The 66,030-nt window shown below is 36.9% G+C and overlaps 3 protein-coding genes and 1 long non-coding RNA gene across 4 annotated transcripts in view; 2 read left to right on the forward strand and 2 right to left on the reverse strand.

Annotated features, from left to right (window-relative positions):
- Window positions 1-13,922, reverse strand: part of mtr (5-methyltetrahydrofolate-homocysteine methyltransferase) — a 23,995-nt gene extending 10,073 nt beyond the window's left edge. The window contains exons 1-19 of the mRNA XM_027132795.2: window positions 13,697-13,922; window positions 12,954-13,168; window positions 12,472-12,561; window positions 11,379-11,448; window positions 10,999-11,091; window positions 10,326-10,432; window positions 10,154-10,213; window positions 8,967-9,061; window positions 5,801-5,901; window positions 5,661-5,722; window positions 4,793-4,860; window positions 4,233-4,312; window positions 3,529-3,641; window positions 3,038-3,178; window positions 2,466-2,651; window positions 1,975-2,154; window positions 1,662-1,778; window positions 537-677; window positions 284-373 (exon numbers count right to left, since the gene is read on the reverse strand). Coding sequence (XP_026988596.2) covers window positions 284-373; window positions 537-677; window positions 1,662-1,778; window positions 1,975-2,154; window positions 2,466-2,651; window positions 3,038-3,178; window positions 3,529-3,641; window positions 4,233-4,312; window positions 4,793-4,860; window positions 5,661-5,722; window positions 5,801-5,901; window positions 8,967-9,061; window positions 10,154-10,213; window positions 10,326-10,432; window positions 10,999-11,091; window positions 11,379-11,448; window positions 12,472-12,561; window positions 12,954-13,168; window positions 13,697-13,730 — 2,043 coding nt within the window. The 5' untranslated portion in view covers window positions 13,731-13,922. The remainder of the gene's footprint in view (window positions 1-283; window positions 374-536; window positions 678-1,661; window positions 1,779-1,974; window positions 2,155-2,465; window positions 2,652-3,037; window positions 3,179-3,528; window positions 3,642-4,232; window positions 4,313-4,792; window positions 4,861-5,660; window positions 5,723-5,800; window positions 5,902-8,966; window positions 9,062-10,153; window positions 10,214-10,325; window positions 10,433-10,998; window positions 11,092-11,378; window positions 11,449-12,471; window positions 12,562-12,953; window positions 13,169-13,696) is intronic.
- Window positions 13,923-15,351: 1,429 nt separating this feature from the next.
- Window positions 15,352-42,609, reverse strand: LOC113634055 (alpha-actinin-2). The gene is made up of 21 exons (XM_027132763.2): window positions 42,339-42,609; window positions 38,923-39,037; window positions 37,840-37,959; window positions 37,365-37,451; window positions 36,522-36,609; window positions 33,772-33,850; window positions 32,806-32,887; window positions 30,612-30,697; window positions 30,346-30,438; window positions 27,725-27,955; window positions 26,533-26,680; window positions 26,233-26,383; window positions 22,687-22,795; window positions 21,360-21,500; window positions 20,629-20,811; window positions 19,032-19,166; window positions 18,764-18,943; window positions 18,135-18,281; window positions 16,865-16,930; window positions 15,977-16,135; window positions 15,352-15,848 (listed from the first exon to the last, which is right to left on the reverse strand). Exons 1-21 carry the CDS (start codon window positions 42,471-42,473, stop codon window positions 15,690-15,692), a joined length of 2,694 nt encoding a protein of 897 aa, XP_026988564.2. The 5' UTR covers window positions 42,474-42,609; the 3' UTR covers window positions 15,352-15,689.
- Window positions 42,610-46,404: 3,795 nt separating this feature from the next.
- LOC125145342 (olfactory receptor 14I1) lies at window positions 46,405-47,415 on the forward strand (the record flags this gene model as incomplete). The annotated part of the gene is made up of 1 exon (XM_047817470.1): window positions 46,405-47,415. A coding segment is annotated over one exon (1,011 nt), but the record flags the coding sequence as incomplete, so codon positions are not given.
- A 4,892-nt stretch (window positions 47,416-52,307) lies between these two features.
- On the forward strand, window positions 52,308-59,501 carry LOC113634058. The gene is made up of 3 exons (XR_003438430.2): window positions 52,308-52,362; window positions 55,885-56,023; window positions 58,114-59,501. It is a non-coding gene; the product is annotated as an uncharacterized LOC113634058 (long non-coding RNA).
- The last annotated feature ends 6,529 nt before the right edge of the window (window positions 59,502-66,030 follow it).

The raw sequence follows: 66,030 nt of genomic DNA on the forward strand, positions 1-66,030 counted from the left end.
TATGGTTAAGAAAACCCTTGTATTGGGCAAAAGCCAAGTTTGCTACTTTTGCTAATTACTGCTTGCTAGATGTGTTAAAGGTTATGTAATATAGACAACTTTGACATTAGATGATGAATTAAGTGAAACTTTTAACCTCACCCTAGATGATCCAGAGCTGCAGGTCACTCAGCAATATCAAGACACTGCATTACATGTTCATTTCGTCTGCAATGGATCACTGACCAGCCATGCAACCTGCTCATTAACATTTGATGCATGAGAAATATGCACACAATAATACCTTGACAAGTGCATACTCCAATCTCTCCTCCACACTTCCTTTTCTCCACTCATCTGTCTGAATCACCTTCTTCCCTCCTTTAACATGGTTCTAAATACAAAAAGGTACATTTCTAAAGCTTAATCTTTTAATACAATGTTAACATAGTGAAGTAAGTACATTAAAAAAATATATAAACAAACAAACAAACAAATAAATAAATAGCTGTGTTTACAGTCTTGTGCTTTGAATGGTCTCCTCTGGGAGAGAATACCTGAGCGTACAGAAGAAGCTTTTCTGTGGCTTCTGGGTCTCGGTTCCAGATGAGATTTTCACACAGCGTGAGCAGCTCTTTATCAACGTCATCATACACAGGCAGAGAACCTGCATTCACAATCCCCATGTCCATCCCTTCCTGCAGGGGGCGTAACAGACAAGCACATTTTAGCAATGAAAATCCAGGATGCAGTAAAGTCTGCAGACATGTCTAAAGGAAACTTAGTTGCTGAAGAAGAATTTTAAAGTGGAATAGCCCTGATTAGATGTACCACAAACTGTATACATGACGTACTGTCGTAAGTGTGAGCAGAGTGCACTATTAATACCCAAGTGATGCACTAAAACTATACTATCCAGTATATACCCAGTATCAATACCTAGTACCAGTGTCAGGCTAATACTACAAAAAAACGGTATGTCACATAAGAGAAAACATATCGGCAAAGGCTGGGATTATATTAAAAAAATTAAAAAATGATTTACAAAAATAAAAAATAATTACATTTAAATAAATATTAGCTGGCTCAAAGCTTACACAAGACTTTTGTGTCAGGAAAAAATTTGTAGTATTGTGCCATGTTTAAGTAAAACTGTAAAAAAAAGAGATTCTTAGTCCCATTTTGCACTAAGCAGTCATGGCCACTAGAGCACACTGTACTCGTCATTTACTGAAAAGAGGTCCTACAGAGTGAGAATGTTGCTACAATTGCAGATTCAACCGAGGAGCAAAATTTTTAATTTGGAAATGTTACGTTTCTTGAAGGTTGTTCTGATGGTTCATTGGCACAAGATACGGTTTAATGTACCGCAAAACAGGTTCTACATACTGTATATTTATATAGTGTACAGTATACATGTATGTTTATTACACTATTTGAGACAACTTGGGTCTGTGTTCAACTGAATCAGGATGCCGTGTTTGCCCAAACCACCAGTCTGTTCTATTAGAGTTTTTAATTTTTTTTTTTTAAAAGTAGATGTTCTTGAATAAAAAAGGTATGTGAAATAGACAGGGGACAACATGAAGCGTTGTTTGGCTCATAAGCAAGACAAAATCCAGCTCAGTGCCAAGTGATGAACTCTGGTAAGATCACATGGTTTACGAGAAGAGGATTTGTACCTTTATAGCATGGTAAAGGAAAACTCCATGCATGGCCTCCCTGATGGCCTCCATGCCTCGAAAAGAGAAGGACAAGTTAGACAGACCACCACTGATTCTGGCTCCAGGCAAAGTTTCCTAGACAGACAGACAGAGATTAAATTATTTTTATATTTTTTTTTTATTTACAGCACCTTTAGAAAAACTATTTTGCACCAAGTGACAAACAATGACTGGCAACTAATTTTAGGTATAACGCTCCTCCCTGATCAGCTACATCAGGTAAAGAAGAACGCCGTGTAAACTAGAGTGATATATATCTTTACTGTTCTACCTTTATAGCCCGTGTGGCTTTGATATAGTTGATAGCGTACAAGTTGTGCTCCTCCATGCCGGTGCCGATGGTCAGGATGTTGGGGTCAAAGATAATATCGTTGGGGTTAAACCCCACCTTTTTAGTAAGGAGGTGATAGGCTCTTGTGCAGATCTGAACCTTCCGATCAATTTCAGTAGCCTAAAAAAAGAACACAAGCATGATTTATCAAGTCTGCCAGAATTTCCTAGAAAGAACTGAGCTATTTTTACAAGTATTTTGGTCAGAAAATACTATAAAAGAAGGCTTTTATATTTTGAGTAAACTATCTGTATTAGTCTCTGTGAAGGATAGCGTTTTTGCTGACTGGTCATTACTGCTCACAAGTCATTTGAAAGAATTTTCAATTTTCATTTTCAAAAGAGGGAATAATAATAATAATAATAATAATAATAATAATAAACACTGTTTTATAAATTGTTCAGTGTCACATACTGATGGCATGCACTGACCTGCCCTTCTTCATCGAAGGCCATAACGACGACGGCGGCTCCGTAGCGATGCACTTGTTTGGCTTGTCTGAGGAAGGCTTCTTCTCCCTCCTTCAGGCTGATACTGTTGACAATGCATTTGCCCTGGCAGCACTTCAGACCTGCCTCGATCACTGCGAAATTGGACGAGTCGATGCACAGAGGTACCTAAATACCAGCAGAAAAACGAGTACACACACTGGGTTAAACTGAGATTTGGACAGGTTTATATAAAAGAAAAATCTCCTAAATTGCTGTTATAACATCAAATGCTTGAAAAAGTCATAAATTATTCTTTCACTATTTTCTATTTACTGTTCTATTTTCTATTATACTATTTCTATTACTCTTAAAAAAGTTATTTCTCAGACTATTCCTGTTTATCACTGTCCTTATAACGAAAGTATTTTCACTGTGAATAATGGTGCATCCATCTAACTCAATTCAGATAAATACAGCCATATAATCCTATAAGAAAAACCTATTAAAATCCTATAACTGTTGCACTTTACTCTATAAGTTACTCTAAAATATTTTTAAAGAGCAAGCGTTACTTTGGCAATGTCAGGCTCAGAGGCAATGAGTTTGCAGAAGCGTGCCATGGCAACAGGTCCCTCCAGCATCCCCTCATCCATGTTGATATCCAGGACCTGAGCACCCATTTCTACTTGTGCTTTAGCTATACTCAATGCCTCCTGCCAATTCACACACACACACACACACACACACACACACACACACACAGTTAAAATACAGACAAATACAACAATAACATACATGACAAAAGATACGAGTCAGAGAGTTATGTTGTGTAACATTTACAGAAAAAAGCATGTAGCCTAGCGTCCTTTAATATATGCCGATAAGTACATATATTACAAGACAACATCATGCAGAGATTTGATAATGTGGTAAAGGCCCTGCTGCAGCTACAAGGACAAATTCTGAACTAGTGCTACACTGTTACTGAGATAAGAAGCTGAAACGTAAACACGTGTATTAAATGCACTGCGATGACGATGACAATATCTTCATTAAACATTACCTCATAATTCCCAGCCATGATGAGTTTGGCGAACTTGCGTGAACCAGCCACGTTGCAGCGCTCACCGATGTTGACAAAGTTGGTATACGGTCCGATTCGAAATGGCTCCAGACCTGACAACACAATGACCTAATCATGTTAACATGTTTGTAATAACACAAAAATAAAATATCCTGTCTTAAACGTCACAAGGCATAAAATGCGATTCCCTGTTCAACTCCTTTTCCTAGTTTTCCTCTGCTCTTCCTCCAGCCATGTCTCCATCACACCCGTGAGTTATTAGTACCCGTTTCTTGTTTGGGAATAAAGATAGGACATGCACTAAACAGTAACAGAATTATAGTAGGCTCTGCTACATTAAAGAGACAGAACTTGCTCTTCAAATATCTACTGCAGCCTCCAAACTCCAGTTCTCATCTCATGTTTTACAAGGAACAAGGCATCTGTTCTGCGATGACAATAGTTTTTTGCTTTGTTACAAAAGTGTGTGCGCAATAGTTTGTGCAGACTAAACTCCAGTCAATATCATTCGAGTTCAAATCCTAAGGAGTACCAGACAACCATTGTTGGACTTTTACACTCGTTTATAAATGACTTAAGATAAGTGTATCTTTTCTATAAATAAATATAAATGTATAAATAAGAGTTTATTGAATTTATAAATGACTGAAAGCCTTCATAAACACACACATAAGCAAGTTTACCAGAAAGCAGCATGTAATCGCTGAACACGTCTGTCGGAGGAACTCTGGGCTGGCAGGTTTTCACTCTCTCAGCAATCGCCCTGCATCAGAAATACAAATACACACGTTATCAAAGGTTCAGTATGAAACCTCAGTATGAAATCTGACACCTCTACAAAGCTAGACAGAGACACCTCTACAAAGCTAGACAGAGACACCTCTACAAAGCTAGACAGAGACACCTCTACAAAGACAGAGACACCCTAAAGATGCCTCGGACAAAGACGGAGCCGCCTCGGACAAAGACGGAGCCGCCTCGGACAAAGACGGAGCCGCCTCGGACAAAGACGGAGCCGCCTCGGACAAAGACGGAGCCGCCTCGGACAAAGACGGAGCCGCCTCGGACAAAGACGGAGCCGCCTCGGACAAAGACGGAGCCGCCTCGGACAAAGACGGAGCCGCCTCGGACAAAGACGGAGCCGCCTCGTGTTCCCATTTTGTTCCCAATACTAAAAATATAACATGGCACAGACGCATAACAAATGCATGTAAAACACTAAACACATACTGGTTTTTATTACCGTATGTGGTCTGGTGTCGTTCCACAGCAGCCACCAACAATATTCACCAAACCGTCTGTCGCGAACTCCTGAGTGAAGCCATGAAATGCAAAGCAAGCAATTTTTACATTAGAGCCTTGTCTTTATTTTTTGACCTTCTTTTCTCTAATGCTCAGCCAGCATCCAGGACCCAAGTTACTGAAGGCTAACCTTCTTCCCTGACATATGAACCCATTCTGCCACATCTTTTTGAACTAAAGCTCATGCCATGTTGCACCTCAGGGCAATGTACCACTTTGAGGAAAGGGTGTTCTGCCCTCTTCCACATACATGAGTGTTGCCGTGACTGATAGGGGAGATTGTAAACATCCCTCCTACCATGATAGCACAACCTATTTTGCTCCAGTGTCTCTCAGCCGTTAGCATGACTTATGAGCCCCAGGTTTACGTTGTATTTCTTTTTATGCAAGATAATGCTGGATAAACTTGAGATTACCCGATAACCCTAAGATTTATCAAATTAAAATAAACCCCTGGAAACTGTTTTAAGATCTAAACACTTAAATAAGCCTATGCTTTTGAAAAATGTTAATATATTACTACAATAATCCAAAAATATTTTCTGTATTTAATAAACCATTTCTTAATGAAGCCGTTCTCACAGGAATGTCATTATGCATTAGGAAAAAGCAAGTTTAAACTCCCCAACGGTGTATACCCGCTCACAGCACTATTCAATGCTCGATTCTGAATAGTCTGAATGTATGAGCTAGCAGAAGGCAAGAAAAACAAACAAAGCACTGTTTCATGAGCTTTGATTTTAAACGAAATACACAGAATATTCTAAAAGGCATTAAGGTTTAGGATTATTTTAAATGTCATAGCTCACCTTCAAATATTTAGCAGTGCACTCTGGGGTTTCATCATAGTCTCCAAATGTGTTGGGGAGACCTGGAGGAAAGCAGACACAGGTAAATCAAATCGTGAGACAGAGCCCAAGTGTAGCCTCACAAATTAGAGAGGTATTACCTGCATTGGGGTAACATATGATGAAAGCCCCGGTGCTCTTTCCGATCGTTTCGATAAACGGCCTCATTTCAGTGGCTCCCAGAGCACAGTTCAAACCAATACTGTAGGGTGGGAGTGGGTTAGAGATGGTAACACTTAGTACACAGGAGGGAAAAAAACATTGCATGCAAATGCTGGAGCTCAACTGAAGTGCAGGTTGAGGACAGTGATTCTGCAATGTTTACTGACTTCCCATTGAGGGTTTCACATCATCATCTTATTTTTAAGGGATGTTTCAAGTAGAGGGCTGCATTGGGATTGGGCTCTCGTTGGACCCGCGGGACCCAACGCAAATCTCGCGGGAGCGGGCGGTTTCACCTTTGCCCCGGGCAGGAGTGGGCGGTCAGAAAATTTAGCGGGAGATCCGCGGGACCCGGTGGGATTTGGCGTGTAGCCTAATAATAAGAATGGAGTCAACACATGACGTTAAGAAGAAGATTAAAGCGGCTGTTTACTTGACAAAAGCAAAGCAAGGCAAGTCAGACATCTGGACACAATTCTCAATTGTCATTAAAAAAATGGGAAAGAGTTAAACTTTGTAAGTTGCAATAAGTTGTTAAGTAGGCTTAGGCTACATATATTTTAGTATTTTCTTTTTCTTTTGTAGTATTATTTATTTTCTTTTGCAATACAGCCTGTTAAGCTAACTGTGAATGTGAAATGTCAGATTTTCTTGAGGCATTTTATTTATTATATTTATTTCGTTTTCTATTTAATTAGTTTAAATTATATAGCATACTTTCTAAGCTCTAAGTTAAAGTTATTTCATATTGGGCTTCCTTTAACTGTTTGTTAACAGTTAATCATTTGGTGCATGTCTGTGTATCATGCAGTACGTTTAAAAAAATGAGGTGCCGCTAGTTTTTTGTTTTAATGTTTTATAATAAAAAACAAATGTTTTTGTCAGGTGTGTTGCTTTGGTTTAGTATTAATTTATCTTATATAAATGCAATCATGTTTAATTCTGTTATTCTGGACATTAGCCTGAACTCATAATTAGTCTGATCATTTGTATACAATCAAAATTGTTTTGATTGTAATACAATCAAAAAAAGCTCTCAAGAAAAAATCCGCGAGAGTGGGCGGGAGTGGACACAAACATTGTGGGTGCGGGCGGGAGTGGAACACGCGGCTTGCGGGCGGTCCTGGTCAGATATTCAGCGGGAGCGGGCGGGTGTGGGTTTATAAAAACAGTCCCACGCAGGGCTCTAGTTTCAAGCCTTTACTTTGAGTGAAATTCATGACCCCTGCGGGGTTAAATAAACATTCCTGCAGACAACGTTGTAGTGAGACGACATAAGAGTTATCAACATCAACATCAATGACATACTAGCTTCACGTTAGCACACCAGCAGGTCAGAAAAGTAATTATTTAGCCTACTTAATTAAATAGGCAAGAAAAGTGCAATTCTGAGTGGTTAAGGTAAGTCAATGAGGGCATGAATTGTATCTAATAGGATAGACATGGTGGTAATAAGCGATGCCATCTCAGTCACAGACCTGCCAACCTTGGAAAAAATTTTTGAGCAGCAACTTACTGCAGCGACGTGGCGCGAGGTCAGGAACATTTGCTGGTCAGTGTTAAGTTCATATGCTCACTCATCACAACTTATTACTTAGCGCATAGTTCTCACTCACCACCATATCTAGTTATTCAACATACAAGTAGACCATGAACAACTCTTTTATTGAAAAGGCAACATAAAAACAAAAACATGTCTCTTAAACATTACTTAAATACATGGGACATTATAAATAACAAAAATCAACAAATAGCATACTGTATAAAAACAGAAAAAAACTGCTGTCCCTTGAACACATATCAGACAACAAAATGAATAAAATCTCAAAACTTGTGATATTTTCACACTAACAATAACAATACTTAGCTGCTACTAAAATAAAGAGTATAACGTTGTGTGCATGATCGTTTGTGTATAATATCTGCATACTATTTTAACAACTCTTTATGTATTGCCATAAATTATATCTAATGAACTAAAGTAACTTCATATATGACAACACATACATGTGTTAATTTCTCAGCAATAATGCAAGACTCTAGAATTCTCTATGGTTTTGACTGGCTGATCATATAATAATACCTCCCTCATACTTTCTGCTTCTATTTCCCTGCTTTTCACAAACAAATCTGATGTCCATCAGATGTGATCTACAGGAGCCAGTAACAATCGAGTCAGAATACGATTGATATTTAAAAAATTACATTAGTTTCGTCATGTTATAGCATGACTGCGTGCTATAAAAGGGATACACAGACGCTCGCGGATTGATTTCTGCGGGCTCGCGCCAGTTTGTCTTTTCCGTTAAAGTACGACGGCAATGCGTTTACAGGCATGACTTACGCTTCCTACAGTATATAAATACTGGCAAATAAAGTAAAACTTGATCTGTGCATAAAACTTAAACTTGAGGCACATGCCCCAGTAAAGGAGTCTCACTTGTTAAAAAAAAAGAAAAAGAAAAAGAAAAAAAAAAAAAAAAAACACCGCCATTGTAAGAAGAATTGAAGACGGACAGAGACAGATGAAAACCACTCGTTTTGACGGCTCTCCGCTTGTAGCGTTGAAGAGTTTTAAACTGGCGCTGATTGGTCGAATTATTATTTTCCCAGGTTGCTGCCCAATAGGCGCATTGCCTGGTGCACAAAGGCACAGACAGTTGTACTCAAAGGCATCGATTTTTTACAATGCGTATTTGGAAGTGACAAATCGTAGCAGCGTACTTTGATTTCTAAATGCGTATCTGCTACACAAAATGCGTAAAGGTTGGCAGGTCTGCAGTCAGTACTTTTATCACAAACATTCAGTTTCATAAAAGTGCTGACGGAGATGACAAGTATATGGCTACTAACGTTCGAGCATGATTGCTGATGTTTCACAAATTTAAAAAAATTCTTGGTGAAAAAAATGATTGGTTAGATTTGTCATCTGGTTGATTAGCCGTTTCCTAACTGTTGCACACTGCAATATCTGCTGTTCATCACATTTTGAATGCTAATAACAAGACCACACAAATACGGTCATGTATAAACTATTTACCACAAATAGCTAATCACTGATGTCCACAGTTATGACTGTAGCTCTGGGTTAGAGAAAATCCTTACCAGAGTGGCTTTACATGAGACACGCTGATGACAAAAGCCTCTCCCGTCTGCCCTGATAGTGTACGGCCACTCTTGTCCACAATTGTTCCAGAGATCTAGAACACAGACATAAAACAAAGCTCTCTCTTAGAATAGATTGAATCCCCTGCATACTTATGGTCTACTACAGTGTGAATAATGTGAGCGTAGCCTTCCCAATTTGCTCGCTCATCTTTAAATGGTCACAAAATGGTCACATATACATGTTTATAAATGAGAGAATGCCAATACTATATGCATTAAAATTACAATACAATATTATACCTACTGTACCATTCAGATTATTTGCTGAACTATAAAATTTTGTTATCTTAAAGACTAAAATCCTACATAAATATATAAAACTCTGATATATAGTATAGAACTGCTGTAACATTTAAACATTTTATTAAAAAAAAAAAATACAAAAAGACCATGTTACTTGTATTGACCTACCACTTTAAAGGGAACTGTTGAGTTATTATTGAAAAAATAAGTTGGTAGGATTGAAGGCTGTATTAAAGGCCTTTAAATGCTAAATTTACATAATTCTGGATTGTGTTGAATAATACATAATTATGCAGTTTAGGAACATTTGTTTAGCGGAGGTAGATGGATATGGCAATTTTGTGTAAAAACACTTCAACTAGCATTTCTTTTGCATTTGTATATTTAAAAAAAAAAAAAAAAACTGACACTTTTTCATTGTAACTTTGAACAAATGTTTTAAACTCATGGTATCTTAAGTATGTAACCTAGTGAACCAGCATTAATGTGTTCAATGTTAGAGATTTAAGCACTTCTGTACGTCGCTCTGGATAAGGGCGTCTGCCAAATGCTGTAAATGTAAATGTAAGTGTGTGTGTGTAAAACTACTCTTTATGCTGCAGGTAACAATAATAATAAAAAAAATATTAAATTACTGACCCTGTTAATTTAAAATTGGCTTGTATAAATATGACTTCTAGAAAACTTTAAAAATATTATGGACTGGAACTAAAATTTAGTTAAAAAAAAAATTGCAACTTAAATGTCTCTAACAACCTGCTCTAGCTCAAATCCCAATATGGTAGTGTTAAATATTTTTACCTTTTCAGTGATTAGGTAGATGAGTGCAGCAAAAATGTATATTATTTAAAGAAATGTATAAATATAGTCTTTTTACTTACAAATATGGGTCTCGGTTCATACGACTCCTCAAACAGTTTATCAATAGCGAACAGAGCAGCCTGTAAAAGAAAGAGATTCTGTTTAAAAGTTGTAAAAAATTATAACTGAATACTTGTATATACATCACTGACTAGAGAGAAAGAGAGAAAGAGAGAGAGAAGAAAGAACTACCTTTGCATTAGCAGTATCGAAGATGGTTTCCACCAGCAGGATGTCAGAGCCTCCATCCAGCAGTCCTCGAACCTGCTCAGTGTACGCCTCCACCAGTTCATCAAATGCTACACCATACAAATGTAGTGCTTTTAAATACTTACACAAAGTAATGACACTTTATACACACCAATTACTGTGATGTAGTGATGACTAAACATGAAGTTCATGAGCGCAATGAGCAGAGATCTAAACATAAACGTAATAATGTCAGTAATCATGTCAATAATAATAATAATAATAATAATAATAATAATAAAACAGTGGATATCAATGCTGCCTTGTAGCTCCAGGGTTTACTCTATGTTCTCTGGCATGTAGGCTCATAGGCTCCAGCTTAGATTTTGACTTTTTTACCTGAACATTTTTGCATTATGCATGTAAAGTTCAGTTAAATTTCACTACACTGTCCAACACGATGAAGGACTACAGTAGTTTTGCCGGAGCGGTTTGATTAACAAGTTCTAAAAACAGTTTTCCAGGATGAACAGCCATAGCTTTGGGAAAGGTACATGTGAAAGGTTAATCTGACATTATGACAGGGCACAGAATGTCCTGACAAACTTTCTTTATCTCAAGGTCCAGATAAATCCCAGTACTGATTAAGCAAGCTGTGCAAAACAGTATATCTTACTGATGTTTCTGAAGTCTGGTCTTTCCACTGACGGCGAGACAGAGAGAGTTCTGTTGGTCGGACCTACGGCTCCAGCCACGTACCGTTTAACACCTGAAAATAAAGGCATGTTTTAAACCGGTTTAAAATAACTTTCCTCTTAGCCACATTGACTAAACAGATCTTTCACGTGTACGATGAAAAATTAGGATTAATATTAACCAGTGAAATATAGACGATTTAGCTAAATTCAATTAATTGAGTTTTCCTTATAACATGTTATAATGAATTTAATAATAATAATAATAATAATAATAATAATAACATGATTAATAATAATATGAATGAATAAGAACTATAATTTTCAAAAATATAACCTATGGTAGTGGTTAGAACTCTACCTGTCTTAGCAGAAACTTCATCGACGGCCTTCCGTGCTAATTCCGCCGACACCTTGTTAAGCCGATAGGCCTGGGTAAATCAAACAAAAACCAGAAAATCTTGATGTGATATTTATACTGCAGTCTCTAAATCTCTGATGTTAGAATAACTTCCCCCACTAGACGCTATTTTTTACTGCAAGTCCAATACGTTTCTATAACTATAAGCTTCATATGCACCATCTTACCACCATATACATAAGTGCTTTTATACCATGTTATTCTAGGTTTTTTCCCCTTTGCTGTTATAACAATCTCCGCTCTATACAGAAGGCTTTTTCTTTCCTAAAGTTTTGGAGTGTGGCTGTGGGGATTTGTGTACCTGAAATTACCTTCACAACCCTGATCAAAAGTTTCAAAAATCCTCGCACGTTTGGCCACATTATAAACACACAGTCTGATACACAGAGGTTTAAATGGCTATTAAAGGGAAAGTTTCCACACCTGCCACTCATTGTAACTGTGATTTGTGTCTGTGCCTAAATTATCCGCGAGTTTCTCAGCTCATGAGGAATTTTGCCGAGAAGAATGGGCAGCTATATCACCTGAGAGAATTAAGGACCTCATGCACAATATTTAATAAAGACTGCATGCCATCATTGATGCTAAAAGAGGGTAATACAAGATATTAAAATATAAAAGATATGCAAATATTGGAACAGGGATTATTTCCTTATTTTCTTTTTTGTTATGTTTTGCCTTGCATATTAAATAAGGTCCTAATTTGTTTCGTCTTCTCACTCATGTTTTCTTTAAAAATAAAATGGTACATGTCTTGCAAATTATCCCAAGGTATGCAAACGTGTGGGATGGCAAGGTGTCCACAAACCTTTGGCCATATATTGTTCCTCTGGTAAGTACCCAATGCATGCAAATATAGATGAACAAAGAGATCTACAATTAAATATATAATGCTGAATAATCACTAATCAGTGTCTTGTAGTCCTTATTAGCCATATTCATATGAAATCTTAAATCATGTTGCATGTCAGTGTTCATGGGAGAAGGCTGTACATAAGCATAGCTCAGTAAAAGCTCTTAGTGTGTATCATACCAGCTCCTCAAGCCCGTAGTCTGCCTGAGCAACCCGTGTGCTGCTGAATGTGTTTGTCTCGACGATATCTGCTCCGGCAAGCAAGTACTCCTACATTCAAATCAAGAAAGAAAATATTAGCAGAATTGCAATAAATTAATTGTTATAATATCATATATCTGGTGGGGTTTTTTTGGCCAAGTCTCCATTAATAAAGAGACAGAAGCATAAGTAAAGCAAGAAAGGAAAAAAACAAGAAAGATTCCAATGGATAATGTTGTGTGTCAGCTGAGTAGAAAACCTTCACACGCTCCTTCATGGGTTAACAGCTCAACTTCACACTTTTCTATAAGGATCATGAATTTGACATGATCCTTTTTTCATGAATAAAGTTATAGTTTCATGATAAAACGACAGAAAATGATCATATTGAACAAGAACACAGAAAAACAAACAAACTAAATAACCAGGTTATAAACTAAAAACCACAAGCACACAATCACCTTGTGGATATCGTAGATGACCTCAGGCTTGGTGATGCTCAGAAGATCGTTGTTGCCTTTTAAACTTCGTGGATGATCTTGAAACTCCTGACCTCGAAAGTCGTCTTCCTGTAGGTTCCTATTCTGAATCATGGTCCCCATTCCTCCATCCAGGACCATGATCCTCTTCTGCAGGGTCTCTCTGAGCTCTGCCTCTAGAGAAACTGCTCTGGCTCCTACCGTACACCACAAACCAGACTTTACAACATATATTGTATTATGTTACTGCCTAAAAACAACACTAGATCAATTCCTCTGATGAACATGGAAAGGACAAATGTACTTTTTGACAGTAACTGACTTTTACATTAATAAAATAGATAAATGAATTCATTCGGTTATGAGACACATCCAACCATCATTCACACACACAAGCACAGTCCACACACACACACACACACACACACACACACACACACACACACACACACACACACACACAGTTTCACTAGATTAATGTTTACATATCTGACAGCTGTAGTTAACACACGTTACACACACACACACACACACACACACACACAGAGAGAGACACACACACACACACACACACACACACACACACACACACACACACTCCACACACTCCACACACACACACACACACACACACACACACACGCTGTTTCTGTTTCCCTAGATTAATGTTTACATATCTGACAGCTGTAGTTAACTAACACACACACACACACACACACACTTACCTGTTTCTGTCTCACACTGAACTGTAGGACCCATTTTAAACCGTACAATTTTAACCGTGTCCTACAACAAGCTGTACCACTTGGGTTATAAAGCGTTGGGCTATGAACCCTGTCCTTATCCTGTGTCCTGTCCTTAAATCCCCGTTAAAACTTCTATAGAGCGGATAAACCTGTCTCTCTTGTACGCATGCTCGACACAAAGCGTGCGCCTTAACTGCTTTGTGCGCATGCGCAGGTCTGTGCACCGCGCATGCGCCGAAGGCTTTCTGAGCTATTGCACCATCCAAGATCAACCTAGGAAGTGAATCATATTTATATCTATGGAAGTGAATTATATAATAGAATTGTATATGATCTCATTATTAATGAAACACACTTAAAGGTGCAGTAACACACACATGCAGTGTGTCGAACTTATAACCTTCCGATTGGTCCAACACTTTAACCACTAGGCTACCACACACCCCAGATGGGTTGGTTGGAGTGTTTCTAACCGCTGACATCTTGGGATTTCAACACAGAACATTCTCTAAAGTTTACTCATAATAAACATTTAGTCAGATCTGCAGGCTGAGGAAACCTTGATGAAAAAAGTTAATGGAGAATGGTAGATATGGCCAGATTGGTTTGAGCTGACAGAAAGGCTGCAACAACTCAGATAACCACTTTGTAGTGCTGAACAGAAAAATGTGTGTGTGTGTGTGTGTGTGTGTGTGTGTGTGTGTGTGTGTGTGTGTTCACTTTAATATATAGTACATTTTAAATACCCAGATCAAAGAATGAAACACACAACATTTTGCTATTAATTAAGCTTTATTAGATTATTACATATCTTTATGTGTTAATGTTTTTGTGTGAGCCATGGTCTTGATCAACAATAACTGCTTAGGAGGAAAGAAGCTCAAAATGAATCATCAGAGGCTTATGGTGACTGATGCTGTATTATAATTTCACTTTCAAAAATCACAAAACTGATTTAGAAGTCTATCATCAAGGTGACTCGACAATAGAAAACCCGTTTAAAAGTTCAGTAATATATCGTGTTTAAACCATATTCCATTTTCTACTATTTCAGAAATGAGAGCATAACATTTCTCGTTTTAATTACCTGTTTAATTATAAACCAGTTTTTATCAGATCACTTTTAACTATAAGGGATTTTCATGTTATTTAATTCATTCATTCATTCATTTTCTACCGCTTATCCGAACTTCTCGGGTCACGGGGAGCCTGTGCCTATCTCAGGCGTCATCGGGCATCGAGGCAGGATATACCCTGGACGGAGTGCCAACCCATCACAGGGCACACACACACTCTCATTCACTCACACACTCACACACTACGGACAATTTTCCAGAGATGCCAATCAACCTACCATGCATGTCTTCGGACCGGGGGAGGAAACTGGAGTACCCGGAGGAAACCCCAGAGGCATGGGGAGAACATGCAAACTCCATACACACAACACTGGAGGTGTGATACGAACGAGCTAACCACTAAGCCACCGTGCCCCCATTTTTTTGCACTCCCACTCTGTCTGCTTCAAGAATTGAAGCAGACAGAGTAGGAGTCAGTCTGGAGTTGAAATTAATTACCCAGAATGCACTGAAATCAATCTGATGCTGTTTAATGTTCAAAACAACAAACACAGTGGATAAGCTATTATTATTTATTGTTTCAAAAAAATGTTTTTCTAAATGTAGGCAAATATTTTAGATACAAATTTTTACTGATGATACATCACTACTTTATTCTTGGTAGCTACATAGCAACTAGGTAAATAGTGAACCAGCTAGTTAGCACACTAGTCTACACATTTATTAATGGAACCAGCTAGTTAGAATCCAGCTAGTCTACACATGGATTGAAGGATACACACTGTGTTGTAGTTGATAACCCTAGGAAAAGTTGCCAAAGGACGGAGTGCTAGAAACAGTAGTGTAACACATGGCAATCAAAAAGAAAAAAAAGGTGTGTGTGTTTGTGTGTGTGTTTAAAGGTCACTCTCTCCATAGAGGGCAGAAGAGAAAGCTTGGTAATCTAGGGCTCCTGGCACTCCATCAGGCCCGGTGTATAGAGGCATCCTGGAAATGCAGTAGTCAGCCTGTTCAGGAGGCAGCTCACGCCTTAGCTCCTCAATCATTATATATGGCTGCGACACAACAAATAGAAGCAAGGATAGAGATTTTAGACAAAAACTAGGGTACACGTTTTGTAGGAATGAAGTGAAGTTTCATCATATTCAATCTTTGTAAATGTGTAACAGAATGATACACACACCTTATCACCAGCGAGGATCCTGAAGGAAGCAGCGACTTGTTCATTAGAGTCAGTCTCAGTGGTCTCTCGGGTCATGAAGTCCACAAACGACTGGAACGTCACCGTCCCTTTACCATTCGGATCGACCACTGACATGATCCGAGCAAATTCCGCCTCACCCTGCATGAACACGCATGTAATCATGACAAAGGTTGTACATATGTCATAGTTCAGGTACATTGCAATGCTGAGAAAATGTGAGAAACTGTTTGTCTGATCAAGAGCACATGTCAGGAGAGGTTTGTGTAGATGAACAGGTCTATAGCACAAGGGAGTGAGATATAATCTGTAAAAGACCTCCATGAGGATTAACCCAGAGATTATCCTGGAGAACCCAGGGGCATATTAATTAACCTCAAATCATCTTTAGGATCTAAAAACCCATCATTTAAAAGTGGAAGTGCCTAAAACAAAACCACAAGCCTTGGGCACTACTGTTTTGTGCTCTTGTCTCATTGCACACATTATGCATAAGCGTTTCTCCTTTCAGTGAACAAAATACTACAAATCATCTAATTGTCATTTTGCTAATTACTGTAAATTCTTTGGTCGTTGTAAACTTGAACAAGTAATCTTGTACAAAAATGACAAAAGTACAAGAAGAACACTATTGCTAGTGATATACGAGTTATATGTGAAGATATTTTTGTAACTTTCTTCTTAATTCTTTCCAAGTTATAAGTTCAAATTATAATGATTCTAATTAAAATAACAGTAGATGTGTGAAACCTGAAGACACAAAACAATGTTCTCTAAATTTCAGCCATTTTGTGAAGTAAAATATTCATAGGGCATTAGATCGTGCTATATTGAGATATTGATGTATTTTGTGAAAAAATTTTTTTTTACCAGATCATAACCCATGGAGATGAGACATGCTCGGAATTCATCAGTGTCCATTCCTCCTTTCTTCTTCTGCAGGATTGGGTGAGAGACAGAATACACAATGAGAAATAATGAAAATTTGGAAAGATAAGAGGACTATTAATTAACACCCACAGGGGCATCCATATTTGAACAGTAAGAGGAATGTATGTTATTGAAAAAAGGAGTGTGATCATATTCAGAATGTAAAAAAGAACATGTTTTTCAGCAATGACATTTTATCTCAAAATGCTGAATTAAAAATGTCAGTCAGATTATTGTGATGAAAGAAGACAGAAATGGGTAACAAATTAAAGGAAAAACAGCCACTTTCTTATGCCCTATGTGGGGTTGATGCCGCACATCTGGGTCTCTTCCCACATGTCTGTGCCCCCATCTGTACTCCATAAGGACTCACTGACTGATTGGATGTGGATGTAAAAGGATGTAAATTACATGCTGTAGCTTTCGCAGTCATCAGATAGCAACCCAAGAGAACATTTATAGGAGTTTTTGTAGTGATTTGTTAGACAGGGCTCTCCATTACATTTATCAAAATACCAATATCAAAGTATAAATAATAAAATATCATTGGAAATATTTTGGAAGAATTGTGTCATTATAGTTCCAGAGATTGTGTAATCCTCACTAAGGCACAATGAAGCTGTTCTGCTTGTGCTGGCACAATGACTTACTAACACACTTGATGTTCCTTTAATTGGTCATCTGTCTGTAAAATATGTGCATGAAGTAAGTAGTGTTAGGTGAATATCCTCTAGTGTTTCCTTTTTGGTTCAGACAAGCTGTTAAATCAGTGGAACAAACTAACTCATGAATACTCTGTGACCACACACACACACACACACACACACACACACACACACACACACACACACACACACACACACACACACACACACACACAAACACACACAGTTCAAACACATGGAATAGTAAAATATAAAATATGAAAACAATAAGAACAATCTATATAAACTCTAAAGAAAATACGTTTCAATCAAATATCATGTAGATACAAACAGTAAAAACAAATATGCTGGGCATTGAACATGTTTTGAATTATTAAGCTCATTTACACTTTCCTTTATTTATCTGTGAGTTAATTTGTCACTTGTCAATCAGGTTAGTATAGTGAGTTTAAATGACTCTTATAACTAGACATTCAGATTCTGTAAGATCCTGGCAGCGTGTGTGTGTGATGTGTGTGTGTGTTTGTGTCTAAAGGAGATGTTACCCTGTCAAAGTGGCTGAAGGATGAGCGAAACTCGGTGAGCTGCTGCTGACTGATGCCCTTGGCATCACGGATCATGATCTGAGTCTCGATCTCATTGATGGTGCGAGCCACAGTGGTCAGGAGGTGCTCCCATCCAACACGGATATGCTGAGCAAAACAGCAACATAGTAAATCTTGACATAGTGTAGAGAAGTGACAAATTCATCCTGTGACAGAGGCTGTGACAAATTCATCCTTATAAGCTGCAATTACATGTGACATAAATTTGATCACTCTTTTTTTATACAAATTTAGGGTTAAGGTCCTTGCTCAAGGGCCCAGCAGTGGAAGCTAGGGGGAACTGGGGGTTTATTAGACACGCCAATGTATGTGTTATACATTCTACAATATATATTATTTAAAAAATCAATCAATCAATCAATCAATCAATCAATCAATCATTCTTTCTTTCTTTCTTTCTTTCTTTCTTTCTTTCTTTCTTTCTTTCTTTCTTTCTTTCTTTCTTTCTTTCTTCTTCACCAGCCAACTCAAAGGACAAAGGTAAATTGTATGTTTTAAAATGATCTTAATTATAACAGTATAATACGCTTCTAATATGCATGTGTGAACTATAGTATAAAGTGAGGCACCTCCATGGTGTATTTGGTGTGTTTGTTGTCGAATATGAGTGACTCCTGGATAAACTGGTGATCTCCCTCCAGCTTGTCGATGTTGGGCTTGTAGCTGATGATCATACCCTCATACTGCTTCAGCTGATTCATCTGATCCTCTAAAGTGGCGCCTGTATCCACAGAGCAGCGTGCAACCTCCTGAAAACACACACACATTCTTTATATCCACTGCATAACTGAACAAAACAAGCACACTGCATAGGCAAGAAAGCCATTTCATTTGTACCTCCATGCGCGCTTGAATCCAGGGTCCGATTGCGTTGGCCTGGGCAGCAAACTGCCTTCTGAGGCGCTCGTTCGCCTGCTGCCTGGATATCTCGTCCCGTAATGCAGCATCCCTTTGAGGGACCAGTCTCTTCACCTACACAAAGACACTGGCATGTATTAATGACATGTAGGTGATTTCTGTTGATTTGGACTCACTGAAGTGAAATAATAATTGCCCTACCCCTAACCTTACCTTACAAAAAGGTGATCTTTTTATTTTAGAGATCTCTCAGTTACATTTTTTCCAAGAGCTTTTAGATTATTTGTGTCTTGATTCATTGTCTATAACAGCAGGTCTGGTAGAGAAGACGTTATGTTACATTGTTAGTTGAGTGCCAGCTGGCTGCTATTCAAATCACAGTACTGTATGTATTAACAGCTGCTATAATAAAAGTCATAGCAGGACATTATGTTGTACATCATTAAATATAACTAAACAAGTTAAGTTAAGACATTGGACCATCCAAATACAAAACCTGATCATTTTCTGGTTACACTGAGAACTTTATTTAAATTCTACAATCATTTAAGTTCTCATTATTGAGATATTGCATTGATGAAAATCTTAGACGGACAGACACGCAGTTGGACAGACAGACAGAGTCGAATAGACAGTCAGTCACAGAGAGACAGACAAACAGACAGTCAGACAGACAGACAAACAGTCAGAGAGACAGAAAGACAAACAGTAAGACAGATAGACAGCCAGACAGTCAGACAGAAAGACTGACAGACAGACAAACTCAATGGCAAAACCATTTTCTAAAAAGGTTTTCTAGAATATATTATGCTATTCTTGAACAAGTAAAAATTCACAATTGGTAGTGAAAAATGACAGCACGGGAAAGTAATTACTCATTTTTGGGTGACTCATAAAGCGAAATGATTTCTCTTCCACTCACCTATTCTCTTTACAGCTGAACACTCATAATCTACACATAATCTACACAGAACAGGTTCAACCTGACTCTATGTCCTGTGGCTTTGTTAAAAAAAAAAAAAAAATTATTATTAGAAGCTGCTCATTGAGACATGTGACAAAGTCATGTATCATGTAGAGGCTGACTGGTAATGTAGTCAAGGCCTGATTTGGTCATAACCATGAATGAATATAAATCAGTAATCCGTAGATGCACTATTGTCAGAAGGGCTGTTACAGAAAATTAATCAACACCATCTGAACAATCAGGATTCAATGGGAATACAACAAGCTGTGGTATAAATAAATATACTACCTATTATCTGTTTTCAGAGTTGCTCTAATGTCCTTGCAGTAGAAGTGCTGATGCTTGTTAGATGAGTAATATGGAAAAACTTGGGTGGACATTATAATTACAGCACGATTAGATCTTTTAACAAGCTGGATGAGTTGGAGAAGCAAAACAACCTCATTTTCACTTCAAAAACATTTTGCTGGCAAAAAGTCATTTCCGATCATTATACCATTATATCATTATGAATTTCTAGGAAGTCTTGGAACAATGACGTAAGAACAACTGTGAAAATGCATATGATCAGGATACCAAGGATTTAACAAACAGTACACAGACACACACCGTGTCCCATTTGAAGCTGATCTCAGCTGGGGTGAGTTGGCAGTAGATGTTGGTGAGGTTGGGAGAGATGTTGTAAGCCTGCGTGATTTTCTGCACCTCACTGTAGATGTTCAGGATGGCCTGTCTTTCCACATCTGCCTCAGGCAGCGTCGTTTTGAACTGGTCATGGGCAGAAATCAAGGTCTGCACACACACACACACACACACACACACACACACACACACACACACACACACACACACACACACACACACACACACACACACACACACAATGCAGCATTCAGCTGTAATATTCTACATACTTTACCCACAATAAATGTATGAATCGTGCCCTAAAAGACTATGCATTCTTCTTCTTCTTCTTCTTCTTCTTCTTCTTCTTCTTCTTCTTCTTTTTTTGCTTTCTTGTTTCATGAACTCATCCACACTATGCAGAATTGTGTGTAGAATCACAAACATGAATTAAATAAATTAAAATGTCACAATGTATCAGGAAGGCTACTTGTTCACTTTACACCATGTTGCTTATAGATCAGCAGAAGTCAGTGAGAATGTAAATTCTGTGTAATTCACTTGTGAAATAGAGCATGTGCACTGCAGGCAACTAAAACACATTAAACACATTAAATAATAATACAAAAAGAGGTATTCCAACCCCTATTGTTCAACAGTCTGGTTTTACCAGCATTTTATTTACCGTTATATTCTTTCACATTCCTGATCATTACCTCAGTCTCCTCTGTGCTGTGCACTATGAACATATCTTGTAGGTCCTCCATGGCTCCCTCCATCCAGTTATTAAACGGAACAGCTCTTTTACCAAACTCCAGGAAGAGCTGATCGATTGTCTCCAGCAATTTCTCTGTCCTCTTACAAACACACACACACACACACACACACAAACACACACACACACACACACACACACACACACACACACACACACACACACACACACACACACACACACACACACACACACACACACAAACACACACACACGCACACAAACACACACACACACACACACACACACACACACACACACACACACACACACACACACACACACACACACACACACACAGTTACAGTGTTAAAGCAGATTGATGAGACTGTATCCATCTCAACCTTGAATGTCCGTCTTACGCACGGTTGCAAATTTCACAATAAATTATACTGTTAGCTTTATATCAGCATCATTTCCCTGAATGCCATTTCATAATGTCTTGTGTGTATTTACATGACTTTTAAACTATCCATTCCAAGGAATATAACATATATATAGCAACACATCTTGAGCTTTCTGTATGTCTGTGTGCGTTTTACATGTTTGTTCAAATCCACTTTAACATATTTGTCACAAAATTGTAAAAAATGTAAAAAAAAAAAAAAAAAAGTTCAAAGTTAAAAGATTTTATGATATTGCATTACATATTCCTCATACAAACTTAAGATATCACCATAATAATAATATATTTATATTTAATAATAATAATAATAATAATAATAATAATAATAATAATAATAATAATAATAATAATAATTATAAATTTAATACTATATAATAATAGCAATAATAAAATAAAATATATTATATAGAACAGAATATATATTGTAACAGAACTTGACAATGGAGTGGACTACATGAAACATGCTGTAAACTCCTTCAGAGTGGTCAAGCAATATATTGTGCATTGAGCAATGGTTTTGATGTTTTTCTTTTGAAAATGTATAATTGGGAATATTGTGTAAGTAATGGGTAATAATAATAATAATAATAATAATAATAATAATAATTATTATTATTATTATTATTATTATTGTTGTTGTTATTATTTTAATTGTGTTAATAATAATACAATTATATTATTGTTATTATTATTATTATTATTATTATTATTATTATTATTATTATTATTATTATTATTAATAATAATAATAATAATAATAATAATAATAATAATAATACTAATAATAATAATAATAATAATAATAATTAATCAATCAATCAATCAATCAATCAATTAATTAGTTTGTATTTATTTTTTATACCTCCAGGGTTTCTCTCCTTTTCTGAGTCAAAGTTCCTAGCTGGTCCCACTGATCACAGATCTGCTGACAACGCTCGTTAATGGCTGTTGCCGCATGGTAATCCAGTTCACTGCACATGTACAGATAGAGGGGGAGAAAGAGAGAGAGAGAGAAAAAATATACAGTGGTTCAGCCTGTTTTTAAATACCATTACCTGCGACAAGCTTTAGATTATTTTATTTTAAGGGCAGATAATTTTGCTTCTTTCAACAAATTAATAAAAATTAAGTAAAAAAGGACAGATAAAGATATATAGAAATATAAAGCAATGTAATCATGTAATCACAGATGTACAGTCCACAAATACACAAATCCAAATTCAGCAACTTCACTCTCTTATGTGTGAGAATTCTGTTAAATTGAATGTACTTTGCCATAATGTGTATTTGTCAGTGTTTAAGAACTGACTCTTGATTTTCAGGGTTATTGATATGTGTATAATTATCTGCGTGTGTGTGTGTTTGTGTGTGTGTGTGTTTGTGTGTGTGTGTGTGCGCGCGTGTGTGTTCGTGTGTGTGTTTTACAATGTAGAACACAGTGACAGAGTTAATGTTACACGGATCACCCCATGGCCAAAGTCCAGAAACACGTTTTTCATAAATGTTTGTGTTAGTGAGATCATAAGGTGATAATACAGAGAGAAAGAGAGAGAAAGAAGAACAAGTACATCAGTGACTGCTATTGGGTCACACGTGATTATATTTATTGTCATTATCTACATTTTAACAATATTGGAAGATTCAAGTAATATAACTAAATAAATAAAACCAAAGAAATGTCTTTTTTAAATGATCTATAAAATGTAATGAAACAAATCTAATTTCATGTGAGGAAAAAGTAAGGACACTACCACATTTAATTGTACCTGTATAAAATGTATAATAATGTGTGTGTGTGTATATATATATATATATATATATATATATATATATATATATATATATATATATATATATATATATATACATATATATATATATATATATATATATATATATATATATATATATATATATACACAGTACCAGCTATTAGAACATATTGTGTCCTAACTTTTTCCTTAGTTGAAATACTCATTTTGTTGATTTCTTTTGTTTAATGCCTTCTTTTGTTGTTTACAAGCAATACATCACTCCCCCCCTCTTACACTTTCTTCTCAGATAGTCAGCTGCTGTGCGCTCAATTCACAGTTTAACACAGAGCCTACGTTGTTTGTGGTTTTCTGTACATTTCCTGTATCTGTGAACACGTGTCAGTCATAGTGAACACGTTCTTTTACTTCTCTTTTGCTTTTGTGTTTCACTTACTCATCTTAACATTTATATTTTACATGAATTAACATATGCACAGCATTAGTTTTGAGTAATACAGTATCTCGCACAGTTAAGTACTAATCCTATTTCATCACCTTGTGAATAATTTATATATATATATATATATATATATATATATATATATATATATATATATATATATATATATATATATATATATAAAATAATAATAAATAATTTTTTAATAATACATTTTGTATATAATGATAAATATAAAGTAAAAACCCTGCTGCTACAGCTGTTATTGCACATACACACACACGCACACACACATACACACACTCTCACCTTTTAAACTGACCCCTGAAGCGCTCTGTGATTTAATGCAGGTGTGTAAGAACAAACTGACCCTGACCCAGAACACACACACACACACTCATGTCCCAGGACCCAGACAGAAACCAATAATAACGATTAATTCAAGCATTAGAATACAGTAAGCACAAAAGAAAGAGAGTGAGACGGAGAGAGAGAGAGAGAGAGAGAGAGAGAGAGAGAGAGAGAGAGAGAGAGAGAGAGAGAGAGAGAGAGAGAGAGAGAGAGAGAGAGAGAGAGAGAGAGAGAGAGGCTAAAAGCATTTATACAGAAGGACGCCAGCAGGTGTTTTGTCCACACTATAGGTCACATTTAGAACAGAGACAAAAGGAAGCTCACACACTCTGCCAAAGCAAGAGCTTTAAATACACCACATGCTGCATACAGCACTAAGCATCAAAACACTGGCACGTGATATTAAACATTTTCTCGTTTCATATTTCTGAATCATGATCAGATTGTTTGGAGCATACAAAGATATAAATCAGCACTGTGTCTTAGTGGATGTTTTAATTTGGCTCTTCTGTCTTAAAACTAAGTTTAAACAACTGGTAACCTGAAACATTAGTGTTTTCCTTTGTTATTAGTTTTGTTGCTTTAAAAATAAAACCACTGTCTGTCTTCTATCCCTGCATTTTGGTCTGGATTTTTGTTTCCATCCTTGACAGAAGGACTAACACCTAAGGATCTCTTGAAGCAGACTATTCTGTACTATTTAAGTCTGGTCTTTTAGGACTTTTTATCTGTTTCTGCTGACATCGCTCCAAATCCGTTACTGTTGGGGGACATCACTTTGCTTCTATGTCTGCAGAGGTTATAACCAGCCTGAACTGCTTCTCCTGTTTTGTCGGCATTGACATTGACATTGACATTGCCCTGCTTCTGTTCATCATTCTGCTTCAGCACTCAGGAGAGGATGCTCTCACACACCCTCTGCCCTTCAGGACGTTGCTCTGCCTCGGCTTGGCTGGGGACATCGGGGTCAACTCTTGGGCCTCGATGTAACCCTTGCTCCCCCCTTGGACCTCGCTGCACTCCTAACTCCTCCCTGTTTCTCGCCAGGATCATCGCCCTCTCTGACTTTCGGGCATGGTACCATGTTGGCGAGAAGAAAGCTGTGAACTGGTGGGTGGGGTGTAGGGGTTTCCTGTCATAGTGGCTTGAACAATTCCCTGCTTGGAGGTATAACAGGAGAGTGTTTGTCTTGTGCTATTACTTTTTTTTCATGTGGTTGCCCATTCCTGCCTAAGCATACCAGATCCTTATGTAACACTAATTACCTCCCCTATTTACACCTGTTGTCTTGCGTGTGTTTTTTGCCCAGTCTTTGGTGTTGTACATCATTTGTTACCTGGTGTTCTCTGTTTTATGTTTTTTGGGTTGTGAGTTTTTCTAACTTGTTCTGTATTTTAGTTGCTAAGTTTTTCCCCGAGTGTATTCCTGTGTTTGTTGGTTTTGTTTTTTTGTTAATAAAACCCCTGTCTGTCTTCTATCCCTGCATTTAGATTTGGATTTTGTTCCCACAGAGGAACCTGTTTCTGGCAGCATGTTTCACCTGGAAATAAAATTCTTGTGATCTCGTAATCTATAAGTTGCTGGCATAGAATAGTGATAACGGTAAGACTATTACAGATTTCCTAAGCATGTGGTTGTGGGATTTGATCTCAGGACCTTCTGTCAACAACATACCTTACGATAATAGACTCAGTTTGGACTCCATATTTACCTCTAAAGCAAAATAGCCCTTTATTTTGTATATACACACCTGAAGTTTAATGATCACCTGCTCCAAAATGGCACAGTGGATTACTGATCTTTATTGCTACAAAGAGGAGAAAGAAATAGGAAGTGATCATACTTGAGTTCCTGTGCAATGGCGGCAATCTGCTCCACCCGGTCTTGATGTGCGGCAAGGTCGCTCTCGAATGCCTCATGCCTCCTGAGAAGCGCCCGCACCTCTGTCAGAGACGCCTTCTCATAGTCCTTCTGAATCAGGATCTCATCCTTACCTGCATTAAACAGACACACATGCACACACTTTGTATGCATTTTAGTATTTGTCATGTCTTTAGAAACAAACAGTATTGTTTTTAATCATATATAAATCAGGTTTTCTCTTGTCTCTCTTGTTTATGTGTGCAATGATGCGCCCTCAGACCTTTAGCCCAGCTCTCGTGGGTGAGCGCCTTCTGCTGGAATTTCTCAGCCATGTGGTCAAGACGCTCCAGACGTCTAAGTTCACTCAGTAACCAGTCTTCATAGCCTTTTTCTGCCTGCTCCAGACCCTGCCATGCACTTGTAATGTCCTACAGAGAACCAGAAGACTTGTTAACTTGACAATCACCTTCACATGAGACTTGTTAGCTTGATAAACACCTTCACATGAGACTTGTTAGCTTGATAATCCCCTTCACATACGACTTGTTAGCTTGATAATCCCCTTCACATACGACTTGTTAGCTTGATAATCCCCTTCACATACGACTTGTTAGCTTGATAATCCCCTTCACATACGACTTGTTAGCTTGATAATCCCCTTCACATACGACTTGTTAGCTTGATAATCCCCTCCACAGATGACTTGTCTTATATACAGTGCATTCAGAAAGTATTCAGGCTTTTTTAAATTTGTTTATTTTGTAATGTTGCAGCCTTATGCTAAAGTTATAGACACTCATAGATTGTGCTGAGGTCTTGGCATTTCTGGAATACATCTCATCATGGATGGCAGATCATCAGCTGAAAATGAATCCCAGCAATTGCTGTCCATCCAAGGTGATTTATCCCCATGTCAGGATCTTGTGAGCTCCCTGGACACAACTCGATGATCTCACCTTCTGTCACTGCATGCAACCTTGAGGTAACCGTGGACAATGAACTGTCCTTTTCCTCTCACGCTGTTAATCTGACAGGCTCATGCTGATTTCTCTTTAAGATCATCAAAAGGATTCATCCATTTATATCCACACATGTCACTTAGGTGCTTGTTCAGTCTGTGTGTGTATACACATGTATATCTATTAACATTTTATATCTTAATATTTCATGCCTCATTTACACATTTCTTGACACTACATAGTGTTTATATATATAAAAAAAAGGGCTAAAGGCTAAAACTGTATGATCTGACAGCAAACATCGTACATATAATAAATAAAGACATAAGATATAATAAATTATAAATATAATAAAATCAATCCTATCATAAGAAAAACTTTAGCTATTTTCCCAATATCTAATCCACCTTTTTTGCGGGTATAAAAAAAATAAACAATATTATTCTATCAGTGCCATTTCTAATAATTACATAAATCTAAATAATTAAATAAATCTTAATTAAATAATCTCACCGACACCATTTTCCCTTCAGAGGGCATGTAGGCAGGCCTGTTGCTGATGCGCAGTTTGGTCTGCAGCGTGTTAAAGTTGATCTCCAGCTGGCATTTCTCTTGCACTTTTGGTGGCTTGTGGATGCGACGGTAGCCACGGAAATCTTCAAGTTTCTTCTTCATGGCTGCCATTGAGCTCTCGGGAGACCGGTTTTCCAGCCACGGGATGGTGCGATGGATCCATCCTAACAGCTAAGAAGGAGATTAATTAACAAATTAAAATTAATTAAAACAATAATTATTATTAATTATTATAACAAATAAATTAATTAAAAGTAGCCTAGTCAATCTAGATACAAGTACAATGACATTTAAATTCTAATTTATTTGTATAGCGCTTTTAACAATTGACATTTGGCCCTGTAAAGGTAACTATCTTTGTTGGATTATCACCTGTTTGGGCTATTATGTCAGTTTAGCCCTGTGACTGTACTTTTTGTTGGAATGCTCTCTCTTCTCTGCCTATATTAAAACCGATTTCATTTGGAGTTGTATGTGTTCTGCATCTTTGGGTCCATCCCCCTGCACCCTGACAATAACAGATGAAGCCTGGAAAAAACTTTGGGTTTCCGCTTTAAATTGAAAAACTTTTGTGTTTCCCCTTAAAGTGAAATATTAGATCTTAGTAAAGATAAATGTTATTTACAAAACATCTTAACCATTAAAAGAGCTCATATGGTCAAAAAGGGTTAGGAGTAAAGAGGAGGAATTTTAAGAGGCTTAAGAGGACGAAAAGTGAAGAGGGAGAAGAAATGTGTTGCATTATTAAATATTTAATAATGATATTGAGTTAATAAGATGCTACAGATTAGATTGTGTATGGATTATTTTTTTGACCAATCATATTACAGATAACATCTCAGTCACGGCACAGAAATGCCACATAAATAAAGAGATTTTTTTTTCTCTAATCTTCAACTGTTCGGCTGTGAATCTCATTACAGTCTCAGATTCCTGTTTTTAGCTGATAGGCGAGGAACCCTGCAACTACTGCATTGTTTGCTTTTTTCTTTTGTATTTATACACTGTACTGTATATATTTGTACCATTTTCTAATTTATATTTGCACATTTTGTCTTTGCTGCTGTATCTATTTTATCTTATCTTATCTTATCTTATCTTAATGTGTACTGTTGTAGTTCCTCCTTCACAAGGTTCAATGTTCTGTGTATACTGAGATGCTTTTCTGTTCACTACATTTGTAAAGAGTGATTACTTGAGTTTCTTTATCCTTCCTGATATCTCAAACAGTCTGGTCATTTCCTCTGCTTACTCTCATCAACAAGGCATTTCCACCCACAGAACTGTGACACTCTAGACACTGTTGTATGTGAAAATCTCAAAAGATCAGCAGTTTCTGAACCATGCAATCTGGCACTAAAATCCATGCCACAGAGATCACAATTTTGATGTTTGTTGTAAAATTATTCTGAAGCTCTTGACCTGTATCTGTATGACATTCTGCCTTGTTCTGCTGCTACATGATTGTCTGATTTCATCGTATGGTCTGAACCATAATTTTTTCACTGTGCACTTGACAATAAACCTCTTAAATCTTGAATGAGATAACTACATGAATGAGCAGGTGTACAGGTGTTAGTATTAAAGTGTACAGCAAGGGTAAATTTTCTACATATGTATGACTTTGATGTTTACATGTATTATACGATATATAAAAAATTAATATAATCCAATATGGTCTAAAAATCAATCGAAAAATTCAAGGTCTAGAGCAGGGGTCGGCAACCCGCGGCTCCGGAGCAGTAAGTGGCCCTTTCATCCCTCTGCTGCGGCTCCCTGTAGATTTGGAAAATAAATATTTAATTTAAATTTATTTTATTTTAGTTAATATGTGTCATAACTGCCGACTTGTGAAATCCGACACACACAAGCAGACGCATTTTTAGTTCGCTGCAGCCGGCAAGTTAACATTTTGACGTCATGAATACAAAGAGGACTCGATTAGACATTGAACATTTTATTTGAAAGTAACCTTCAACCCAGCGTGTTTTTTGTTAAGGTTAGTTCAAACTGTTCAAAATATTTTTGTTTGCCTGCAGAAATAAAATTTCTTTTTACTCGGTAGCAGTTCATTGGTTTCATAAATGCAACACACTACAGTTTTTTCTATACTTTCCATAAAGGTAAAAAACAATATATGCAGTGTTATCTTCATTTTAGATGTCAAATGGGTTTTGTGGCTCCCTGTTTTTTTTTTTCGGTGAGAAACGGGTCCAAATGGCTCTTTGAGTTATTAAGGCTGCCGACGTTCTAGAGCAAGGATTTTATAAAACAGATAGTTTAAGTTGGAAAACAAAACAAATCCTTTAGATGTCGGACGTACAATTTAATTGAATGGTTATTCTTATGGATATTCCTACTCTTCTCATGCTAAATGTGAATCTGCTTGTATGAGTGGATATTATGAAAAGAACAGATTTAGAACTGTGACTAAATTTTGGAATGAATCTACTATATGATGGCTGAAAGACAGCTAATCAAAAATAGCTTTTGAATGGTTACAGGAAATCAGACAACTGCTGGAGAATCAGTCTCAGATAACAATCGAATGTGTGTCTCACCTCACTGGCCAGTTTTTCATAGTCTTCCATGAACTTCTCGTTCTCCTGGTTGACCCCAAGAACTTTACAAATCCTGTTAGCAGCGGTCTCCGCCTTTCAAAAGACAACACACACATAGACACATGGTATATTTAAACATTTAGCTTAGGCAAACTGTTTACAAGGCAACATGACATAGCCTGTAATTTAGAAGTGATGGAAAAGGTCAATGTGGTATTAAGCCTGTGTGAATGAAGTGCGTATGACATCTAGTCGAAAAGCCATACCTGCTCGGCTCCAGCAAAAGCATGGTAGAAGCAGGACACGTAGGTCATGATGGCTCTCTCATCAGGTTTGGGGGTGTTTATGATGTCTGATGTGGTGAAAGGAAATAAAAAATAAAAGAGGCGAATGCAAAAGGGAATAATTAAAACCAAATTACATGCAATAGTATTAAAAAATATGACACAGGCTTAGGATGAGATAAGAATGTGTGATCTAGCATTACATTTGTCCTTTAATCTGTCAACTATCTGTACCTACTGTATAAAGATGAGTTCACAATCAGTGAAGTTGGAAAATGCTTCAGTTTTCTACATATTTATCTCCATATCTCACCTTTATATTCTTAATAAGCTTCAACACTTTGAAATGTTATACATCTATATGATTATATTAACTGACATAAAAACAAGAAGACAAACCTACACAATTCTTATTTTCTGGGGTGAAACTATATTACCAGCTATTTCTGTCTTTTTTTTTTTCATTTACATTTAACATCCATCATTATTGAGGCTGGTAAAAAACCTTTTGCAGCAACCTTGTCTATTTGCATAAGCACCTCTGTCTACTGAAAGCTTAACCATTATTGACTCACTAACAACACCACTTACGTATGTCTCTTTACTACAAGAGCCAATTACTACCTACATTGTAATTTGACATTTAAAAGACAAGCAGGATTTTCAAAAAAATGTGGAAAATGCTCTTAGGACACTCATGATCAATTATGGTGATAATGATGCAGAATTAAGTGGGATAAGAAGGAGTCAGTTAAAGTGAGATAAAGTGAGAAAACTGTTCAGACAAAATGATTCTGATATTCTACTGCAGACCCACGGGAGCAAAGCAGTAATCAGTTCCATTTTTCTATACAAGTGATGAAAAAGGAATTATAAATCTTCTTGCAAATCTATAAACAATTAAAAAATTGTAAAATGCCACTACTCTATCTGCTCTTATAATAAACTTAATTTCCCAGAATTTACACTGATTACATTCCTATAAACATTCCTGATGTTTATTGGATTATTTTTCTGGGTTGGCTTCTATTTGTTGATTGCTTTGAATCTCACCTTCTTATTTTGTTTTGTTATTTTGAAGAGTGCTAATCAGTCAAAAAAAATCAGGTGTATGTAAAGCAGGTCCTAAAGGATGGTGATGACACATATCTCTAGTTTACCTCGTCAGTAAGTCCATTAGTTTCCCAATAGATCGATATAAATGTCATTTGACCTGATTCTGTCCCTTACATACAGTACACTATGACCTAACCGACTCTATTCGTCTCCACTTTTATGGACACTTTTTCCACATTTTTTCATGTGTTTCCATACAAGAAAACATAGTATATAAAAATATATAATTCATAGAGTCACAGTTCCAAACGGGTGGCATTAGAAGACTAACACAAGAACTGAGAACAGTAATAGACCATTAGCCATCTACCAGAATGGTTTAAAAGGTTCTCTGGACAACCTTTAACACTCGCTTCAAGGTGACAGCTACCATTATCTTTCATTGTCTTCATGCTTTCATTATCTCAGATCATAAACTCAGGAAGCCTTCTAGGAGAGTGAATACCAGGAAAGTGGCAGGCCTGGAAAACATCTCAGGACAGGACTCTAAAGCTTGTGCTGTCCAGCTAGCACCAGTGTTCATGGACATATTTAACCTAACCTCAGCATAGTCAGTAATTCCCAACTGCTGGACCAAGGCCAGGAAGATAATAAAATACCTTAGACATCTAAATAATAGACTCTTCAATCTGGAAAGTGCTTTTTATTCCTGAAGGCCAGCACGGAGAGAAAAAGGAGGAACCTGTGCCCACAAACCATCCGGGCTATCTCAACCACGAGAATACATATGACTACTAATACATAAACATACAAATAAAGACCTTGGATTTCTTTCTCCTTGTTGGACACCTACACCCAACATTCTTGTCCATATACATGGCATATCCTGTATTTATAATTACTTATTACTGTCACTGCAACTTTCGCTGCTATCTCTTCTTGATTTTCTGCACAACCTGTTGAATATATGTGGTATTATGGTACATATTTTATACCACATACAACTAGCTTAATATTTTTTATATTTTACTTGATATTTTTCTTTTTTCTTTTACTTCATTTTTAGTGCAGTAAATTTTTTGTTTGTTTTTGTCTGAAATCATACGCTCATGCAACATACCTTCTGGATCCAGCATTTTGGGGATGTCAAGGTGTTTCTCTGCAACTTCCAGTGCCAGGTTCAGGTTGCCTAGATGATCATCCTGCATGTACATGAATAGCTGATACACTTAAATGTGTAAAGAACGATTACAGCTGCCACACTGACTACTGATATTTCTAGGCCAGCGTTAGAAGGACCATTTAGTGCACAATGCTCATTACTGTGTTGAGAATAAAATGGGCAAAAAAATGCAATTGAATATCATGCAATTGATATCAAATAAGAGTGGTACGCAAAGTGGAGTCCAATAATGTAATACATAGCCAGGGTTATTTTTGTTAATCTTACAGAAATCAATCCATATAGTTACTTTGTCAAGCTCTTCCAGTAAAATGAGACAATGAGTGTTCACTTAAATTCATTACATTTAATCCATAACTGCTACTGTACAAATGAGCTTTTTAGCAAACAGAGCATATCAGAGGAACAGATTAGGTTGGCTATTTTGTGGACAAGGTCAGAGAGACTAGATTGAGATGGTTTGGACATGTACAGAGGAAGTATATGGTTATATTGGTAGAAGGACGTTGGAGATGGAGCTGCCAGGTAGGAGGTCAAGAGGAGGGGTAAAGAGAAGACATATGGATGTGTTAAATGAGGACATGAAGGTAATTGGTGCGGAGTGTGCTGAGGATAGAGTTAGGTTGAAACACATGATTCGCTGTGGCGCCCCCTAAAGGGAAAAGCCGAAAGTAGAAGAAAGGAGAATCACAGAATAAGAGATTACAAGCTGTATTTTTACTAAATCTAGCACAATAAAACAGCACAATCCTAATGTGATATGATGCATAAGTTCAAAACTTTTTTTAGCAGATTATGCAAAAAGCATTTGAAATGTTTCTTGGATATCGACCTGTAAAAAATTTATGGATTGTATCAGACTTGTTAGAGCTGGTAAATCTCTCAGAGCATGCAGCGCCAGACCTTGTTGAGCTTGGAGTAGTCAATCAGGTCTGGTCTGTGTCTGTGTATAAGGGCACAGAAGGCCAGGCCATCCTTCCAGCTTGACACAACAGTGATAGAAAGAGCAGAAAAACAATCACATGACATCTATTTATGTAGAATAGATGCAAAAAGTTTATACATCATAAACCCAGAGATTTTTGTAATGTAATACATATAAAATATAGATAACATCAGAAGGTTTTCCACCCTCATTGTGAAATTAAAAAATAGAAAGGTGAAAAGAAAATGAGGTGAAAATGAAAAAAAAAAAAAACCTACAATAACCTATTTGCATGTGTGCATAACAGGCTTAAGGATAAAGTAATACTTTATTAAAGCAACTTTTCGATTTTTACCACCGTTTACTTTTATTTGGTAATAGTCTATATGCATTATGAATTGACTTCACAATTTTTGCCACATATTCTTGCAAAAATTTACATCAGATTGAGTATGATTGTGTTTTTTCTGGATGTTGCCACAACCCCAGTAATTAAAGGGTATACTTATGCAAGCTGCCACTTTTGCAAAATTGCAGAAATGCAGTACCAATTAGTTTATTCCCCATAGTTTCTCTCCCCATTAAAAGTAATTGTTCAGTAAAGCATAATCCTAAAAACATTCAATCTTTTCTTTATGAATAAAGAAGTACGACTTAATCACTCACGATGATTTGAATGCAGTGAGAGAACAGCTCATCTCTGAATTAGTCTAACTGCAGGAAGTGGACCCGACATCCTGAGAATGCTGGGCTTTTTTCTATCTAAAGTAATTATTGTGAATTTATTAGTTATTAATCATTGCTAGGCCTGCAGTGTCAGTTTTCAGCAGCATTTTCTTGCTCCTCTTGCTCTTGCTCCAAGAAACCAGCAGCCAATCAGAGCGGCAATATGGATATCAGAAAGCGATACGGGGCGCAGCACCTCCGAGAAGAGCTGCATGTGACCTAATTTGAATTTCTACCTCTCTCTCATTACAGAGCGGCCACTGGACACAGAAGACAGGGCTGCCTAAACCCACTGAACCCCACCAGCCTCCTTGGACTCCCCACGTCACTGCTCCTCACCCGATAAGCACCGCACCACACTAAGCAAATGGCACCCAACTAAATATCACTCTCGTTATGCCTGCACCTGTGAGTATGTATTAGTTCTCAGTTATTATATTAGCTTTGGTTTATGTTAATTGATTTCTGTTATTTGTGTGATGTTTGCTTGCAGGAACATATTTATTTACTCCCAAATGTCACTGGATGCACAATTAATGATAATAGGCCTCTCAGGAGTCTCCTCTATACACTATTTTGTTATAATAATAAAAATGAGTCCACTATTATCAAAATGATTGTATTTATTATTGAGCTCTTAAAGTACAATGATCCAAATGGACTGTTCATGAGTTCACTGGGTTCAATTTAAAGCTAATAAACAAAAACAAACAACCCTTAAAAACAAGTAGAACTACTGTACTTTTAATGTAATAGTCATGTTATAAGATTACAGTGATCCAATATATTAAGTTCTTATACTTAATTCAAAACATATTATTTTAACTCTTATATTTGTATATTACATTGGCAAATAATTTTGCTTTTTTAAAGAAATACATTTTACAAATTATCTGCCATTAGAACAAGGCAGGGCAATTTGTTTTATCAAGTTTTGCTTTTCAAATTAGTAAAGAAATGTCTAGAAATAGTTTTTCATATACCCATATTTGGTTCTGTCACTTAATTATGTTGGCTTTGTAGAAGCCAACATTCTGTTTTCCTATTTCAGCGTAGACAAAAATTTATAAAATTTAATGCGGCCTAGAGCTTTCGAGCCACATGCACCAAATTCGGATATATTGTAGACGCTGGTCTGAAGTTTGTTGCTCTTACTTTTCTAAGCGATCAGAGTACCAGTACTTCCGGTACTGGGTCTCAAATTGGCCTTTTTCGCCATAGACTCCCATTATAAACTTTGGAGGTTTATAACTCGGCAAGCTTTTGAACTATCTACACCAAACTTGGCCAGCTCCTTTAGGGTGATACTCTGAACAAAGGTTAAAATTGGTGTACCAACTGGCCTTCCGGTTGTGCCGCAGCCCCGCCCGCAAATATGCAAAATCAAAAAACTCTTTACAACATGGACATGTGACATATCAAAACACTCAGAACACTGAGGGAACTTCCTCAGGAGTATTCGGATGACGTCACATGCTCGTGTCCACTTGCCTCCAAAAGTAACACTGACCCTTATGTCCACTCGCCTCCAAAAAGCACCGGACTTTGCGAATACTTGCATCCTCAAAGCCAACATCAAAGTTTGTCACGACGAACTTTACAAATCTAGTTTAACATGATTTGCAAAAGATTCATTAGCCTTTAAGTATCATTGGAGGTAAGGTTTAAAAGCTGTCTTTAAGTGGGAACAAAATCAAGCTTTTTAGCTCTTCAGAGCACGAGTATGTCTAGTCCCTGATCCTGGTGTAGTATATATAGGCGAATCAGCAATGATTTGCAGCTGACGGCACCATGAAGTTCACCAAATACCAGAATATTTTCAGCAGCCTAGATATTGGTTATTCTCTCAAAGAGCAGTGGCATAAATTATTACTTGTCAGGGTGCTGGCAAGTCCCATGTTTTTAGATTCACACTGTTAACAAATGGTTACTGATTTTATATATGTTTTTTGCCTGAATGTAAATCAGAAATAATACGCAATCTAGTGGCATTATTTCTCACCTGCAGTGGAAGTTTTGCACGTTGACGTTCCTGTATGGAGCCGTCTTCCTCTGGCACCACAGCAGTAGCCCCTCTTTAGCAGAGGTTTCTGGTAATAATAATTACTGATAACCAACACACCCAATAATACATGCAAAAGAAAGAATCATGCGTCTTAACTATAAATAACAAACTACAAAAAACAACACAAGTAGCACTTTTGTGAATGAACTAAAGTAAATCTGATTTTTAGCGCTCATATAAGACAAATTAGACCATAGGAAGTATATTAGACCTTGTATTGGTCTTTGTATTTTCGGGTTCACTCTAAGCCAGGAGCTCCTAAATTTAGGCCAAACTATATCAAATAAATATTAAGAATTGTTTTGAACACCCATATTATAGATTAATAATACAGCACTACTGTAACATTTTATGCCAGTAACGTGCTGCATGTGTAACATACAAGGGACAAGAAACCAAAGGAATATTCCTTGTAATATTTCAGCAGTTCAAATGGGAGGTGTTGTGCTGTTATAAGAAAATAATCCAGACCGGGGTGTTGTGATATGACCCAACATGAAGCAGTATTTGTTCCATTCACTGAACTGTCAGGATAGTAGAAGAAATACTAAAATAGTTCTTTTAAACTCATCTTCTATATTTCATATATTCATTTCAAAAAGAATAAAATGAAACAAAATAGAATATTGTGAGTTTCCCTTGTGACCCCATCCTTTGGAACCCCTGCTCTAACTTCAAGTGCATTTATTTATTTGTAAGTAATTTTTTTTTTCTTTGCATTGTCTTTGTTTTATACTGTAGGTGTATGTTTTTATGATTTGGTGCATTTTCATGCCATACCTTCCACCGAGATATCCTGAATGGCAAAGCGGAGAATAATGGTCCAGATCATTCCCAAAGTCATCTTTACATTTCCATCAACGATCTCTAAAAACATTAACATTAACATTAAAAACAACACATCATTTTATTTAACTTACTTTCTTTGACAGCACTTACCGTATTAGTTTTACTATATTGTGTTCACTTTCTATCATACTTACATGTCATAATCTGTTTTTAGACACAAGTGACAGACAGAAAGGATTTGAACCCATTAGAATAACTAAATAATTGATTTCAAGCCATCAGCTAAAAAAAAAACACATTGAACCTTAATATGAGACTGTCTTTCTGTCTGTCTATTTAGAGAGGCAACAATAATTACAGCCAAATCTGCAGAATCTTTGAGTCAACATCTATTATTAGTTTACAATACACAGTATTTAGGAATTCTGGAAAGATAAAACATTGTCTAATTGTATAAATACTGGACCTTCTGCTCCTATGGACACCAGCTTTACTCCTTTACTGGTGATGTACTCCAGGGCTTTGTTCACATTGGCTATTTTGTGAAATCGCATTTTTCCTCTGTCTGGTTTAGGCAGCCTTTCACCTAAAGACAAATACAGCAACATTTACAATCAGTTTCTGACGTTCTCTATCCAAAAAAGCAATGCTTAATTACTGTAAGACTTACTAACTTGCTGCAAATCGCACATATCGCCCCTGACTCAGTACAGTTTAAAGCACAGTTTCAGTTCAATGTCTAATGACCAGACCTGATGCCTGAAATGGTCAACTTTATTTTCTTTTCAGAAGACCTTTCTTTGTTAATAGCCTTATTGTATATAACACCCCTAAATAAACAAACAAACAAACAAACAAACAAATAAATAAATAAATACATAAATACATAAATAAATAAATTGGTTTATTTATCATTGAAATCTTGATTAATTGATTAATTAATTAATTTGTTCAAATACGGCACTGATGTTAATTGGTCATTCTGCACTATTACTGTACATTCTCTATTTAAATGGAAGTAAATGTCTTATATTGAGCAAGTTAACTGCTCTGTATTGAAAACTTAACTGCTTTGTGTATTTCATCTAAAATGGATATAATGATCTAAACTTCAATAAAGAGAAACTTGTGGGGTCTGTCAGCTCAAGTGCAGAATGTCATTAAAGCAAAAAAGGGAAGATTCTTCTAAGATTCTTTTTTCCACTAAATAATTGTTAGCAACAACATAATAATAATAATAACTGCCAGTAATTTCATCCATTCATTTAGCTATCCACGATACTTCACACTGCTTTTCCTACTGGGCCGCAGGGAACCTGGAACCTATTCCAGGAGACTCAGGACAAAAGGCAGGATAAACCCTGGACTGTCTTTATAATACAATGTTATATTGTAAAATTCACTGTCATTATTATTATTATTATTATTATTATTATTATTATTATTATTATTATTATTATTATTATTATTACACAATCTGTGTCCCTAAATTATTAACATGTAAACTTAATGAATTAAAATATAGAGTAAAAGTGTCTCGTCTCAGTACCAGAGATGACTTCAAGAAGGAGCATCAACTTGAGTCCATTACGAAAATCCTCCTCTATGTTCTCAATCTGAGTCCCAGCCTTACGCAGGTGTGAGTTGCACCATGCCGTAAAAGTCTAAGACAAAAAAAAAAAAAAACAAGAGAGAGGGAAACCACTTTCAAAAATTTTAAGAATGTAAATATATGTATGTACAATAAATATAAGACTTTTCACTCTGATTCGGATTAAAGATGGGGTGCACGATGTTTGAAAGCCAATGTTGACATTTGAAATCACCAACACAAACAAGCCCCTAACCCAAATGGGTGTCATCCCTGTTTTGATAGCTTCGCCCCACACATACATACTGTACATGTACATAACCTAGGCAACTATTATGGCGGAACCTGCTGGAGTAAACTCAATGAGTAATACTATGGTAATATGAATGTGTTTTTGTTTTACTGTGTGTTGTACCGTGATAGGTTTAGCACCGGAAGACGTTCAGCTCTCTCCAGCGCTGGAAAGCTGATCCTATATTAACACGGTTCCTACTTCTTGCCTTATCGTAAGCTTTTTTTCGTGTTTCATTTTTATGTCCATGTCAATGTTTCAATCGCTTTCTGCTAATGTCACACACGTGCACTGAACACTCTCTCTGTCGCATACCGACAAGACACGCCCCTTTCTGCTCATTGGCTACATGTTTGTTTTATTTGTCGGCCCGACTCAGTTTTCTGAAGCATTTCTCAAACGACGTGCACCCCCCACCTTTAAACACAATGGCCTGTGTGTCCTTGCTGCATCCCCTTTGCTTTCCAAACTACAGTACATTCTTTATCCTATTAGGATCCTATAGGTTTAAAAGTGATAGATAGATAGATAGATAGATAGATAGATAGATAGATAGATAGATAGATAGATAGATAGATAGATAGATAGATAGATAGATAGATAGATAGATAGATAGATAGATAGATAGAATTCATTCATCAGTTATTAATGAGCAGATATTCAGTAAAATTGTAGCAGGATTTAGTGATTATTATTTATAATAACTGATATTTTTAGATTTTTTTTAACATTAATTAATGACACACCACATGGCTTTGAGAGAAGTAATGCAGAGAAATAACGAACAGAAAGTTAGAATGCCTATTGTAAGCTCGTTATTTCAGCCCATAGCAGTGAGCTCTCTAACAACTAGTAAAATACAACCTTAGTTAAAGTAACAGAAAAGGTGTAAGTGTCAGGGATTGGAGTCGGAGGCGGATGAAAGTGCGGATGCGATTTAATTGGTTCCAAACAAAACATACACACGAGACATGAACAAGAATTTTTTATAATTTTTTTCTATAATTTCAGTTGTTTTTTTCTGGCTTTATGAAAAGAAATGTAAAAGAAACAAATTTGCCTGTTCAATGAATGAACATGTTGAATGTTGTGTTTCATAGTTTTATTACAGAAGCAATTAGTGTCATGCAAATCACTTCCAACATGCAACATGTCCTAGCTGAGACTGATGACCTTTTGCCTAGATTTCTAGCTATGTTTAAGAGATTTTGCTGAATCCTTGTCTGTCATTAAAGCTTTGTGCTCTTCCATGCTATATGCTGATAATGGACATATGAGAGAAACGAGTGAATGTGCCGATTTCAGTACAGTCTATTAAAGTTAACTGCCTGTGATTTAGTTTGGAGAGGATTACCAGAATAATAAATCTACCTTTTTTTTTTTTACATGATTCACAGAATATGCAAACGACAGTCGAATATTATAACTTACTGTAGTAAGGGAAGCATTCCTACATTTTGGTAATCATTAAAACATGCAGAATACTTTGAAATACATTACAACTCAAAACAAAGGGTGTAGGTGCAGACGGACATTTGTTCTGTTTGTGTCAGCTGTGTTGTGTGCGACTGCTGTAATAAATTAACCTCCTGCTGAAATTTGTTCCGGGCTTCCAGCCCTGGCCCTGCGTGCCACATAAGAACAGTGCTTGTCAATCAACATTTCAGATAACACCCATTGGGTTGTATTTAAATACCACTAAATGACACAAGGTCACACATTGTGCTATGTACAGAAAAAAAAAAAAAATTACACAGTATAAAGGTAAGAATACAGTCAACCCATTTTATTACCTTAAATTATAAATAGAGAGAGATTTATAGAGGGAGATATGCTCAGAATTAAATGAGTAATTTAGCATATTTAGTAATTAGCATTAGAGAGAGAATCCTGTACAAAGTACTGTACAGCTTCTATTAAACAGATTTGAGTCACCTGAATGGCTTAAGATTTGACTGAATTAACACCGTAACAGTCCACATGTTATGACAGGTCACTGCTAACGCTTTTTCTATGTTAAAGCCTAATGAGATGTTTTTGGGTTTTGTTTTGGTTTTTATGTTCAGAGTTGAGATTTTAATGTCCACAATCCAGGCAGTCCTTCAGAGTCACCTAACTTGGATGGTATAAGCAGCAAACAGGTGCTACATTTTATTAAACAAACTACACACACACACACACACACACACACACACACACACACACACACACACACACACACACACACACACACACACACACACACACACACAATGCAGCATTCAGCAACACTTTCTGTCTGCTATCAAACCTAATAATGTAAAATGCCTGTGTGTGATCATGCCTAAAGGAAGGTGACACCCTGTGAAGATGGACAGCATGCTAGCTGTTACGAATGCCCAATGCTCTGAGGTTAAAATTAGTTTCCGTTGTGTTCATTCTAATCTCCAGGACGTCCTGGATCTGCTGACAGTCTTTGCGGTGTACACATTGCCAGGATGGCTAGGTGAGAAACCTGTTAGCTACAGCACTCTATTGTTAGACAGTGTAGGACACTCACACACCACGTGCATGCTGTAAGCAGCATCCAGCATTTCACTTATATTTAAATCAGTGATTTCTGCAACGATAAAGACCACCGCTGTAAAATCCACAACCAGGCTAAGCCAAGCGTCAAGACTTGGTGAGGATCAAGGGGGTTGAGGATAAGTTTAAAATAAGCATGTTCATTTGGACCAATGTTCAGACTATGATTTTTAGCAGAAGGAATAACATCTTGTTAAACATTGTGCAGGTAAAAAGATAAAGTGGGCATTATGTCTGAGCAGTAGTGGCTCAGTGGTTAAGTTGTTGTGCTATTGATTGGAAGGTCATAAGTTCAGAAACCACAGCAGCATTGATTCACTTTTCAAATTTTTAGTAGGAGCCTACAGTAAATCCCTAGATGTATCAATACACTGTATACTGTATTAATTGTAAGTCTCAATAAAATGTAAATTGTTAATTGCAGGACCATATGCCCAAGATCATATTGTCCATAATTAAGACCCTTGAGTGGATCTCTCACACACAGACACACATACAGAGGGCAGGATTGTCGCACCTTGCGCTGTTGTTTCTCCCAGGCGGGATCGAGCAGCAGGTCGCGGTCCCACTCATCCACCTGGAGCATGTACTCCTCCTGCACGTAGCCGTTGTTGTACTGCGTCTCTGTTTGATTCATCGTCATCATCATCATTGTATTGATTCTTCTGACACAAACACGGGCCTATGAAGAAGGAAATGTTGCACTGCTACACGCTCAAACTCGTGCGTAACTCGAGTGTCTCCAGCGCCGCCGGTGCGTCTCTTGCGCGCCCCTTTTTGAACGCACTGATATCACCTTGTCACATCACATGATGAACCTTCAACGGGGTTCCAGCTGACGGTGACCGTGAAACCCGAGAGGACGAGCCGGGGTATTAGAGTTTACATTCAATCTAAGATTAAAACAAACAACAACAAAAATCTAAAATAAGCCACGTGACATCACATGGATTTGAGAAAGCCATAAAGCCCTCACAACCAGAATAGTTTCTTTTCTCAAGCCATCAGACTCCTTAATGTTCAGGGCTTATGGTGACACACACACACACACACACACACACACACACACACACACACACACACACACACACACACACACACACACACACACACACACACACACACACATTCATCTATGTCTTTGCATTCAGTATATACCAATATATACATATCAATAAATCAATAAAACTGTAATTTTATATATATATATATATATATATATATATATATATATATATATATATATATATATATATATATATATATAATTTATTATATAATATGTATATATTTCTACATTCTTAAAATCTACAACAAACCATCAGAATCACACACCTTGCTACAAACTGATGGCTTTTTCTTTTGGCACATTACACGTGTCTCTTTTTTCTGAGTGCTGCTACAACTGTTTTACGCACCAAGAGCCTGTTTACTGGCCTGTGCTATCTTTATGTATCTGTCCTGTAATATATTGCACTGTCTGTTTACACTGTATTTGACTTGTACTGCTTGCACCAGGAGAATCAGAATCACCTTAATTGTCAAGTATCATGGGTTTTAGACGTACAAGCATTATTGGTGTACTGGTGCATTGTAATAGGAAGCAAGGGAGCAGAAATATAAACAACCTATAAAAAGTATGAGAATAAACATGAAAAAATATTTTAGAAAATCTTAGAAAATAAAAAAGAAACAAACAATATGTATAATAGTGCAGGTTGTGCAAAGTTGGACTAGTGCAAACACAGTGCAGATGAAACATTAAGTTTGCATTTCCCCAAAATTCTTGCGATTCTGTGCACTTAATGTGAATTTTTGCACTTAATGCGATTCTGTGCACTTAATGTGAATTTTTGCATTTACTGCGATTCTGTGCACTTAATGTGAATTTTTTAAATAGTTATTTCATTATTCTTTAGCTGGGATACCTAAATTCAATCAGTCTATGACAAAGACAACAGTAAATGATGGCTAATTTTCCAGACCTCAAATATTGATCGTCATAAGCCTCCTTCAAGGCCACAATCAATGAGTGCTGTAATTCTAAATATCTAAATGAATGCACATAAATAAATAAATAAATAAATAAATAAATAAATAAATAAATAAATAAATAAACTGAGTAAATTAATCCATCTGTACACATCTGGACTCTTAATTCATGCAAAAATCTGTCTGAACATGCAAAATGTGCAAATTATATATTTTTATTTTTAGTTCCTGACTTTAATGGCATAAGAGGTATGTTTTAATTTTTTTCTTCTTATATGTCCATAATAAATGTGCACATAAAGTGGATTTATAAAAGAATTATGTAATGCAGGTGTAAAGCAAAAGCATGTATTATCTCTTGATCTATCATGTTATGGAGTATAACTAGATTTATTTAAATTCTAAAATATTTATTGTTGTGAAAATAAAGTATCTGATTTTGGTTAAAGAAACTAGAACTGCACATAGTTATTTCCATTTAATCTGCTCTATTCAGTCAGTCATTTGGCTGAGTTCACTAATGAGATCAGATTATTTCAGCTACTATATGGATCATTGAATCATCATGTTTTCCCACTGATACTTGCCATGTAAACTGAGTGCTCTTCTTTAGCTTGATATGAAATAATTCCATAATCTAAATAACACAACAAAATACAGTAGCATTACTTTACATACATTTCGTAAAATCTTTATTATTCATAATACTTGATATTCATTTCCTTTTAACCTAACAGCTGGTCACCAAAGCTGCACTTGACTGCATTCATAAAATGTAGCAGACCTTCTACGTAATGTGCGCTCATCCATACGAACAGATGTTGAAAGTATGTTTCCATGGAAGCATTTTGTTAAATTGTGCTGAAAATGAAATGCCATTTTTCTACATCAGAAAAAAATCCACATGTTTTGTATGTATTCATAAAACAGTGGTGTTCAAAGGGACTTTGCAGCACAGCAGAGGGATCTGTAGTTTTCTTTTGTTTCTGTGGTGGAACTCACATCCCAACATTTTAAAAATATAATTTTTATATGCATGTTACTAAAAATGGCTATAAATTATGTCAGCTTAGGGCTAATGTGTGCCATCATTGGAAAAAAATAGCTACAGATCTTATATAATTATAATACTTTACATATGATATACAAAGAATAAGTCAGGTGTAAGAACTGGGAATTAATGAGTAAGTAATGCAATTTATTTCAGTGAGCTGGTCTCACTGTCCATGACTCAGTGACTTGTGTTCGGGGTTTATAGCACAGCAAAAACTGGAGCTGTTTAAAAAGATCAGACATTTACATTTACATTTACAGCATTTGGCAGACGCCCTTATCCAGAGCGACGTACATAAGTGCTTAAATCTCTAACATTGAACACATTAATGCTGGTTCACTAGGTTACATACATAAGATACCATGAGTTTAAAACATTTGTTCAAAGTTACAATGAAATATGTCAAAGGTTGTTTGTGGGGTTTTTTTTGTTTGTTTTGTTTTTTTTAAGATCTTTGCCATGAGAGTAAACCTTTTTAAAATGAGTTACAATTATGGTATTTCTATTATTTCACTGAAGGACACAGATCTGTGAGAGCAACAGACTTCTCGGTACGCATGATACTGAGCGTTACAATGCTTGTAATTGCTTACAAAAAATTAGTTCCTCTGGATGATTAGTTGATAACATTGTAGTTCTGTAGGACAGATCCTAAGGACAGGAATTCACATTCATATCATTATAAAGGAGTGAAATTTCAACCTTTCTTTGTCGCTGGGCTTGTACACAAATTTTTTGACAGGAAATACTAATACATCCACTAACACATGACTATGTCCACCTATTACCAGCAACACATCTGGACTTAAAGATCAATTCAAATGATAATGACTATTTTCTTTCAATATTTTCTGTTTATTGATGGTATGGTATGTCTCCTCTCCATTCATTACCATGTCACAAACTAATTTCACACAAGCAGCAGATAGGGACCAGTAAATAAACTTCATTCTGAATTCCTTTTGACAATTTAATAAAATGGGACAGTGTTTTGTATTACCTTTTCATAGGAGTCCAAATGTTACATGAGTGAAAAGCTTAAAAAAGAGTGTATGTTGAGGGAGTGAAAGCAGAGAGATAAGGAGAGAGAGAGAGAGAGAGAGAGAGAGAGAGAGAGAGAGAGAGAGAGAGAGAGAGAGAGAGAGAGAGAGAGATGAAAGTTACTGCAGGTGAGAAGCTCCTCACACCCCTCAGCATCCTCATAACCCACTCAGGGAAAGTGTTGGATTTAAAATGAGTATTATGTAAATAAAAATATTAATAATAAATTTAAATAATACACTTTATAATATTCTTTTAAAAGCAAAATACATGTGAATCACAGGAATAGTAACAAACCCCTCCCCTTTCCATTCAGGAGAGACTAGTTGCTAGGAGATGATCACGTCACTTTAGGGTCACTGAGAATGATGAATTGAAGACGCTCCACAGTACTTTACTGCTGTACTACGGATGGTGTTTCAGCCTCAAGCAGTTCTCCAAAAAACAGTTTAATTTCTTCTAATTTAAGTGACAGCAAAAAAAATAAAAAACTAATTCACAGAACGAAGAAATGGACTGCACTAATTTTTCATCCCTCTCTTTGAATGAAACACAGATTTCAGTTGAGTGGAGCACCGAAGTCACATCCTGTCTCTTTTGGAGCATTGTTTACAATGAGGAAGTTCTGAACATCTCAATATTTACAATTCTGATACTTTTTGCTTTTTCCTTGGTTGTTAACATTTATTTGTTCCTGGGATTGAAACACTCTGAAGCTCTTTCCTGGAATCCACGTTATATGCTGTTGAAGAACCTGATTGTGTGTGATTTGCTGCTAACTCTGACCATAGGTCTTCCGACACTTTACTGCTTGCTTTGCCGTCAAACTCTGAAATTCAGCTTCAGGTGTGTAGCACAATACTTCACCGTAAGTTTTACTATCATTAATTCACTTCTGACTGTCGCTTCCATGGCTTTGGAGCGTTTCTTGTACACATGCCATGGCATCCATTACCTGGGTATCATGACCAACATGCGAATATACAGCTTTATTATTCTCATCTGGTTGCTGGCTTTAACAGGGTCTGGGGTATCGACTGTCCTAATGCTGATTGGCAGAGCAAAATTTGATCACATCATTGCAATATTTGTGTGTGAGCCTGAAGTTGTGCAAGCTCAGCTTGAGCAGTCAAAGTACTTTGAGATGTTCAACAAAATATTGGTCGGATGTGTGCTTTTCCTCTGCCTCCTCATATTCTTGTTCTCCTACGGCCGTATGTATCAAGAAGCCCGGCAGGTTCAGCAACCATTCCAGCAGGACAACGCTCGTGCAAGATGTACCATTTTTTTCTACTTTGCCATCTTTTTGCTTCAACTGTTTCCAAGCACAACTAAATTTATCACTATGTGTATCAAGGATGTGGACAATCAGATCTATATGATAATGCTAGTCTTGGTTCCACCATGTGTCAACCCACTAGCATACGGTATCAGAAATAAAGAGGTGCGTCAGGCACTGGGGCGTCTTTGTGCTTCAAGAATGCTTAAAGAGCTATTTCATATGTAAGCTATGTATGTATGTATACACAGTAACAAGTTTATAGATATCCCTGCTGACTATTGTATGAAAGTCAGCTGTGTAGTCAGTGAATCTTACGTATCTACTAAGATGGGTGCTGCATTTTATCAACATTTCCTTGGTGTTCATTTAAATATGCTACTGTAAGTGTCTACTGTAATATGTATAGCTAAGCGTTTTGGTGCTTAGCATTTGTAAAAGTGTAAGAATGAAATCTCAGGATTGTCAGAGAACCACTGAGGGACTATCACATAAGTAACTGTTAAACTGTTTAGCTTTATGCCTGGATAAGATTCTATCTTACTACCCTGCTGCTACATATAGAATGTCTGCTGCATTAACTACATCTGCTCTAATCAGGAAACTCATTTTGTCCTTAACTACATCTTTAATGTAAATAAATGTCAATAGTTTTTAATTAGATTTTTTTATATATGATGCTGTAGATACCCACAGTCAATATGTATTAAAGATATGTTACTGTTTGTCTCAATATTCTCAAGATTGTCTGTGTTATATTGTCTTATTTCATTTCTTAATAAAATGAGTTCTACGTAGAACATCCTGGATTGTACTGTTGTGCTTAGACCATGTTCTGATGAGTAAGCTGCATTAATATAAAACAGTTGCTGAAGCTTTTCAGCCCATATTTGAGCTGGACCTTTCCCATCTTCTCATCACTGCGTTTATGACCTGCATAACATAAATGCAAAATATTTTGTTATGCATATTATAATATTAATTATGCATATTATATATCTAATTTATAGGGTTTGTATAGATCTCATCATATAGATGGCATCATATATATATATATACATACATATACAGCGATTGGAAATGGACACCTTATGTAAAAAAGGTGTCCATATGTAAGGGCATTATGAAACAGAGAATCCATAAGAAGGATTTGACAATTTAATTCAAATAGCTTTATTATTTATTATCGCTGTTATTATTTTATTTTGTTACTATTTTATTATTTTATAATTTGTATTTTATGATGTACAGCATTTTGTGTTCAGCTTTGTATTATTATTATTATTATTATTATATCTGTTTTAAAACCTGCATTACCAAAGATCTGTAATTTGAACCTAATAAAAAAATGGTATTAATTATTACATGGAGGAACTCTGCAGTATGAACGTTGCTGTGTTGCATACGATTAACTCTTTCTTAAACACCTTTCATTTTTGTACTAATTACTTGTTAAATGTTTGCTTTCACTTTATAATTTTAAATGTGTAAAGCTTATAACATTCATATATTGCCATATAGACTTTGTTCATTTCAAGAATTTCTAGAAGCAAGCAAATCATGAAATATGAAATACTATGTTTAAGTGTGGTACAAAGCTCTTCCAGTCCATTAGGTTAATAAGCTTTGTAATAAGCTTTGTACAGTAAGTGCACTTTCCACCTTAATCATAGTAACAATACAGTCTCCTCAGAAAGGGCCAGAATGGCAATGGCAGTTCTTTTTTTTTTTTTTTGCTATACATAAAAGGCCTTGGGGTTTGAAAAAAAAGGAATAATATTTAAGTCTAGATGTGTTAAACAACACATTCAGTGGTTTCCGGTTTTGTTTAGTTATTTAAATACTGCTAATTGTTAATGCTAGTCATTTTGGTCATATTCATTTATATAAGCAACCATTGTATGAATTCTTTTACACCATAAACATGTCTTTATGGTCAGCAAGCTAGCTAATTAAGTAATACGTGTTTAAAAAAAAGAATATGTGTGAATGAACAAACCTGTGTAAAAATCGTCCATGATTGATGTTTATGCCTATGACTGTATTCAGACTTATCCTAGTTCCCATTTCTAAAGGGGTAATTAGAAGTATGTCATGTTTGCATGCTTTAACATCTCCTGGAGCTACTGTTCATATTTGTAGCTGATTATCTTGAGCATAGAGTCATCATCTAGCTCTTTGGAGACTTCACCAACTCAAGCTGTTGCCACAGAGAGAAGATGGACATGGACACTATAGTGCAAACACTCCAAATGTACTGATTCCAAGGCTTACCTAAAGAAAAATGCTTATCCTTTTCATACATATTTAGCATCTTTTTGGCATATTTAGCACTGAGACATCTTCGGAAACAAATGAAGCAAACAACGCCAACAACGCATTTTTACTAAAAGTGTGTTTAATTTGTTGTATACAGCATCCACACTTGAAGATGCAATTTTGAGTGCTGTATTTTGTACTGAAATAATCTTTGTTTCTTTTTGGGGCTATTTTTTAAATATATTAAAATAAATAAGTAAATACGGTAGATAAATTGAAAGGAAAAAACAATCGTTGAAATTTCAAGACCAACAATTCTCTGAACCGAAACTCTGTGTTAAAGTATAAACAAGGCATTCTGTACAGTAGAATATAAAGAAGAAGGCCACCTTTATCTGTCATGTTTCTCCAGTGTCAAGCTCAGTATTTTAGTTTTCAGATCCTAAAGTGAGATGCATACCAGAAATCCTTATGTGAAATTGAATTATATACAGTTGGTGTCTAAAGTCACAATACATCTCCTTATGCTACACTTAAACTAATCATTATGCCTTTAAGTTAAAGTTAGGTATTTTGAGTCCAAGCTGCACAGTTGATCTCATTGAGCTTCTCAACATGAACTCAGTTTTCGTACTAAAACTAGACACATGGCAGAGGTCATCTAAGTATTTTCACACTAAATTGCATTAACACACCTAAAATGTTACAGTAACACAAAATTCATCATAATCTGCTGTCCTTGTGTCACTAATGAGAACTTACAGCTAAATGATCAGAACTGAGATGTCAAGTCAAACCTAGCCTTAGGTCTCCAGAGGGCCTTTTTTTTTTTTTTTAAATGTACTGTTTTATTTTATTATTAATATTAATTTAAGTTAAAACAGTGTAAAAAATTAGCATATATATTTTTTGATTCACTATTTTATAGTTAAATAGAGGATTTAAAGTCACATTCATCTTTCTATTTAATCTCAAAGACACACAGACCCTTCTGCGGAGAAATGTACTGACCTCCAGTTTGTGGTCGTTAACGTTCACAATTATTCCTGATATGGTATAATATAATAATAGAGAATGTTTAGAGAATGTTGCTGATGGCAGTGAACATGTTGCCTTAGGTTTATGACTTTTCATGCAACCCACAGATAGGAGCTAATAACACTGAAGTCATGGCACGCTCATGAAGGCTGGTCATTGTTCTGTAGCTGTGTGGGGCAAATCCTTAAGAGTCTGAAATTCACCATTCAAAATACTTTTCTGACTGAGTTTCTTAAAAATCCAGCCAGGAAGAAGAAGCCATTCAGATACAGTACAATAACATGCAGTTCAACTCTTCTGAAAACTGCATCTACAGCTCCATATAAATGCAGACTAAAACAGAAATCTCTCACAGTAAATGAAAACTTTAGTACCCAGTTATGTAGTTATCAATACGTTATGATAGTTTTGGAATAAGCATGAAACTGAGTACCAGTTTTTCAATGCCTGGAAAAATATAAGATATTTTGCACCATTTTTTTATAGTACCAGAAGTACACAGAGTTGTTCTTTGAGCAGGTGATGAGGGGTTTGGTTAAGACAGGTGATGCACTCAGAGTGAATCAAATAAACCAGTTAAAGCAGAGTTGGGTTTCTTACTCTGCTTATTCAAATGAAGCATTATGCAGACACCCTTATCCAAAGATCTGTCATTTTTATACTGCTATGGTATGGTGTAAATTATTCATCCATTCATTTTCTACCGCTTATCTGAACTTCTCGGTCATGGGGAGCCTGTGCCTATCTCAGACGTCATCGGGCATCAAGGCATGATACACCCTGGACGGAGTGCCAACCCATTGCAAGGCACACAAACACTCTCATTCACTCACACAATCGGTGTAAATTATGTTTTTTGTTATGGACCTCCGCCTATATCCATTGTCCAACAAAAAGTGGTACAGCTCCCACATACTTTGACACACAGGGGTGAGCCTGGTCTCATTTGAAAGAAGAGATTCTCTAGTTTCAGAAACACACAAAGTTACAGGGGTTAGAATGCAGATTTTCCTGTCCACCTGGGTTGTTTTTCTGATAAACTGATTAATCTTATTTTTCTGGAACATGTTAGGGACACACCAACAACTGAGAGTCATAGCCACATGTCTTGGCTTTCACCAAAAAAAAATTTCAAGTCAAAAGACCCAAAAATGGATTTTATATGAATATTTTTCTACGGCCATGGTCGTCGGGTGCAGCGTTTTTGTGTACTTGTTTACTATATAACTTTGAAATAAAAGGCTGCAGGCTCAGTCTGAAAGGCCATAAACAAGCCTAGACTCTCTCTCTATCACTCTGGTGTGAAAACAGGCCTGTAACTTGACACCCTGAGCTGTGAGAGGGACAAAAGGTCAGGGATTACGCAAGAATTCTTCTGCGCATCCAGTTCACGCAGACACAGGCAAAGAACATACGGCATGTCATATACCGTTGGAATCGTCTGCTTATTGGCTAAACGGCTGTATAGGTCCCAGCCCATTTCATTGCTATTGGAAGGAGTAATTGTCAGTCAAAGGCGGGTTCCCAAAAATGAGGTCATGCCACCATTGGCTTCTCAGCCGTCTATCTCTGCCATACAAGCGCCGATTGGCTCAAACGAGGGCTTATTTGATGCGTTAGGACCTGGGCAATAAATATGACGTAGACTTTGAATTTTTGAATATCCCAATTAAGAGTTAGAGCGGCAAAACGAGATGATGGCGCACTTCTGTTTCCAGTTTTCAGAACACTAACGGAATATTTGCGGCGCGACCAGAGCGTTTTGGATTAAAAGGCTTACAGATTTCAATTCCTTGGACCTGTGTGGATTTTTGTGGATTATTGTTTATTATTGTGTTGGAATATATTACCCCAGTGAAGAAAGAGACGCGTCTAAAGGTAAGGGAAAAACCGGTCTAGCGCCACCTAGGTCAGTTTTGTCCGAATTTCTTTTCTAATTGTATGAAGGCTGTGAATCATATTGTGCTTTGTGTGTGGGCTTAAAAAATTATTGAGAGTATAAACTTTACTAGATAAATAGGTTTTTTCGTGTTTTTGGAGGATTTGATGCTTTAAAGTTGAATTGAAGCTTGTTTCTGGGTCATCCCCTAGTGGTCACTTCTACTTCCGTGCAGTGCACGGCACGGCGACCCGTAAGAGGATGTCTTCTTAAAAAAAACACAAAGATTTAAAATCTCAAAGTTTCATACTGTATGTCATAAAAATTTACCTTAGAAACTCATGTACCAGCCAGCGGATCATTTTCAATCAATAAACACTTCACAAACAACAGAAACTGTACATGGCGCACCAACAGCTAGTAATCATTTGAGATCTACAATAACAATAAGAAGCTACCTACATTTTGGATGAATTTTCCTGAGACTTCGTCCTTCATTGTTTGAGCTAAAGGGCTTCAGAAAATATGATGTCACTTCCAGTAACTGGATATAGTGAGCATTGACGCAGCCAGGTTTTTTAGGGACTAAACAATATATTGTATTGGAAGGATTTTGCGATTGAGGCCCAATGACTCCCTGATACTAGGGAGCTGATTTAGGAGACGCTATATCATGTGAGCAAATCAAAACATCCTAAACTGAAACTGCATTATTGGTTGTTTGTCAAGTCATAGGATTCAGCTTTAAGTTAGTTTACACACAACACAGCCAAGTCAATATCTGCTATAACCTACCTTATTTAACCTGCTTAAATAACATCCTGAGCAATCTATTTCTCTCCCATGTTTGGTCATTTCATCTTCAAAATCCATTTCATCAATCCAACATTACTAAATTGCTTTTAAAACTAAATTTCCCTACACAATACTGTCGCAGATCTACTTTAGTCCTGCAGTGATCGATTTCATAAGATGTCTCTGCACCGAAACATTTTATTGAAGGACATATTAAAAAAAACACTGTTTCGAAAACGCTTCTCCGGTTGACTGAAGTGTTTGTAATTATATAATAAAATCATTTTTGTGATTCATTTTACTTTGCTTAAAGAACTACTGTAACAATTTCTATAAAGACACAATTTGATTGAAGTCATAATGCCCAGGTACACAATTTGTATATTTCCATGAATGCTTCAAAATAATTCTCATAGCTGATCTTTTGCACCTGCAGCTTTCTTACTGGCTCTATGAGACATTCTACTGAACACAAAGCAACTCAACCCCTCACCGCTTTTCATTTTCTTCACCCTTTTTCACGAATAGAGCACTTAGTCTTTATTTTAAACTACCCATATGGCAATTAAACTTGTTCTCCGTGAGATGTCTCCATTCAGATCTAGTCATTAAAAGTGGTCCAAATGAGACCATTATGCTTCGGGTGAACTTAAAGCCCTGAGCCTTGTACCCAAGTATAAGAGCCACTTCACCACACCACATTATGCCTATGTACTGAAGCACATAGATATTAAGCACATCTGATAAAAAAAAAAAAAAAAATACAAAACAAGTTCTATAAATAGTTTTCAGAAAATATACTTTTCAAAAGACCTCTCTTTCTGTCTCAGATATGTGCATTAGTCCTTTGGTAATCCTTTCACCATGTTATGGATATGCTTTATTGATTTTGCTAGGATATAATAATATATTTCTATTTTGAGGTCCTTGTTATTTTGCTTTTGCTACAGAACTAAAATCCACATTACCGTGTGTGAGACAAAGTACACCGACACATCACGACTGTGGAAAAGAGGAATGTATTTAGAACTTTGCTTCAGTAATAGGATTTTTTTTAATGTATTTTATCTATGATTATTTTTTATCTTAAAATGTAATCTTTAAAACATATGGAATGGATTTGCCAGTTAGTCAGAAAGTTGTTTTTTTCATACTGATTTATCCATACTTAGTCAACTTACAAATTCAAATACTTAACTACTCTAAAGTACCTGACTGGTTAAGACATGTAAGCTACTTTACATCATGTGGATGATGATGGAATATAATAACAGATTAATGTTGCAATATGGAGTTGCATTATCCTTAACTCCATAATGCAACCTTAATCTGTTATTATATTTCATCCTCATCTAATTTGTTTGCCCCGTCTTACTCATCAGAAGCATTAGCGTCTCAAACCCCAATAAATACAGGCTTGATGGAATATACACTGTGTGTGTGTGTGTGTGTGCGCTTGCTTGCTATGCTTCTCTCTGTGTTTAATGTGGTTTTATACTTATGGCTGTGTTTTATGAAGTCTCACATTAAGAAACGTTACTGTGCCGCAGTTTCACTGCGGGTACACACATTGCAACAGTACCTCAGCTCACTGCTTGTGTGGGTCTAAGTGGTGACACTGAGGCTGATAATCATGAAATTGAATTAACCAAATGTCAAAGCAGAATTTGACAATCTTGGTGTTCTCTGGCTAATGCCAAACGTCCTACCCGGTGTTGGGCTGTGAGCACAACCCCCACCTGTGGATGTCGGGCCCTCATACCACCCTCATGGAGTCTGTTTCTGACTGTTTGAGCAGACACATGCACATTTGTGGCCTGCTGGAGGTAATTTTGTAGGCCTCTGGAAGTGCTCCTCCTGTTCCTCCTTGCACAAAGGGGAATGTAGCGGTCCTGCTGCTGGGTTGTTGCCCTCCTACGGCATCCTGCATGTCTCCTGATGTACTGGCTTGTCTCCTTGTAGCACCTCCATGCTCTGGACACTATGCTGACAGACACAGCAAACCTTTTTGCTACAGCTCGCATTGATGTGCCATCCTGGTTGAGCTGCACTACCTGAGCCACTTGTGTGGGTTGCAGACTCCGTCTCATGCTACCACTAGAGTGAAAGCACCGCCAACATTCAAACGTGACCGAAACTTCAGCCAGAAAGCATAGGAACTGAGAAGTGGTCTGTGGTCACCACCTGCAGAACCACTCCTTTATTGGGGCTCTTGCTAATTGCCTATAATTTCCACCTGTTGTGTATCTTATTTGTACAGCAGCATGTGAAATTGATTATCAATCAGTGTTGATTCCTAGGTGGGAAGTTTGATTTCACAGAAGTGTGATTGACTTGGAGTTACATTGTGCTGTTTAAGTGTTCCCTTTCATTTTTTTGAGCAGTGTATATTTGTTTGCCACAGCTCAGTGGGCGGGGCTTATCGGTTTATAGGCAACAGAATTACAGCAGTTAGTTTTCCCGGAAGTGCAAAAGAGGCTTCATATGTGCGGATAAACTACAGCAAATTGAACTATTTATCAGATTATAAATTATGTTTATATATTTATCCTCATTATATGAAGTTGTATTGGTAATTATATATATATATATATAATATATATATATAACGAGAATAATGCACCTTTCGGTTTGTATACTTTTATCGAGCTAGAGAAGAAAGATGAACAAAAGGATCAATACCTCAATTGTGAATAAATGGTTTTTTAAAATAATTTTCTTTACAGAAAAAGGTCATGGAGAGTTATGAGGAGTTCTGTTTGAAGAGCCTAGCGCGCCTGCACGCGGAGAGTGCACGCGAGTCACAGCCACACGGGGGCGCGCTCCGCCACGCGTTTCCACGGCATGCACGCGCTTCTGCCCAGGGTAACAAAATGCATGAGTTTATAACAAAATGCACGAGTTATTTGATCTTGAATTATAACATTTACAATCTCATTATAGTATATACTAAAATAGCTGGTAAACATTTCTATTCTTGTTTAAAATGTTGTGAAAAGCACATATACCTATATATACACCCATATACACACACGTGATGCTCTGTGAACGTCAGTTAAAGGCGCTGTGTGTCGTCATGGACATGGAACCACTGGACATAATCACTTAGATCTTACGTTTTGCTGTTTATTTAATCTCTAATTGTACTTTCCTGCAATAAATGGCATGCATAGTGCAGATAAACAGGCTCACACAGATTTAGCAATTTATAAAATGGAACATTTGTAATTATAGTGAACACTCTGTGTGTAGCTCAGTGAACAGCAACATGTGGAGATGGCTGAACTGAGACAGATAGCAGTGGAGAGAGTGTGTGAGAGAAACACAGTAAGACTCGGGTCTCTGCTCGATCGAGTACAGGACGTCATCAAACACATACAGGTCATCTCAACACCTCACTCAACACTTACTACTGTACACACACTCAACTCTGTGTACTGAACTTAAGCTCCTAAGCTATGTGGCCTAAAAACGTTTGCATTGCATGTAAACAATACAGGAGACTTTACTTTCTATTCTTCTATGCTTCGGCTAAGTTTGTTGACCACGTTTAACGTTCTCAGTGTTACTCAGATTAGGCGACAGTATGTCCAGTCTTTAATGCACTATTTGGTGTATGCATGTAAGTAACAGATGTGGTAGAGTCAGTCCATTTAGTGAGCCATCTGGAGAGAGTCACACAGAGCCATGTTGATGTTTCTTGTCCTTAACATACCATACTACTTCCTGGTGTGGTCAGGAATGAACTAGTTCTTCAGGCCTGGATGAGCTCTCTCTTTTGAGCCGAGATCTGATATCACTTAATTCCTTTGGGTTTTACTCCCTTGCAGCTTACAAAGACTCTTTAAGAGTGTTTATATATGACGCCAATTTAAATAATACACTACTTTTTACTTGTACAACACAAAGAACTGACATTGTTAAAAAGTTGTAAAAACCTTCACAGATCGAAAAAATCATTGACCCTAGTACAAATATGCATTATCATACCATTCAAACATGGGAAATTATAGGAAAGAAAATACAAATTAGTTTTAAAAAATGGGCTTCTTATTGGGCTGACCAGCAGGTAGGCCTTATTGTTTTCCAACTGGTGATACTTTACATTACAGGAAAAACAAATGACCCTGGACTCATATATCGGTTTATACCTCACATAATGTGTGTAATTGCTTACAGCAATGAAAACTGCTTATAGCAATGAATATAATTATATGCAGCTTTAGTTTTGCTGGATTGCCATCAACAACACAGTGTTATGGGATCTGAGATCTATGTCCGCTTTAAGTAAATCTTGGATAATACGGTTTCAAATGAGTATTTTTATCTGTATTAAAATAAAGAACAACAGAGCTACTATATCTGGAACAGGCAGCCTTACACATTAAAAATACTTTATCATGAACAGTCTGTAAAGTAACAGGTGAGTGCCAGGTTCACTTCCCAGCAATGAAACAAAGCTGAACCAAACAGCATTTAAGTTTATACAGAGAATGATCATTTAAGTAAAAAAGTAATCCTATGGTGTCTGATGTCAAACCGTCTTAACTCTTCTACGTAACAATGTTTGTCAACAGAAGGCAGGGTTTAATGTTAAGAGCTCAGAAAACCTTAGCTTCCTTACCACCTATCTTACCTCTACTCTCTATTACCACACATGAAGGACAGCATTTGATGTGAATATGATATGGTTTTCTCATTCCCTTTCCTACAAATCCCTGTACCTGCTTTATGACTAGATTGTATTTTGTTCACAAACCACAATAAAACTTGACAAACAGAAAGCATTTCTTTTTTTCCCCTACCTGTATTCTGGCAGATCGCTTTTGTAGGGTATCTGGGATTTGAGTCAAAAAATTTCCTTGCAATGGCTCTTCACTGTCCCACATGGAAGGTGTTTACCGCCACCTACTGCACATATTTGCTTTCTAATAAATATTTTCCTTCCTTCACAGTTGCGAAAGGTGCAGGGTGATGAGCAAAAGTCGTGGAGCAGCAGTACACCAGCCCACTCTTAAACAGTACAGCACAGTGGAATGAGACCCAACTGCTCCCAAGCAGCCAGCTGGAGAAAATGGGGAAAAGAAAAGAGGAAAAAGGAGAGGAGGAGAGTCAGCCAAGCTGTATTAGAGAGATTCAAGTAGGTATTGAGAATTTGGGATATGTAGAGATGCAAAGTGGCAAGAAAAAGGAAAGGGATGAGTTTGACCCTGATAAGGAAAATGAAAGCTGTGGAACACTGGAGCATCTTCTGGAGATGGAGTCTAGTAATTGCTTGAATATTAGCTTTGATGTTGATTCAAGGTCACCTGACTCATCCCTGTCTGGATTTTCCATTTGTTCCAGTATAATAGACTCTTATGCCAGGTTACCAAGTCCACCCAAAACCCATTCATGCCAAAAGCTCATTTCTGTTTCCGTTAACCAGTCCGAGGTCCATCTTCAGAATTTTAATGAAACATTTAAAAACTCCAACAGGGGAGTGACAAATTCAACAAAACAGTCAGGTTTGTCAGCATCCTCTGGTGTGGACTAGAACTGCAGCTTTTCTGACCAAACCAAGACAAGCTGTAATTCACCTCTTCCACTCCCAGAAGCTTAACATCCAGGACTCCAATCACCAAGCTAAACACAACCCAACCAGAGATCTTTAATAAAAAGGAATCTCAGCATAACCACTCTGCCACCCAACAGCACTTTCCTCCAGCTCCACTCAATCAGTCCTAGGATGTGGAGAGTCCGTCCCTGACACAGCTAAGGCCACGGATCAGATCAGGCTCTGAGGCCTCGGAGACCTTCGTCAGATACAATCAGGAGCCGGGAACACATCCATATCACAGTACTTCTCCAGTTTTCTCTCTCCTGCTGGTAGTAAATTGGCTCGTACTAAACAAATCGCTTTACAGTCGTACATTCACACTTCAAATCACCTTACTCACCTTAACTAGAAACCTGACCCAACTGACTACACCACTGCTACAATGAACTTTCCCACAGCAGTGAAATTAATCATTTTACAATACGAAAAATATAATTGTGTAGAAAAGTGTAGGCGGGTGGTTGACGTGAGATTTTAATGTAACAGTGTAAATACTCACTAAAATGTGTTTTTTTTTCTTACAAAAATCATATGTAAATGAACAAATTACTGTATTTTATGTTGTAGTTTTACTTTTGGATGAAAAAAAATTTTGTTCCTGTTTATTTAAAGGCTTTTATGCCAAATGTCCTGCGGTGTGACTAACATAAATGAGACATGAAATATAAACAGCTATAAAATAAACCAGCAACATTTGGAATAATTCATAAGAGCTTTGGCATTATTTTACAAATATTAACTTAACAAAAAAAGGTTTTTACATACAAAAACAATATACAGGAATATTTACAACAAGCTAAATTTTGTAACAGAAATGCTGTCCTGCGGCGTGACATGGAAGTTCAAGTTTTTGAACATTCAGTTACATGGACAACTGTAGGGGTCTTCAAGACAGGCCCCCAACCAGGCAGTAACTTAGTTATTGGCGAGTGCTGTGAAAGTTAAAAAGGTGAGTATTAATCTCTTAATATTTCTACAGATTTCAGTGTTTGTTAGACAATGTACATGTCCATTTATGATGTCCTGTGGTGTGACGGTTCTTATTGAAGAAAAAAAATTTTTTTTAAAAAACAAATAAAAAAAAAATCAACATTATTAAGGTTAAAAACAATATTATTATTCAGTTAGCATTAGCTCCAAGGTCAGTCTTGTATAGCAAGGGATTAAAATATAATACAACTTTCCTAGAGTACATGTAACAGTGGGTCGGTTTATCAACACATATCAAGAAAAGAAAGCAAGAGGAGCGATTAAGCCTCGATATACAAGTTCACTTCCGAAACAAAAGCGAGACAGACTTCGTGAGGTATGGAGAAATACAAAAGCAAGAAACCGAAACACACAGCATGGCACACAATTCCAGTCAGTCCATCTTATCAGTGATGATCCAGTGACACAGTACCGTAACAAAGCAAACTGCAATCTTATGAGTACTGTGCCTTTTAGCTGGGGATTTAAGAGTGTCACATGGAATTACTCAGAACGGGGTCACGAAAAAGGAGCTCCCGATGGCGTTGGAGCATGTGTAAAGAGGATGGCAGACCAGTTTGTCCGGAATGGAGGTGATCTGCAAACTCCGGAGGCCCTTTATGACTTGCTGTCCAGGAAAGAGGGAATGAAAATTCTAATAAAATGGATAGAAGAAAAGGACATAGAAAAATTTGATAAGCTACTTCCATCTGTGCTGCCAGCTGTAAAAGGCATATTAAGCGCACACCAGATCTATTCAACAACACCAGGAAAGGTGTTTCATAGCACAGTGAGTTGCTTCTGCAACTATCCAAGTGTGTGTGGCTGCTTCAAGATAACACAAGTCACAATGACACCTGACAGACCAATTCATGAGGTGAACTCTCCTCCTCCTTCAATGGATAGAGATGAACAAGAAGAGGAATTTGATCAAGAGGTGTTGGAGGTAGGAAGATTCATCATTGTGAAATACTGTATGATGATAAAAGATATGTTGGCCAAATCGTGGAAATTCAGGGAGAAGAAATACAAGTTAATTGTATGGCGCAACATGGAGATAAGAATGCTTTTCAATGGCCTGAGAAAGAAGATTGCATTTTCTACTCTTGGAGTGACATAATTAGGGTGATATCGGAGCCTGAGCCCTATGGCAGAGTCGCAAATTAGCCAACCTGGACTGGCTTGATTGATGAATGTGAGATAAAAATTTAAGTGAATTGTCTCATATGATAAAAGTGCCACATCCAAAAAGTCAACCTCCTCAGTACACTGTTCATGTGTTATTCACTGCATTCTTTGTTCAACTTCATGTTAAACATGGTTTTAATAAGATTTTCTTGAAAAATAACTCATAAGATATAAATGAAAAGATAAAAAGTCTTTGATATGATCAGTTTATGATAAGTTCAACAATTGAACTTGCTCTATGTCCTGTTAATGACAGGTTATTTTGAATTTCATTGTTAATAAAGAACAATAGCCACGTGTGTGTGAACTGTGCCTCATTGTGTCATGTGGTGTGACGAATGTCATGTGGTGTGACATCACTTTAAATGCAACTAAATGCCTCTTAATTAAGTTAATTCGATTTTTATCATGATGTAGCTTTTAAAGTACTGCATAATTTAACTATCACAAAAAAACAAACAGTGCAGTAAGACTCATTTTACGAAATATTTTTATGCGAGTGAGTGAGAAAAGAAGGTGCAAGTAAAGAGTGGAACTGAAAAACAGTTGTAAAAAATAACTGTATGTTGAATTTCAATGATGATTTTTTTTTAGAAAAGACTTCTTAAACTTTAACATAAGTGATTTGCAGTTGAAATCAGTAATATCTGTATATTTTCTCTTTACTGTAGTGTGGTGTCACACTGCAGGACATTTTACGTCTGTTGCTGTGAAAAAGGCTTAGAAAATAGCACGAAGAAGGGGAAGTTCTATAAAACAGTAACAGTGACACCAACTTCAGCCTTTGAATATTATAATTTCATATATTTTGTTTGAAAATTGTCACATAGAAAAAATAAAATCCTGTTTCACCTCTATGTGTCAAGTGCCCAGGCTCCTTTGTACAGTTAATGCCTAGAATTACATGTAAACTGGTTTATCTTCTGTTGCAGGTCATATCTAACTATTAGAAACATCATGTCTGACATATCCAAAAAACAAAGGGTCAGGAAACACAAGAAACGGTCAGATCCATCACACAACCTTGGATTTCAGTAGACAGCATAAACATTCATCATATGTATTGTAAAGAAATATAGTTACTGGTCGGCTGGCCTACACTGGCACAGACATGTCTGAAGTGGTAAGATCAAGAAGTATTGTATGATACCAATTTAAGATTAGTGTTGTTTCAGGAACTGCAGAAAGCAGCATGTCTTCTAACCGCTGCAGCCCGAGGTTTCCTCACATGCCGACTTCTCCAGACCGAGAAAATAAAATACTTGAACAAAACCATTCAGGGCTCCACACTGTAAAAAATAAAAAGTTGACTCAACTTAAAATTTCAAGGCAACTTGCTACACAGCTTTTTTGAGTTTACTCAACTTTTGAAAAAGTTGTTCACTCAACTAAAACTTGAAAAATACACAATTTTCCCACCTGAAAAACAAAAAAATGGGCTCTGATAAATCGTACAGTTTAGAGGTTACACATGGTTGCCATTAACGTTACCTGTTGATCAAGCCTGTTAAGAAATTCTTCCATCTCTTTTCCAAAAGCCCCGTCTTGCTCTGTACAGCTTCAGAAGTTGTGGTGTATGTTGGTGTAACGACGATCTGAATGTATCAAGGAGATCCACATTGGTAATGCGTTTGAACTCATAACCAATCTGATGAGACAAAAATCTCATTGGTTTGAGATGGCTCATTTATAACCATCATTTTATCAATGTCTTAATATCCTTCTGGACCAAAAAAGATGCAAAACTCATGGCTGCTTATGTGTGGATCAGACAGATACCCTTGGATTTAAAAAAAAAAAAACAAACATCTTAATTTGTGTTTGGAGGACAAACGAAGGTCTTACAGGCTTGTGACGACACACTTAAATACAACAAATTAACTACTTAATTAACAACTACTTAAAATCATTTGTTTAACTTAATAGTTATAAGAATGCATGAGGGAGTAATTAATGACAGAAATTTCATTTTTGAGTGAACTAACACCATGTCTACACTGAACACGGCAACACCACGACAAAAGACATTAAAACCATTAAGAACAAGACATTGGAGCTTCGCGCCACATCCGCTCATTTTAATGGATTTATAAAGATACTTACTTTAAACGATGAAGTTTGAGACGCCTGAGATAGACACAGGCTCCCCGTGACCGGATAAGCGGGCATGACTGAGTGACTGAGTGAGTGACTGACTGACTGAGTGACTGACTGACTGAGTGACTGACTGACTGACTGAGTGACTGACTGACTGACTGAGTGACTGACTCACTGAGTGACTGACTGACTGAGTGACTGACTGAGTGACTGACTGACTGAGTGACTGACTGAGTGACTGACTGACTGAGTGACTGACTGAGTGACTGACTGACTGAGTGACTGACTGACTGACTGACTGACTGACTGACTGAGTGACTGACTCACTGAGTGACTGACTGACTGAGTGACTGACTGAGTGACTGACTGAGTGACTGACTGACTGACTGACTGACTGACTGACTGACTGACTGACTGACTGACTGACTGAGTTTGAGGTGAACTTGTGCTGGCGCGATATCCACATGAGCTCCAACAGCGTTTTCTGTGGTGTAATAAACAACACGAATACATTCTGAGTTAAGTATATGTGACAAATTGCACATAAGTAACAATAACTGTGTTGATTGCCCGGATTTGAAAAGATTTTTGCAAGATATAAAACCGGGATTGAGACATATTTTCTCCTTGATTAGATCTTTCATAAAAACTCGCTTTAAAATAAGCTTGCCCAGTGACATTACATTACTTAACTTCAGTTTCATACTTACTTTAAGCGATGAAGTTCTTCGTGATCTCTGAAAACTGACCATCAAAATGGCGCTATCATTCCACCTGAGCTCAACCGTCCACATATACAGCGCGCATGCGCTAACCACCAAACCGATTAGTGTGCTTGTGAAGTTGCATGTGTATATCCAATCAACAGTTAAAATTAAGTTGGTTAAACAATTTTTGAACCAACTTATTCCCACTTGGATTTTTTATTTTTTTTTTTACAGTGGCAGGCAGGTCATTCGTGCTTCTCAAGCAGAAGCACACCAAAGGAAAGCTTCCTTCAGTATACAGAAACTCAAACTGCAGCGAGTCAGAGCACAGCTTTTTAGCCTTTGAATATTATAATTTCATATATTTTGTTTGAAAATTGTCAGATAGAAAAAAAATAATCCTGTTTCACCTCTATGTGTCAAGTGCCCAGGCTCCTTTGTACAGTTAATGCCTAGAATTACATGTAAACTGGTTTATCTTCTGTTGCAGGTCATATCCAGCTATTAGAAACATCATGTCTGACATATCCTTAAAACAAAGGGTCAGGAAACACAAGAAACGGTCAGATCCATCACACAACCTTGGATTTCAGTAGACAGCATAAACATTCATCATATGTATTGTAAAGAAATATAGTTACTGGTCGGCTGGCCTACACTGGCACAGACATGTCTGAAGTGGTAAGATCAAGAAGTATTGTATGATACCAATTTAAGTTTAGTGTTGTTTCCCGAACTGCAGAAAGCAGTCTTTCCTCACATGTTGACTTCTCCAGACCGAGAAAATAAAACACTTGAACAAAACCATTCAGGACTCCAGGCAGGTCATTCGTGCTTTTCAAGCAGAAGCACACAAAAGGAAAGCTTCCTTCAGTATATAGAGTCTCAAACTACAGCAGCGAGTCAGAGCACAGTTAACTCACAATTTATTCACAGTTGTGTATGACTAAATAAATGTGTTCCTGTGCTAAAGAAACATCGGACCATACCCTCCTTTTACCTACTGATAAGTGTGTGTTTCTTTAGCTTCGTGCAGCTGTGTGTGAAGTGCATGAGATCTTTTTTGTGTGGCCTGTGAGAGGCAGAATAGTTTTACTGCAACAGGCCCGAAAGCTGGAAAAAAAAGGTGAGACACAGGACAGGGACAAAATTATGAGGTACTATGCAGACACAGATACCATGAAGAAAAAAAAATTACAAGAACACACTTGCATGTTTATACCACAGAAAAAAAGTTAAGAGTTCACAGGACTCACCCTGCCAGTCCTTATTTACCCAGAATTCCTTGTGTCACCCGAGACAGAGGTGACACACACACACAAAGATATTCAGTACAATTAAGCAATATATACTGTTGTATCTATAAGCTACTAGATTGAGGTACAAATACAATACTTTGTAATATCTACATCCACTTGTCCTTTGCTTTACAGGGTTCAGCAGAGAGCTCAGAGCCAGAATACACCAGTCATACCTCAGACACTCAAACGAGTGCAAGTGTGCTGATTATCTAGTTTAATCTTTAGCTTTAACATTTTACAATCAACAGCTACAGTACAAGGGCTAGATGATGGACGGTAGTTTATCACCAAGCTGAACAAGAAAAGTGAACAAGAAAGATGTGTGATGGTGGGACAAACAATGGTGATCAGAGACTTGTTACAAGGACCAGGGCAGTGGTGGGTTGGTGGTTTAAGCGCCAGCACTACCAAACTGTCATTGACATTGTGCCCTTTAACAAACCACTGTGTCTTGACTGACCCAATGCTCTGACCTCGATTTCTAAAAATAAAAAAAATACAAGCAACCCTGACGTCCCATCCACATATCAGAAGATGAGAGAAGTCATTTAACACTTATTTCCTCTTGTCCTCTGCAGGAGAGTGAAGTGGACGTCCACAGACTGCCGGCCTAAATGTCAAAGACCAGAATAACAACATCTCAATTGCCCTCCTATAGTTACCTACAATCAAAATGTATCTGGATGATTAAGAAGAAGTACTCAAAGCTATTAAAGTTCTTACTATGTTCATGGTAGAAAGTGTTTTCTCAACAGAAACGAATACACATAATACACAAAAGGTGTGCATCTATATTACAGTGACTTTTGTGATAAATTTACTTTCAAGTGCCCAATTAGAGAATACAATAGAGTGATAAAGGCCATCGCAGCGCCCCTGAAAACAATGATTCAGCAGTTTGTAATATATTCTAACTCTCAATCAGAAATGAGATCACTTTGCATTGAAGTTATTACTTTAAATAGCAGACAGTTTACAAATAAGTTTATTAGAAATATCTTATCTAAACAG

The sequence above is a fragment of the Tachysurus fulvidraco genome, chromosome 8 (genome assembly GCF_022655615.1).
Source record: "Tachysurus fulvidraco isolate hzauxx_2018 chromosome 8, HZAU_PFXX_2.0, whole genome shotgun sequence".
NCBI classification, from domain to species: Eukaryota; Metazoa; Chordata; class Actinopteri; order Siluriformes; family Bagridae; genus Tachysurus; species Tachysurus fulvidraco.

Bases quoted from the DNA above. Each gene is read 5' to 3' on its own strand.
- LOC113634055 (XM_027132763.2), bottom strand. From the start codon at position 42,473: ATGATGATGATGACGATGAATCAAACAGAGACGCAGTACAACAACGGC. The intron at 26,681-27,724 runs GTGAGATTATTT...GGTTCTCTGTAG, and splicing joins CTGAAGGGAAAATGGTGTCG to GACATTACAAGTGCATGGCA. The intron at 21,501-22,686 runs GTATAAAAAATA...TGTGTTTGTAAG, and splicing joins AAAGGAGAGAAACCCTGGAG to AGGACAGAGAAATTGCTGGA.